The sequence below is a fragment of the Impatiens glandulifera genome, chromosome 1, assembly GCF_907164915.1.
Source record: "Impatiens glandulifera chromosome 1, dImpGla2.1, whole genome shotgun sequence".
Classification (NCBI taxonomy): Eukaryota; Viridiplantae; Streptophyta; class Magnoliopsida; order Ericales; family Balsaminaceae; genus Impatiens; species Impatiens glandulifera.
The window spans coordinates 58697440-58769528 of NC_061862.1; the positions used below are offsets into that span (position 1 = coordinate 58697440).

General features: G+C 31.4%; 4 protein-coding genes across 4 annotated transcripts; 3 read left to right on the forward strand and 1 right to left on the reverse strand.

Moving 5' to 3' along the window:
• The first annotated feature begins 17309 nt into the window (after window positions 1–17309).
• Window positions 17310–24637, forward strand: LOC124914612 (aminoaldehyde dehydrogenase 2, peroxisomal). The gene is made up of 15 exons (XM_047455206.1): window positions 17310–17485; window positions 17685–17827; window positions 18134–18214; window positions 18298–18446; window positions 19372–19464; window positions 19558–19681; window positions 20610–20675; window positions 21127–21193; window positions 22178–22254; window positions 22758–22871; window positions 23386–23463; window positions 23554–23705; window positions 23788–23848; window positions 24092–24198; window positions 24336–24637. Exons 1-15 carry the CDS (start codon window positions 17377–17379, stop codon window positions 24427–24429), a joined length of 1515 nt encoding a protein of 504 aa, XP_047311162.1. The 5' UTR covers window positions 17310–17376; the 3' UTR covers window positions 24430–24637.
• Window positions 24638–26046: 1409 nt separating this feature from the next.
• Window positions 26047–31389, forward strand: LOC124921007 (cell division control protein 48 homolog C-like). Its single transcript, XM_047461605.1, has 11 exons — window positions 26047–26111; window positions 26196–27116; window positions 27476–28110; window positions 28395–28544; window positions 28620–28733; window positions 28811–28915; window positions 29829–29894; window positions 30358–30422; window positions 30508–30709; window positions 30821–30940; window positions 31115–31389. Exons 2-11 carry the CDS (start codon window positions 26279–26281, stop codon window positions 31175–31177), a joined length of 2358 nt encoding a protein of 785 aa, XP_047317561.1. The 5' UTR covers window positions 26047–26111; window positions 26196–26278; the 3' UTR covers window positions 31178–31389.
• A 9452-nt stretch (window positions 31390–40841) lies between these two features.
• LOC124929078 (disease resistance protein RPM1-like) lies at window positions 40842–60052 on the reverse strand. Its single transcript, XM_047469348.1, has 2 exons — window positions 57343–60052; window positions 40842–40930 (listed from the first exon to the last, which is right to left on the reverse strand). Exons 1-2 carry the CDS (start codon window positions 60050–60052, stop codon window positions 40842–40844), a joined length of 2799 nt encoding a protein of 932 aa, XP_047325304.1.
• Window positions 60053–64338: 4286 nt separating this feature from the next.
• LOC124929088 lies at window positions 64339–64919 on the forward strand. Its single transcript, XM_047469360.1, has 2 exons — window positions 64339–64603; window positions 64699–64919. Exons 1-2 carry the CDS (start codon window positions 64339–64341, stop codon window positions 64917–64919), a joined length of 486 nt encoding a protein of 161 aa, XP_047325316.1.
• Window positions 64920–72089: the final 7170 nt, after the last annotated feature.

The window sequence follows — 72089 nt, forward strand, 5'->3', positions numbered from 1 at the left end:
ATATATGAATAGACAATATGTAAGCAATCAACCTACTGTATTCTTATTTATTGTGAATGTTTAACTAATTTTAAAGTGTATATATATTCATAATTAATTATTTAAAATGGAAATAATATGTTTCCATTATAATTAATTTTAATTACTATTAATAAATTATAATCATTACTAATTTCATACAAAATGAAAGTTAATATCTTAATTACTTACTTATGAGAAATGATTGGGAGAGTTAATGACACGCAATCTTTGGTACCAACCAAATCTTTAATTTTTATTTTGTAATTAAAGAGAACTAGTATTACAATCATGACCCCGTGTAAAATCAAAACGCTTCCAGATGGAATTGAACTCATGACATTTTTGGTATCTTAAGCCGACTCTTACCACTGAGCTATCATGATAGAGATCAACCAAATATTTAATTAAAACTTGAACAAATTAAATTATTATATTCTAATTTAATTTCTTTATAACATTTATATAATGAATATACATATTAATGCTTCGTCAGAAATTTATATATCAAAATATTAGCTTATAAAATTAAGCTTTAAATATAAGAACAAATGTGTTAATAATAATAATAATAATAATAATAATATATATATTTATATTTATATTTATAAAGACTGTATTACTTATTTTGTGTACTAATGTTTTTATGTGTAAAAAGAAAAAAAAATATATATATAAGTTTAAATTTATATTTTAGTATTATTATAATTTTATATAATAATTATATATAATTAAATAAAATTATATAAATGAAAAAATAATAAAATAATAAAAATTTAATAATAATAGAGAATGAATGAAAACGATTAAAAGTAGTGATAAGTGTTGAGTTTTGTTTGAATTTTCAACTACAAAAAATGTTTAATAGTGGTTCAAGTTTACTTTTAATTTATTAATGGCAATAGTATTTTAAAGGGTTATGTTAAAATAGCTCTAATATTTAAAGAGCGGCATCCGTCGTTAATAAAAGAAGTCAAAAATTAAAAGAGAAAGAAAGAAAAAATCTAGTAGTAGATTTTCGCCTACAGTCGCGCAGGGTTTATCATACTGACGATCGAAGATTTAAACGAAGTCCGATTGCACTGAGATTTTGTCGAGAGGTTGGTAACTCATTCATCTACATTTTCAACAGTCTTATCAAGGTTTGGACGTCTCGAAGTTTGTTTTTTTGGGGCTTAAAGTTTCTACCTAATTTGAGTTTTTTATTTGACTTGTTTAAGACCAAAAAGTTTGTATCTTTTTGGTTATACCATTTTATCTTTCTACTGTATTTAAATGTTTTTATACATTGATTTTATTCTCGACTCTGATTATATTAAAGTTTGAATTGGATGTAAAGTCCTATGGTTTTACTCCTTGTTTTGAGGAAGTTTTTCACCTAAAAATATTGTGTGTTTATTGTGTTATTTATTTTCGTTTTTACTTGTTCTTTATTTGCTCCTAAATTTTTCAATTAAGTAGAGTATCGAATATACATTTTTCCCACTAATTAGAAAGAGAAAAATGTTGAAATTATAAAATTAAACACGATAAAAGATGTAGATAAAAAAAAATTGCCTAAAATGTCAAAATATATTTATTAAAAAATTTATGTTAAATTATTATTTAAAATTGTTACAAAAACATTAATCTGAAAAACGAAAATAAAGTTACCACCAACAATAGATCTAGATGAGAGAGATCCAAAGACTAATAAAAAATTATACACTAAACTTAAGACTAAATTTGGTTTGTTTAGGGGTTAAAGAGATAGAATCCATTAATTCCAAAGAATAATAATTTTTTTTCAAACTAAACTTAGTTTATATAGGGGTTAAATATTAAATTTATTCATTACATATAAGTATATTATTTATATTCATGGTCTTACTAACCTTTTTTCAATTTATTTAAGTTTGGCAAAAATCATTATTTAAAGTTAATTTTTATAAATTTATGTTCACCTGTGAAAGGAATAGAAGATATAATTTCGATATTTTGTTGGAAGAATTTGACCCGAAACCAATCTATCTTATTCATACAAGTTGTATTGAATTTGTAAAATTATAGAGAAAAATATGGTATTGAATTATAGGTTTTGGTTACATATGTTATCTCTATTATATAGACATTACATTGAACTTATAAGGAAACTAATCTAATAATATAAAATAATATCGATATTATCACAATTTATCATATTGTAATAATAATTTACAAATATCTTATTTTATATTCTAAAATCACTCCTCAAACTTAAGATGAAAAATGCTTGAACAATTTAAGGTTGAAGACGACCGAGATGTTGAATATTGATGGTATATTCTTCAATCTTTAGAAACTCTCGAGATCTATCCAATTACGGGGATGTCCGTGTGTTGCATAAAATAAAATCATCGAAGAGGTCGAATCTCATGGGCATAAAATACTTGGCTGAAACAACAATTAAATGAACTCTGAAATTACTCGTGAGTCTCGAGATCCATCCAATTACGGGGATGTCCGTGTGTTGCATAAAATAAAACCAGCGAAGAGGTTGAATCCCATGGACATAAAATGATTGGCTGAAGCAACAACTAAAATCAAAACTCAAAGAATATTATTGTCGAAGAATATTAAAACATCAACCGAAATATATAAAACGAAAAGACATTATTAAAAATATAAGAAAAAAATATTAGAGCCCTCCATCAATGGCTAAAGTAACCATTGATGGAGGCAATAGTATACTAGATTTTATAGTTTAAGGAGAAAACTCTAGCTCTGATACCATATAAGAATATAAAGAAATTGTATTAGAATTGTTATATTTTGGATACATAGATTTTGTCTATTATATAGACATTACATTGAACTTATAAGGAAACTAATATAATAATATAAAATAATATCGATATTATCATAATTTATTATACTGTGATAACATCTTACAAATATCTTATTTTATATTCTAACAAAATTTAAATTCAATTACAAAATAATCTTTTAAAACATATAATATACATAGTGATTTTTAAGATAAATAGTCATAAAATAGGTTTCATTCAAGTTTCCTAAACTAAACAATCCAAATAATTATAAATAGTGTATATTTTACTATAATTCAATTTTGAGTGCAAATTTTTTTTAAAACTTTTACTTATATTAAATCCAATCCCCTAAAATCTTTAAGATTACAACTTAAAAACAAACAATGTTTTAAAATACGCGGTTCGACCGTCGGTTTAACCGGTCCAACCACAAAACGGTTAAAGAGGCGATCTAATTTTTGACTTCATACGGGTTACCTTTCGAACCGGTCAAAATCCGGTCCGACCGGACGGTTCGACCGAAAAACAAAACCGGATATTTCTAGTTCAAAAGGTTACCATTAGAAAAGGCTAGTTCTTCTCCTCGATCAATTCTCTCCTTGACCAAACCGGAAATAAAGATTAGATCTATCTATTTCTTTCTTCTCATCAATCTATCCGTCTAACTTGCCTCAGATATCCATTTCAAACGAAATCATAAGGTTAATCTTCTTTCGTAGTTATTCATTTACCGTTCTTGTGTTTGTCTCTATCCAAGGGATTCATTTACTCGTTCTTGTGGTATCTTTGTTTTAAACTGAATCTGTGAAGTTTTTTATTCTTCTCTAAATGATATGTTGTTGTTGGAGATGATTAGTTGTTTGTGTTGTTGGAGTTGATTAGTTAAAGCACGATTCACTTCTTCACTAACCTGTGATTTAGAGATTTTATACTATTCATTTAAACTTACAAAATGAATGAATGAATTAAAAAGTTACAGTTCAGCAAAGAAGAGGCTCCATTAATGATGTAAGTCTTTGTAAACTATTTAACTTCATTGATTCAATTATCAAATCAGTTGTTTTTAATTGGTAATGACTTGAATTAACTCCTCAATCTAGGTATTCGAGTCAATTTGTCAATTTTCTTTCTTTCCCACTACCTGTTCGACAGAATGTCATGCCTAGTGTTGTTGCAGATTATCTTGTGCTGCAGGTTGGTGAATTCACGGTCGATAATCGAGCAGGGATTATCTTTTGTAAGTTAAGGTCTTTTGCATATGGTTCTGGATTTAGATGACAATCAATAAATCTTTGATTTTGTGTTTGAGTAAGTTTAGTATTTAAATATACTCACTCATTCATACACCTTTTCTGATTTAGAAATCTTGCCCACTACCTGTTTGACAAAATGCCATGCCTAGTGTTGTGGCAGATTATCTTGTGTTGCAGGTTGGTGAATTCATGGTCGATAATCGAGTAGGGATTAGCATAACCTTACACTGCATTAGTGTCATCATAAATCGTAAGGGTGTCATTATTGGCATAATTTGTCGTGTTGGAAGAGCAATATCTGGAAGTGCCAACTTACTGCGAGATTTGATCAAAGATGGAGGTTAAACTAACTTTGTTGAATCATGAATTGAATACTGCAAATTTGATATTTATATTATTATAAGTATATTTTGTGAGATTGTTGTTTTGATTGTACCAAATTATGAATATTTGGTGTGATATTAATTTAATTCACAAATTATTAACATATATTTGATTATTTTTTATATGTTTAAGTGATTATATATATAATTTATGCACCGATAAATTTAAATTTATTTTTAAAAAAAATCCGGTTCAACTAGTGGTTTAACCGTTTATACCGGTCGGACCAAAGTTTGTCCAAAAAATCGAGTTGATGATCGAAACGGTTTTCAGAACCTTGAAAATAAGGTGACACGTCCCTACAAACTGTGACATGAGAGGTAGGATTTGAATTGGACAGGGCGATTTGGTTTGAGTGGTTTAAATAACTTAAATCACTCAAACATCATCTTACTCATTCTCCCGTTTATCAAATCACTCAATTCATTAATCAAAATATTATATATATATATATTATATATATATATATTCACTAAAAAAAATATTATCTCCTCAAAATCAATACAAATTATTATTCTTTTGTTTTTCTATGTTATTCAAATTAGTGTTCGAAACGGACATAAATTATTTGTTAAAATCTTAAGTTAATATTTAAAATCTTACGATTTTATAATTTATAATAATTTAACGAGTTTGATTTAGGTAAATTTTGAATAAGTCAAAATCTTAAAATTTTAAATTTACGATATTAAATTTTACAAATTATAAATAATTTCGATTTTACTATTTTATAAAAAAAAAATGAATTATATTTATAAATTTAAAAATATATTATTTATTTAAATAAATGAATTAATGTAATTAATTTTATAAATATAACTTTTTTATAATGTGATTTATTATTTATTAAATTTTAATTAATTATATATATTTTTTAAAAATAATCTATGAAACTTCTTATTATATATATAAATAATATTATGTAAAAATAAAATTTTCGAATTAAGTAACTCTGATTTTACGAATCTAATTGATTTTATATAAAATCTCCATTTTGATTACCTTACTTATAAGGATATTCAGTGTGTGGGTCTGCAAGCAAATGTTTTTAGATTTGGGATGATTCAGAAGAAAGAAGAAACAAGGGTGAACAACAAATAAAATCATTTTGTAGAGATGATACATCATGTATAAAGCATATATTATACATGTCAGAAATTATACTCATGCTATAATTTTAGGTCTAAAATAAATTTGAGATCTTCCACTAAGTAAAAAATTTAGAATTTAACAAAGTTTATTAACAATAACATTTGGATTTCTGTGCTTGATTAATGACAACAAAATTGACTTTAATCATAAAATTACATAAGTGGACTAATAATATGTTTGAGGCCCATTAAGACATTAGCTTATGATTGTGTGTTTAGCAAGTGCAACTCTTTTGTTGGAATTATAGTGGCGTATTGGCGTGTATAGAATTTGATTTTTGACTTCAAAAGATTTTATTAGTATTTTTATAAATTTTAAATTTTGTGAATCCAATTTCTGAAAAAATTAATATCATTCATTTAAAAATATTTCTTAACAATGTTATATAATTTATCGGAAAATATCAATGAGATCATAATTACCTACTGAACAGTTAAAAAATCGCCAGTAATCAGAGCTCAATACAATCTCAATATCTAACCGCATCTAGGCACGTTGAACTGATCGATTAATCATTTTACCGGTTAATCGGGTCTAAATGAGAACCAATAAGTCAAAAGCTTTTAAATTAATCAATTATTTGTACTAAAACCATTGTCTCCATCGTTCTTTTCCTTACTAGGATCTCGCAACTCTCTCGTTTTCCCTCATCATCTACGTGTCTTCTAATCTTCACCAACAAAGAATCTCGGTATAGGAAAGGATAGTCCAAATCTAACTCCATCAGCCAAGGAGGTCGGTGGTGTTGGTTATCGGAAGAAACATTCAATGGTATGGGAGCCTTTTGAAACTTATATTGACAAAGACAATGAAGTTCAAAGGGCTAGGCGTTTGTATTGCACCCATGTCTACTATGCGGATCCAATCAAAAATGACACAACATCTCTGAGGCAGCATATTCCCATGTGTCCAAACAACTCTCAAAACAAAAAGGATTTAAATGGTAAGTAAAAGCTAGTTCACATGTTTGGAAATTTGATCAAACAACGGTTAAAAATGTTTTTTCTTATATATATATATATATATATATATATATATATATATATATATATATATATATAATCATAGTAGATGAGTTCCCTTTTAGATTTGTAAAGGATAAGGGGTTTCATTACTTAATAAGTTGGACTTATATGAGACTATTATTATTATTAGGGACTACTATTGTTAGGGACTGTTATACTGTATTGGAAGAAAAAAAATTGAAGTCAGTTGATTAAAATGCAAGTGACCATTTATACATAGACTTCAAATAGCTAGAATGAATGTTATATGTGCCTAACTGCCAATTTTATTGATAATGACTTGAATATGCACAGCATGTTTGTCCAATATCTAGTCATAAAATTAAGCATTGATATTGATGAATTGATTTATAAATTGCTACACTGAAGCATTATTGACCATACAACTTCAAATGTATAACAATTTTGTATTTGAAAAAGAAAATTCATAAATTGACCGAATTGCATGTTTAACACCTATTTTGAATTTGAGTGTGAAAGATGAATTGAAAATAATGAATGAATATGTATATAATGTGAGGACAACCATAAAATATATTAGAATGCCTTCTACCAGGATTTCGAAGACATATATTTACTTGACAACATTGAGTACAAGAAGCACATTGCTTTGGGTGTGCCAACTATGTGGTGTTAGAAAAAATTAATAGACTAAACGTAGGAAAGAATTAAGAATTTGATAATGGAGTTCGGCCAAATATTGCCTACGTCTCTGAGCAATAAGACTATCAATTAATAAGAAAGAAGAAATATAATTATGGGTGCCAAAAAATCAAAAGGGTGAAGAGTTTCTTTTATAGACTAAAAAACTTCCCCACTCCCATTATTTTCTGATGTAAGATTCTAATTATGAGGAGAGTTTATTTTATATACTAAGAAAACTTCTCTCACTCCCATCATCTTTCGATGTGAAATTTTAATTGTGACAAAAAAACAACAAATCTTCACATTGGCACAATATCCAATACAAATCTTCTTATTAAAAAATAGTTCTTAAGTGATTTCAACGCGGAAAATATTTACCAAATCTAAACAATTTTTAGATTTGGTTTTTCCCATGTATTTCATCTCGACCTCTTTACTCAATTCAGCCTTCAATTTGTCAATTTTATATTGGCTCTATGATACTATCAACATATCATTAATGTACAAGAATAGATAGATATAAGAATTATCTTGCAATTTGCGCAAATACACACAGGAATCGAATATGTTTCTTGTGTACTTGTGGTCCATCATAAACTTGTCAAGTCGCGTGTACCATTGTCTCGGCGATTGTTTCAACCCGTACAATGATTTGTTTTACTTGCAAACTCAATTTTCTTTATCAGTAACTTTGAATCCATCAGGTTGAGACATGTAGATTTCCTCATTCAAATGACCGTGTAAAAATGCGGTCTTCACATCTAGTTGATCTAGCTCCAATTTCATTTGAGGTACCAAGGAAAACAAAATTCTAATGTAAGAGTTTTTAACAATAGGCGAAAATACCTCATTATAATCAACTCCTTCCTTTTGAGCGTAATCTTTAGCTACCAATTTTTCCTTGTAGCGAACATCAAATTTTTCTAGAAATCCTTCTTTCTTAGCAAATATCCATTTACAACCAATATCCATCTTCCCTTTTAGTAGATGTGTCAACTTGCATATCTCATTTTTCTGAAGATATTGCATCTCATTTTCCATAGCACCTTTCCTTTGTCCATTTTCAGTACTTAGACTGACATCTGAAAAAGTGGATGGAACATCATCTACGACTAGAAGTGCATAGGCTGTCATGTCAACAAACTGAACTGGTTTTTGAATAACTCGTCTTGGTCTGTTCACAACAATTGATTCACATCGTTGTGAAGGTTCTTGGGTCGGAATCTCTTCCTCATTTGACTATTCGTCTATCATCGGAGAGTCACTTATAGTTGGACTTATCTTTATTTGCTCAAACTCTACCTATTACGGAGTACAATCAATCTTGTTTGTGTTACCTTATTCAATACTGAATAATCGTTAAAAGTAACATCTCTACTGATAAATATTTTCTTTGCATCCAAACACCAGAGTTGATATGTTACGCCCTAAATTCCTACTTTCATGCACCTAAATCAAGGCAATTTTGGACATAAATGCGGAAACGCTAGGGTGCCTATCTGACCCGATCATTGAAAAGGTTGATAGAAAATACGGTCCTACGGTCTCGGTCCCTCCTTCCACACACATCTCTAACACCACGCTTCCGCTCCAACTCTTCCTTCACCTGTCATAAAATCCGCTGGCTGGATTCCTACACCACACAAGCATAGTGAGTCTACGGACCCAGCAAGCATTTATAAGAAAACCATTTAAGCCATTGCATCCATGAGGGTTTTTAAGGGTATCTCATCAATCAATCATGTATAGTTGCATACTGAGCACATATTCGGGTCCTTAGCCCGGAGAGCTGATCCTCCGGGGTGGGCATCCCTTCGTCAATTCCTCCAGCCATATTTGAGAGCATCGGACCACCAGAGCTCATCCTGCGTGGCCATCCTCTCGTATCCGTCAATTCCTCCATGATTATCTCTTAGATTCCATAGCCCTTAACTCAAAACCATCCTTCTTTAGAAAACCATGGACTTGCAATGAAAACATGCTTTGAAACCATATGCATCATTTATATAAAATACATGATAAATAGCACTGTGTGGGTTTTAGAAAGCGTATAGAAAAGTACTTGCCTTAGAATTCCTTGTTTGCGGAATCTTCGGTCGGACCACTCGGCCCTGGGTGCCATCATCCACGGTCGTAGATCTCAGTCAAGACCGCAGATTCCTCGGTCAAGAAAAACGTGATTTTAGGACGTGACAAACTACCCCCCTTATAATGAATTTCGTCCCCGAAATTTGATAATAAAAGGCAGTAAAAAGAGTGTGTTTGTGAAAAATGGTTTCATGAAAAACATTATTTCCAACCTTTATGAAAAACGATTTCATGTCATGCAAAACATCATTTAAAAACAATTTACAGACATGAAGGCCTTGGAGGTGCATCTGCAGGAGCATATGTGTGAAAGTACAAAGGTTCGGAACCGTTGCTCTGATACCAAGTTGTTACGCCCTAAATTCCTACTTTCATGCACCTAAATCAAGGCAATTTCAGACATAAATGCGGAAACGCTAGGGTGCCTATCTGACCCGATCATTGAAAAGGTTGATAGAAAATACGGTCCTACGGTCTCGGTCCCTCCTTCCACACACATCTCCAACACCACGCTTCCGCTCCAACTCTTCCTTCACCTGTCATAAAATCCGCTGGCTGGATTCCTACACCACACAAGCATAGTGAGTCTACGGACCCAGCAAGCATTTATAAGAAAACTATTTAAGCCATCGCATCCATGAGGGTTTTTAAGGGTATCTCATCAATCAATCATGTATAGTTACATACTGAGCACATATTCGGGTCCTTAGCCCAGAGAGCTGATCCTCCGGGGTGGGCATCCCTTCGTCAATTCTCCAGCCATATTTGAGAGCATCGGACCACCAGAGCTCATCCTGCGTGGTCATCCTCTCGTATCCGTCAATTCCTCCATGATTATCTCTTAGATTCCATAGCCCTTAACTCAAAACCATCCTTCTTTAGAAAACCATGGACTTGCAATGAAAATATGCTTTGAAACCATATGCATCATTTATATAAAATACATGATAAATAGCACTGTGTGGGTTTTAGAAAGCGTATAGAAAAGTACTTGCCTTAGAATTCCTTGTTTGCGGAATCTTCGGTCGGACCACTCGGCCCTGGGTGCCATCATCCACGGTCGTAGATCTCAGTCAAGACCGCAGATTCCTCGGTCAAGAAAAATGTGATTTTAGGACGTGACATGATATCTTTTAACTCTATTAGTAAATTCCATAAAGAGAGACTTATTTCCTCGTGGATTTAACTTTGATTAAACCACATGATAATATGATGTAGAACCAAAAATATGTACATAATCAAAAATCAGTTGCAGGTTTTCCAGACCATACCTCTAATGGAGTTCGCCACCAAATGCAAATGATGGTAGTAGATTTTACCAAATGTTGAGCATATGCCATAACTTCAGCCCAAAATTTATTGTCTAACTCAGCATCAGACAACATACACCAAACTTTATCCACAATGTTCTGTTCATACGTTTCGATACTCTATATTTTGTTGTGGTATTTTTCTAACTGTGAAGTGTCGAACTATGCCACACTTAGGGGTGTTCAAGATTTGGTCTGAACCGAATATCCGACCGAATTCAAATTCACCGAATTCGAATAAATCGAATTCGAATTTCATTTTCGGTTTTCGAATCGAATTTCAAACCAATTCAAATTCAAATACGGTTTTCGAATTGGTTTTCGAGTTTGGGTTTCAACTCGAAAACCAAACCGAAAACCGAATTCATTTTTTAATTATTTATTCTTCCAAACTTAACTTAAGAATAAGTTCTAAATAATCAAACTAGAATATTTTGAATAAAGATTTATAATAAAAGAAAAAAGAAACAAAAACACTAGTAGTCTAGTGGTAGAATAGTACCCTACCATAGTATAGATCCCTGGTTCAATTCTTGGTTTGTAGATTTTATTTTGAGTTCAAAATAAAAGAAAATTGAATTCGGGTTGAATTCAAATTAATTCAGTTCGGTTTAATTAGAATTTATTCGAATTCGGTTCGGTTTTCGAATTGGCGAAAAAAATAAAAAATTCGAAGAAACCGAATTGAGGAATTCGAATAACCCGAAACCGAACCGATGAACACCCTTAGCCACACTCTTGACATAACTTCTGGAATGAATCATTATTGTATTCTCCACCGTTATTAGTTTGGAGAATTTTGATATTTCTTCCTATTTCGTTTTCCATTTGAGAAAAATCTTAAATACTTCATCTTTGTTCTTCATAGTAAACACCCATACTTTTCTAGAAAAATTATCAACAAAAGTAACAAAATATTGTTTACCTCCAAGAGATGGGGTCTTAGTAGGTCCCTAGACACCTGAGTGCACATAGTCCAAAATACCTTTGGTGTTATGGATAGTAGTGCTAGATTTTACTCGCCTTTGTTTTTCCAAAACACAATATTCACAAAAATCTAATTTACAAACTTGTGTACCTTTAAGAAATTCTTTCTTGACAAGAGTTTGCATAGATTTTTCATCAGAACGTCCCAATGGCATATACCATAGTTTTGTTGCCTCTAATTCCTTACGACTCCCGGAAGTTGATACAGTTGTTATCCCATTAACTATACTACCTTCATAGTAATACAAATTATTACTTTTCCTAATGGCTTTCAACAACACTAGCACTCCAGAGATTACCTTAAGAATTGCATTTTCTATTCTCACTTGTAGGCTTTTTGACTCCAAGCCCCCCAAGGAAATGAGATTCTTTTTTATATTCGGTATGTATCGAACGTCTTTGATAATTTTGGTGGATCTGTCATCATTTTTCAGCTTGATTGAACATATCTCTTTTATTTTACATGTATTGACATCTCCCATGTAAACAACTCCACTATCTAGTTCTTTAAAATCAAATAACTACTTTCGAACTAGTGTCATATGATAAGTGTAGACTGAGTCCAATATCCACGCATCAAGATGTGATGTTGTGTGTGATATCGACAAAAAGAGAATTCTAATTTGCATCACCTCTGTTTTCTGCTTCAACATTTGCATCTTCAAAATATTTCTCTTTCTTCTTCAACTTTGGGCAGTTAATCTTCCAATGTTCTTTCTCACAACAGAAAGCACATTCATCTTTGGAAACTCTACTTTTGGATCTTTCTTCTTCTCCTTTTGATTTGCTTTGATGATGGCCCATGAGCATCAATGTTTCATTTATTGTAGCTATTTTATTTTTTATTTTGTCCTACTTTCTCAATTCGTGACTTTATAAAGAAGAACTTACAACATCAATATATAAATTTTCATTCCCATAAAATAACGTTGTTTCAAAATGTTCAAATTCATCAGGAAGTGACGATAACAACATCAAAGCCATATCTTCATCATCAAATTTCACATCAAGATTTAAAAGATCTGCTACTAATTGATTAAACTTAGTAATGTGTTCATTCATGGTGATACTTGACTGATAATCAAATCGGAACAATCAATTTTTTATTAGGAGCTTATTTTGACCACTCTTCTTCATAAATCTGTCCTCCAATGCTTGCCATAGTTTCTGTGTAGAAGTTTCGTTCTTCACGACATACTTCTCTCTAGACATGCACGATCAAATTGTTTCGCACGCCAATCAATTCATGATACTCTAATCTTTTTTTATATATCATCCGGGTTTCTAATCTCAATAGCAACATTTAGACCTTGTTGAAAAAGACAATCTAGAACCTCATCTTGTCACATGTCGAAATGCCAAGTTCCATCAAATATTCCACCGCAAACTTCAAATTCGACATCGGGATCCTTGTCCAGGATGACGAAGGAGTTGATGCCCCTTTTGAAGACTCAGTCGCCATTCCAAGGACGAACTTTTAGCTCTAATACCACTTGTTGGGTAAAACTGACAGAATAAAGAAGAAACGTAAAAAATGACACACTAAGAATTTGATAACAAAGTTCGATCAAATGTTACATACGTCTCCGAGTACTAAGACTATCAATTAATATAGAATAAGAGATACAAGTATTGAGTGCCAAAAAATCAAAGAGAGGGAGTTTATTTTATAGACTAAGAAATTTTCTCCACTCCCATCATCTTCCGATATGGGATTCTAATTGCGAGGAGAGTTTCTTTTATATACTAAGAAACTTCTCACTCCCATCATTTTTTGATGTGAGATTCTAATTGTGCCAAAAAAATAACAGGTGAAACTCTAGAGCTTAACTGGGTTTGAACGATTTTTTTTAATTTAATTAAAAACTATATTTTTTTATAATATCTTATGTGAGTGTTGATATATATCAAATAATGTTCTGAATATATTAACAAATTTAATAATATGTGTTCGTTAACTCCAACTCCACTCTAGTTTCATGTATTTCCAAATAGGACAATATGATTTTCTCATCAATTTTTCAATTATGCTGAGAAACATGGTGATAAGAAATTGACTTTGAAGGAAGATGGTCATAATGTACTTTCTAGTGAGATTTGAATAATGCAAATAATTTGTGTAATTATTTGGAATGTTTTTATCATGTCACAAATGAAATTTGTGATAGCAAGTATGTCAAATCAAATGGTGTCTCATATTATCAAAAAAATATTAGAGGAAGCTTATATGATAGTGTAAAACAAGTTATAGAAGATATGTATGATGATTATAAGAGATTGTATGTGTCTAAAGATTCTTCCATTACTATTTGTTTCTTCAAGTTCTATTTCACTGAGATGTTCCTATTTTGGATGCAACAAATTCTTATGTTTGTGCAAGAAACTGAGAAAAATATTAGACATCGATTGGAAAAACAGTAGCAATAGTAGAAAACCAATGTTATAGCTAAATCAACTTCGAAATTGTAACTATATTTGGATGAGGCAGACCATCCATATACAAAAGGGTTTGATATTTGATCTTGGTGTAGGAAGAACAATGCAAGATTTCTTGTACTTGTTAATATTCTTGTCTTTAAATTACAATATATATAATGATGTTACAAATAAATTATATAAATTAGAATATACAAAGAACAAAATTACCAATTTGAGAAGTTGATTCGTGGTATGTGCTATGAACATTTCCCTAAAAACAGTTTCACCGTCTCCCCTTGTCCTGAAGTTTATCACAGATGAATATCTCATAGGGTACAACGAATCTAGTAGTAATTTAGCACTGAAATCACTACTCAGCAAACTTGACAAAGTACATGAATCGATCATCATGTTTCAATAGAAATATGACAAGTCAAGAACTCGAAGAACACTCACAAAATAAGAAGAGGGATTTTGAAATTCTAGAGAAAAGAACTCTTAGAATTATAGAGTGAGAAATGATAAGATGATATGATAAGTACAATAGATGGTGTGGGATATAATTTATACTTATATGGTTGAAATAATAAATTGTTAATTAAAATCATCAATTGATCCAATGGGTTGGCTTGCTTGCCTCTTCATTTGCCTCAAAATTTCCTCTTAGTTAAGGTAATTTCTTGCCAAAATTAATTAAGACATTTATTTTATAATACCACGTCACATGATTTTTCAATTGTTAATAATATTATTAAATTATCAAAACAATTGATAATAATAAACTCACTAGAAATTAACAACATTTTTTTAATTGTTTATCAAAACATTTTAAATCAGTTAATTTAATTAATTAATTCAAATTATACATTTGAATCAAATTTCACCATTTAATTCATGTTTGAATATCATGTGAATTTGATTTTATTTTATTACCCATATTTTAATTTTCATTCATTAATGAAATTTATAGATTTAGTGTAAAAATTTCAACAATCCCCCATACTAATGGAAATTGAAAAATTAACCCGATGAAAGGCTCAATAGTTGAATCCTACATAGGATAGGTATGAGTAACCTTTTAAACATTCTCTTATGAAAGTATATAACTTTACTAGTTGATTAATATACTCGATTTCCTTGAACTAGTGTGTAAACGATTATAAACTTTCACATAAATTTTTTCCTAATACATATCAAACTCTCATGGTTGTGTCCGTTTTGGTCATGAAACACGTGTCTAGTTTAGTGAGGGTCTAGAATTGTGTTTTGCAATTCTTTCAAAGCGACCCCCCTTCTCCCTCACATAAGTGGTCTTTTTACTCACAAAGAATCATTAAAAACGATATGTTTATTATCGTCAAAATATATATTGTTTCGTTATAGGATTAATGCTCAACAATAATCTTCCAAGTCAGTACGATTAAGTTATCCCATTGAACATAATTCTTGGGATCTTTAGTTTGCATAGGTTGAGTTTTCCTTCTTACCAACTTATAATAAGCTCATGTATTTAAAAGATTTTCAAACTAACTCTCTATTCAATACTTTGGTAGTGGATCCACAATATTAGAGAGTATAGTCTAATGACATTATGTTTAAGACGTGTATGTCAAGACTTATCATTGACTCTAAGTTTGTCCATTTTCAAATTAATATCACAATAATAAGAATTTTCCTTTTAGACAATCTTGAAATATTTTCTAATAAACAGTCATTCATACATTCTTTCGTAAAAAAATATTGTTTACTTGACTAACTAGTAGACAAAATGTCTTTGAACTATAATGCCTTCATGTAAATTATTACATATTTCACAAAAAAGAAATTGACATATGTCAAAAAATTATGAATATAGTTTATATAATTTAATCTATCAATCATAATTTTGTTAGAAGATTTTCACTTGTAGACATAATTTTAAGTGTAAACATATTCACTTGTAGACATAAAGTCTTTCTTATCAACTTTTTCATTTGATAATGACATGATACCTCTTTTAGTGCTACGTACTCACATCCGTAGTGGATTTAATCATTTTTATCGTAATTCCAATGATAAAGATATTGTATAAAGATATGTAATGAAATGACCATTTTTATTGTCTTCATAATATACACAATTGTCACCTTCATTGACTTTTCAGTTAAAATCAAAATATGATCAAAATTTTCATATTATTATTGTAAACATTGTTATAAGTCATACAAAAACTTTACAAACAAAATTTTCTTAATTAATTTATTTAATAAAATATATTTTGAAGATATTTGTTTTTAAATTTGTATGAAAATAATATTAAAGAAAAACGTGTCTCTTGATTTCAAACCTTCAAAAAAATCAAATTGAGCATCAACTAAGCAAATATAAATAAGACATTTTCTTGTTATATTATTTTTTTGTTGTAAAATTGCGCAACTATATATATTGTGTAGAGAAAATATTTTTCTAACAATAAATTATATTTTTATTTATCATAATATAGACACTAGTTTTTCTGTTATTATTATCAATAAAAAATATTATCCCACATTCGTGTTAGTATCATTTTAAGTGTGTGAATTAAATTAATAATTTTTAATTAAGAAATTGCCAAACAATTTTTTATAAAACTAAGAAAATGAAATATTTTATTATTTATTTAATTAATAAATAAATTTGTTAAAAATAAAAACTCCAACCCCTTTATAACATAAGACTAAATGAACCCATTGATAATACTAAGTTTAACCATAGTACCTAAGTTTAACCAAGTTTATTTTCTTCCATCTTCTTTTTAATTTAAATGAAAAACATTTTATTTACAAAATAAAAAAATCTAAAATTAATTTGATACCAAACACAATCATTGGTGGACAAGACACACATGGCTAGGAGTTAAACAAATACACCACCAACTAAAAATCTTATTAAAAAATATTTGTTAACTTAATATAAAATAAAAAAATGTATTATTCCCAACAAAATATCATTTTAGTAAATCACCGAGATTCGTTACACGTCAACTTCACAATAATCAACAAATCTTCAATGACTATTTTATTACTTTATTTGGTATTTTTAATTTCTTAATTTAACAATAATAAAAAAATCATTCTACACATACTTCTCAAAAATTATATAACTCAATTTATGAACTAATTAAATATTCTGTCACACCGAACCATTTTTCCATTCCATACGGCACTCCAAGTGCACCGCCCTATGCCCGCCCATACTCCATATGGCACTATCGACTGATCTCTCAACTTACTTTTGCAGAAAGTCCAAAAAGTAAAGGAAAAAGAGTCCATCACAGAGAGAGAAAGAGATGTCAATCCCGGTGCCTTCCCGTCAGCTGTTCATCGATGGCGAGTGGAGAGAGCCTCTCCTAAAGAATCGTATTCCTATTACCAATCCTGCTACTGAATTGATAATAGGTCTCTCACTCTCCTTCTTTTCCCCTCTCTGTCTCACTGTATGATACAAAATGGGTTCTTGTTTTCATAAGTAGAACATCAGTACAGGCCGATTCAAGTGAACATTTCTTACATAGAGTGTGATGCTAAATATATATATATATATATATATATATAGGTTTAATTTAAGCTTATGGGTTCGTTCTTTTTTGTGTTTCAGGCAGCATTCCTGCTGCAACTTCTGAAGATGTGGATCTTGCTGTGGAAGCCGCTCGAAGGGCTCTTTCCCGGAACAAAGGCAACGACTGGGCATCCGCATCTGGGGCTCATAGGGCCAAATATCTACGTGCCATAGCTCTCAAGGTTTTTCTTCTTCATTCATATCTCCCCATTTCTTATTCTAATTCTAGTTTTGTTTATATCACTTCAGACTTTATAGATAGATCTCTTCAAGTTGATTATCATTTGTAAGTTTTGAATTCTTGGCTTAGGCATGTAGTTGCCTACAAGTTATGATATTTAAAGTGAAAATCTACAAGTGAAGCTGGATCAAGTTTATGAAACATTTCATAGCAATCTTCTAACTCTTAAAAATGACTTTTGTCAAATCTTTTGATTATTCCTATTTTCCTGGAGTCTTGAGTATGTATTTCTCTCTATTGCTTTCAGATAAAAGAGAGAAAGTCGGAACTTGCAGAACTTGAATCAATGGATTGTGGAAAACCTCTGGATGAAGCTGCATGGGATATAGTATGGATGATGCTATTTTGCACATAGAAACTTCATGTTAAATAAAGTATGTTTTGTGATGGCTTATTCATTTTTGATGATAGGATGATGTATCTGCATGTTTTGATTACTACGCGGACCTTGCTGAAGGCTTAGACGCAAAGCCTAAGACTCATGTTTCTCTTCCAATGGAGACATTTAAGTGTCACGTTGTTAAGGAACCCATCGGGGTTGTTGGCCTGATTACACCATGGTATTTAAATTGTCCAAACATGTTCTATGCTTTATGTTTGAGTATCTCCCTGCATATATATATCCCTTCTTAAGTTTAGAGATTGTTGTCTTTAAAATGTATCAAACTTACCTAGGTGACCTTATAAATTGAGATGTTCATCTAGGAGTAATGAAACAGAAATTGTAATGAGCCCATTGGAAACACTAATTGTTTCTGGATAATCTGATCCAGATGAGAAACCGCCAATAAACTTATGAATTTGTCTCTGAATTTCTGAATCTGTATTAAGTTTTGTTTCCAAACGTGATATGATCTAGATCCACATCTCCATATACAGATGAGATATATGACAGAAAGAGGTGTTTCCAAAGAGTTCACAATGCACAAGAAGTTTTTTTTATTTCTATTTAAAAGCATAGACCAGCTGGGTAGCTTAGTTGATATCTTGCACACGGTTATGCGTGTTGGCTAGTGTGTTCGTAGAAAAAAGTAATTGTTGTTCCATTATTCCAATTTTCATGTGTTTGGCATTTGGTTCACAAAAGATGTGAAATGAAATTTCTAACTACATGTGGAATGAGTGGGTAACAAGTATAGAACTAGAGAGGGAGGAGATGAGACTTAGAATGATGAGGGAATTAGACATTCAACTATTCAATGCATGCACCTAACTAATTGTTCCCTTACTCTATATAGGACTTGGCCTAACTATTCAATGCATGCACCTAACTAACAGTTACATTGGTTACAAGTGACCTTGTGGTAGTTATTTAGGTAGTATCCAGGGTTGCACCCCATACATGTTTTGTGTACCCATATCCTCAACATGCATAACCCTACATTCTACCCAATACATGTTATTGTGTACCCTCATGATTTACTCATGACATAGTGTTAAGTAGGCTCCTGAATTGTCTGTTAATACTGCTTCTTGTTCTGGAAGGAATTACCCTCTACTAATGGGCACGTGGAAAGTTGCTCCTGCATTGGCTGCAGGTTGTGCTGCAATTCTCAAGCCATCTGAGTTGGCTTCCATGTAAGTATATGACCTACTTACTATTTGGTCTTTGTTTGGCTTGTACAAATTTTAATTATTTTTTCCATATGCTCATTTCTTTTTGGACTACAGAACCTGCTTGGAGTTGGCTGCAGTGTGTAAAGAGGTGGGCCTTCCCCCAGGTATCCTTAATGTGCTGACAGGGTTTGGCCCTGAAGCAGGTGCTCCTTTAGCCTCTCATCCCAATGTGGATAAGGTTAGCTCTTATAACATGTATGCAGAATACTTTTTTATTTTTTGAAGAAGGGTCATTTATATGTAGTTGAGACAACAATCAAAACAAATTACACGAAAGCAAAAATTGAAAGCGAAAAATTAGAGCAACATCAATACAAAGGAAACAAAATTAAAAGTTCATTCATTCTAAGCTCCTTACGAAGTCCTATGATCTCAGCTAGTGCGGTGCTTTCTTGGAAAAATCCTCCCGTTTCTTTCTAGCCAATAGTCCACCAAATGATGATGGGAATGGGAGTCAAATGCTTTCCAATTTTGGACTTCAATTCCCAACCAATCCAAGCCTCCTGGAGATAGGTATCATCCAATTAAGATCAAGAACGTTCCACTATATGACACAGTTGTACATTGTTAAACATTGATTTGACACATTAAAGATGTCTTTATTATAAAGGTCAAAACTAAATTTCAATAATTTGTACTTGCAGGGATGGCCCTCAGAATTTGGGGCCTAATACTAATTTAAATTTTGGGCCCCTAAAATAGTAAAAAAAATTATTTTTTTAAATTTTAATAATATAAAATGAGATATAATGATTAATATATTATAATACTAAAATAAGAGATTAAAAAGGAGATAAAATAGTTATATATATATATATATTGTATAATATATATTTAATATTAAAGGAGAAAAGAAAGGGAAAAATAAAATACTATTAAATATTAAAAATTGGGGGCCTATAAAGGTAGGGGTCCTATGTAACTGCATAGGTTGCCTTACCCCTGTACTTGTACTCCTCTCACTCCTATCATGAATGACTAATATAAGTCTTGCTCTCTCTTTTAGGAGGAATATCACACAACATAATGTTTTGATATATCTACTAGAAAATTTAAACAAAAAACTGAAATTACTAAGAGTATGCTGTTTTTTTGTCTCCTTATAGGTTGCTTTTACGGGTAGTAGTGCAACTGGAAGTAAGATTATGGCTTCTGCATCTAAACTTGTCAAGGTATATGTAGATATATTTAATGTGTTATTGTACTGTTAAATTACTAATGTAGTGGTAGAGTTTAGTTACTCAATCAAAAACAAAATAACCGGTTTCCCACTTTCTTGTCTCTTGAAATTCTCACATGGTATCAGAGCTCTTACTCTTAGTAACTGTTTTTTCATGACGAATGAAATGGGAAAGAACTCTATGTTATGTTACACACGACGGCAACGTCTATTTGGATACGGCTAATCCCACTACTCTTATACCGATAATAGTTCTTAAATTCTCACAATATAGTATATTATTACAGGGAATGCTTTAGATCCATTCTCAAACTTCATATCCTACTTGCTTTGTAATTTCACTGTATTACATGCCAAAGTAGTGTCTAAATCTTATCTTTTCTCTTTTTTTATAGTAATTTTATTTTATCCTTCTGAGGTTGCATACCCTGTTTGTTTGGCAGCCTGTCACACTTGAGCTTGGAGGAAAAAGTCCCATTGTTGTCTTTGAAGATGTTGATCTTGACAAGGGTGAGTGGCCTAGCAAGCCTTTTACTTGCATGCATATAATTTGACTCATTTGATTTGCAGAAATGTGAATCCAATTTCTTATTAACAGCTCAGAATATCAACACCTTGTTTCTTATGAACTTGTTAGGAGTTTGTAGGATGCAAGTTGGTTTGATTGATTTAGAATATGGACTGGACTAATTTTATTCTTCTGTGAAGACTTTTTTTACTTTCTAATAACCTTTTCTGTGAAAACTTAAATGTCCCCATTTTCTGAAGAATTTGTTAACTAAATATCTTTTAAAAAGAACATTTTATCACTTAAATAAGTGATCCTAATTGAAAACTTGTTTGTCACAATATCTCCCACAATCAAAATTATTAAAAATGATTTTATATTTTCGTTTGTTATAACATTTTATTTTCTAGATCATGATCCAAATTATAGTTTACTTTTTTCTTCATTTAGTATAAAGATTTTTATAGATCATGATCTAATAGTGGGATTTTTGGCTTCATTTGGTATAAATAATATTTTTTGAATCCTAATCTACATTATTTTTAGTATCATGATCCAAATTATTTTATAAATTATTGTGATTTTTGACAAACATAATAAATGTAGAATTTTCTTTTATCATAATCCAGATGAAGAAAATGCATACCAAAACAATAATATCTTAAACCCCCATCTCACAGTCCCCTGTAATACCGCCATCTATCCTTGGGCTTAAGTTTTCATGCTCTATGAATTAAATACCGGGGAATTCTGATCGGAATTCATCCTATTAGTCACCCGAATCTTTAGCTTGCAGTAATAATCTTAAATGCAGCTCATCAAACAAGCCCTTGGAAGTTGATTATTTTGTTGTTCCAGTTAGCCACTAGATTTGTCTCTACCATAATACCATTAGCATATTAGATGATTGAAAGCATGGGCATTTGCTCACAAAAAATAAACCAATGCTAATACTCTGTTATTTTATCAAATATCACTTGAAACAGCTGCTGAATGGACTATATTTGGTTGCTTTTGGACTAATGGACAGATCTGTAGTGCAACATCTCGCCTTATTGTGCATGTAAGTGGAAAAGATAGATGCAAAACACCATTCATGTTTTCCAAATGTGTTATCTCATATCAGTATTTGTGATTATACATTGAAAAAAACATTCTTTTTGAAAAGAACTCCATGAAGATACAATAAGCATCATAACGTTATTACTTGATTCTTTGTTACTCAAATAACATCATAATGTTAAAGTTTGTGTAAATAGAATTGTGGCATTAATGATTTCTAATAACACAATAATTTTCTATACCTAGTTTTGAAAACACGTAAACAGAACTTTGTTCATTCAAGAACTCAACCATCAAGCCTCACTGAATTGGTAAATCCCAAATTGGATTTATTATACCAGTATAATAGCACTAGTTATGTAAATATTTTTACTTTCTCCAATTTTATAATATCCCAAATTTGATTTCCATCTCAAAATCCACTTTTCAAAAACCCAATTATCTCATGAACCTCAATCACACAACCTCTTAATTGTTCTTGGTACTTACAATAAATGTTAACAGGAAAGTATAGCAGCAGAGTTTCTGGACAGGATTGTGAAGTGGACCAAAAAGATTAAGATTTCGGACCCCATGGAAGAAGGTTGCAGACTCGGTCCAGTTGTTAGTGCTGGCCAGGTGAGCGACTTCTACTGCACGACTCTCTTATCTCTCTTTCCCCTTTCATATCAAGGTTGGGGAGCTCTTCAATGTCCCAACCTCAATTAAGATATCTCTTCACCTGTTTCTCTCCTGCTTATCCTTTGTTTTGGAACAATTCAACTAGCTAATAATCATAGAAATATTAGGTAATTAAAGGACCAATCAAATGAGGATACCTGGCCGAAGATTAGAGCAATTAAAGATAATTATGTATAGTAGATAACTATAAGTAGTAAAATAGGATAATTATTTCTAAAGTAGATAATTGAGATAACTAAATCAGAATAGTCATTAGATTAGATAGAATTACATTATTGATCACATTTAAAAACAACCTCCTTGCCTTTTCAATTGAAATGATTTATTAATAATTATGCATGACACCACAGGTCCACAAGCATTAATTGAAAGATATTTTGTCTAGGTGTTTTTGATGACTAATCTAATTAATGTATAGTTGACTTGATAACACTACTCTTTTGCACTCTAGTACGAGAAGGTATTGAAGTTCATTGAAACTGCTAAGAGTGAAGGTGCAACCATCTTATGTGGTGGGACTCGTCCGGAGGTATGTTTCCATTGTTCTTAAAAGTTATCTTGTTTTGGTTTTGCATTAAAATTAGTACATCTATCTTATTACTTGTGTATGGATTGACAGCACTTAAAGAAGGGGTACTTTCTAGAACCCACCATTATAACTGATGTAAGCACTTCCATGCAAATCTGGAGGGAGGAGGTCTTTGGCCCTGTTCTTTGTGTGAAGACATTCAGAAATGAAGATGAAGCCATTGAACTTGCAAATGATACTCAGTAAGCATATTCTTCCAGTTAAGCTCTTTGATGGCGTATGCGTAGGAGGTCATGTTTGACAGTTTCCATTGATTTTGCTCAGATATGGTCTAGGGGCTGCTGTCATTTCAAAGGATTTGGAAAGGTGCAATAGAATCACTAAGGTAAATCTTTTGATGGTGTGATCCCAAAAGTTTTGGGTCCTTGGTCACAAATATTTATGTTCTACATTGTTATTAAGAACATGTTTGATGTAGGATTATTTGGAAATAACCTGAATTGTTTGATGAAAAAGTGAATTATTTGATTTAAATAACTAAAATATATTTGAATTCTTTTGGTGTTTATATATAGCGGGTAATACCAGAAGTAGTTTGTGATATATCTTGTTATGTTGTTCCTTTCAGGCTCTAAATGCAGGGATTGTATGGGTCAACTGCTCACAACCTTGTTTTTGTCAAGCTCCTTGGGGTGGCAACAAGCGAAGTGGCTTCGGGCGCGAATTAGGAGAATGGTAAATTAATTACTTGAGATGAAATAATATTTTTGAACAATGTCTAGTGTCCTCTAAAGAAAGAAACAGTTGTGAAAGTTTTATGAAATATTTTGCATAAAGAAGAACTTGTAAAATATTCAAGTGTCACTTTGTAGGGGACTCGAGAACTACATGACCTTAAAGCAGGTTACTGAATACATCTCTGATGAACCATGGGGTTGGTATCAGCCTCCTCTGTCCAAGTATTAGAGATGTTATAAAAGCTTATATGTTCCAACGTCAGCCATCTCAAGGTTCGGTTTCTATTCAAATGATACTGTGGATGAGTTTTATTGTATTTCTGGTTGTAATGGATTCAATAATGTTCCAGGAGTTTTCCTTAGCCTTTGTTGTTGTTCTGTTCTGTTCACCCCCATGGATTACTAATAAAAAAGTTATGTTTCTTTTTGCATGTTCACCTCCTTTTGTGCAATTGCCACTTTTATTTCTATTTTAAACTTTGTCCAGCTTTTAACAAACTTATGCAGATAATATCCAGAATCAAATCCTTTATAGGATTTATGAATACCTCAGTGAATATGAAATGACTGATCAAATATTTCTCTTTCTCACATCTTACTCTTCATATATCTTAACAAGTTGGTATCAGAGCCAAAAAACTTACAACCACAACCATGTTAGAAATGCTGAATCAGACTGACAACGATCCCCTCGGCGTTATAACATTGATCACTCAGTTCTTGAAAGAACAAAATACTATGGATGGAAACCGGAGTGGATTCACTTGAGCAAAAACTAAAAGGGATGAATGGTTCAGAACGACCGGGAGATTCAGTTGAGACCCCTTATATTCCTCCACCCACTAGAGTAGTGAGAAATTGAGGAGGGAATGAGAGATAATGGATTAGATGGAAAAAAAATAAAATTAATTTATTTTTTATTGTACAAGTAATTTTCTCTCAAATTTTATCACTCATTCCAGATCATTTCTCATATTATATTGAAAATTAATTAGAAAATATAATATTAATGTAAATATATATACTAAAAAGATTAATCTCACTTTTAAGGTATTATATATATAATTTAATCTTTTATAACTCTAATTAAGGTATATATATATTCTAATCTTTTAAGTTTGAAATAAATATATATTTTTGGTAGTATTAATCAGATTAATATTACTAATGGCCTGGAAAATATAACGCGTATAATTTTTTTAATAACATTTTTTATTAAATTATTTTATATTTAATTTTTCTAATAGTTTTTTAAATATTTGTTAATTATTATTTTATTTTTAAGTTTTTATATTTTAATTAATTTATTATAATTTTATTATTATTATTATTATATAATATTTTAAATTAATTATATAAAAATAATTAAATTACTATTTTTAGTTATTGTAATCATTATTAAAATTTTATTTGAAATGATATTATTTAAATAATTAAAATAATTTTTTTTAATAAATAAATTAAAAAAATTATTATTATTTAAATTTAAAAGAATTTTTAATATATTTTTAAAAGAAAAATATATATAATATTATAATTATGAGAGAAAAACAAAAGATAAAATGCTTCACATTCACGTAAGTAAAAATGAATTACTCCAATTTAGAGATGAATAAACTTTTCAACCAAACACTCAATTTATCCCCTTTTATTATTTCTAAGTACAAAAATCACCTATTCCTAACTTTTTATATACTTACCTTAATATCCAATTAATATTTTAAAGTATATATATATTATAATTCTATTTTTTTTTTTAAATATATTAAAAATTCTATAACAAATAAATCTAAAAATTCTCTAATAGACCGTATATATATACATTCTTAAACTCTTAAACCTCATTAATCAATTACCAGAGCTCGGGCGAAATCTTCTTCAAATTGCGCCGCCACTGATTTCTTCCAACTGGTTGAATATTTTAACGTTATATTGCTGCGACTTTTACATGTTTTATTCTGATCTTATAAAAATATGATCTTTTGCTTTTCTTAGGTGATCTCTTGTAGCAGCAGCAGTATTTGGCGCGCAAGAAGCCCTTTCACCCCCTGTAGTTATTCCGCCGTAATAATTTGTTAATGGGGAAAAGACGAGGAGGTGGCGGTCGTGGGACAATTACATCTGCGGCCCTTCTTCGGCATATAGAATCGTGTAAGCTCAAGTATCCGACCGTTGAGGAACTTGTAGATCATCTTCGGTCCAACTACCCACAATATAGTCGGCAAAAGCTTCTTCCTTTAACCAGGGCAGTTAAGAGAACGTTAGAACACATCAATTCGAAGGATGACCCATCAAGCGATATCACCCTGTCAAGTTCCATAATGGACGAAGATGAAACTGGTCGACCGTCTCAGAAGAAGATGAAATTGGTGAGCCAGAGTGAAATGCAACCCATACAAAAGAAACGGAAAACTTTTGACCAGGAATATGTACAGTCTGTGACATCCTCCTCTAAGGAAGAAGATGGTGTTATTTCAACATCTGAAGATGCTATTTTCCCAAAAAAAAAATTGAAAAGGAAAGAAGAAGTTGAGAAGAAGAATAAGAGTGTTGAATTGGAGTCTAATAAGGCTGCTATGAATGTTGGTTTGCTTGGAGACAATTCAAATTTGGGTATGATAAAAGGAAAAGAAAAAAGATTAGTTGACATCAGTGACGAGCAGGGGGGAGGGAAGAAGGGGACGAGGTTTAGTGACCTAGGTGGAATGTCCAGTGTTTTGAAGGAATTGGGCGATGTGTTGTATTCCATTTCGCGTCGACGTCCTTTAGAATATATTGGAGGGAGTCCGATTACTGGGATTTTGTTACATGGGCCGCCAGGGTGTGGAAAAACAAAGTTGGTTGATGCCATAGCTGTTGAGTCTGGACTGCATTTACATAAAATTTCGGCTAATGAATTGGTTACTGGTGTTACAGGTGTTTGTTCATGTTTGTTAGCATCATAATTGTTATTTTAATCTTGCTTATGATCCTAGAGTAACTGCTTATTATTGTTAGGGTAGAAAAAAAAACCTTCAATGATTTATTAGGCTGGTTAGGAAGCATGAGACCTAACTTTAGAATGTTTTGAGTTAGAAGGAAAATTTAACTATTAATTTGTAACATCCTTTCAACTTTTTTTCAGAAAGAAATGTATCATCTCTTCTTACTTTCAATCCACTTTTTCCTTCATGACATGGCATGTTTGATGCTCTATTTATTGACATATTTTAGCGTGTGGTTATTGTGATGTAAGACTTTTATTTAGTTCATCTTCTTAACTGTGGTAATTTCAGGTGCATCAGAAGAGAATATCCGAGTTCTTTTTGAAAAAGCTTATAGGACAGCACCCTCGATTGTGTTTATTGATGAGATTGATATTATAGCTTCAAAAAGAGACAATTTGCAAAGGGAAATGGAGAAAAGAATTGTTACACAGTTAATGACTTGCATGGATATTTCACAAAGACCTTCTTTTTCTAATGAAACTCCTTATGTTCTTGTAATTGGGGCTACTAATAGACCTGACAGTATTGATCCTGCATTAAGAAGACCTGGAAAGTTTGACCATGAGTTTGCTTTAGGCGTTCCTGATGAAAAAGCTAGGTTGGAAATTCTTACCGTTCTTAGTCGCAAATTAAGGCTCGGGGGTTCTTTTGACCTTTTAAAGATAGCCCGTTCTACAGCTGGTTTTGTTGGGGCTGATTTGGAACAACTAGCAAAAAAGGCTGCATTTCTAGCTTTGATGAAATTAAGGGACAGAAAAAAAGCAGAATGTCAGAAAGAACCTGTAGATGATGATTGTATTGAGAAAGAACCTGCAGATTCTGATTGTACTGAGAAAGAACCTGCAGATGATGATCAGAATAAATATTTTCCTTTCCATCCTAAAGATATGGAAACTTTTTACATAACAATGACTGATTTTGAGGTAATCATAGGAAGGTGTATTCTTTGAGTTATTGTGCACTATACTGATTTAGTTGATACTATTGTTTAGTTCTTGTGATTATGAGTGATTGCATGAATATATGGATATAAAATTAAAATTTCCCTTAATTTTTAGTCAAAAATCAAAGAAGCCCTTAAATTTGAAAAGGATCATTCGCATCCTCAACTTTTACCTATTAGATAAGTATGGCGTGGATTTAATTTTTAAGAATTCTTTATTCTATTTTCTTATAGTGATTTTAAAAATAATGTGGCTAAGTGCAGGAAGCAGCTAAAATGGTCCAGCCTTCAACAAAGAGAGAAGGGTTCTCTACCATCCCTAATGTGAAATGGGAAGATGTAGGTGGGATGGAATCAATAAGGAAGGATTTTCTCGATATAGTTAATCAAATTAAGTATCCTGATCATTATAAGGTGACCACCGTTTTTCATTTTATTGAAACAAGTATTATTTGTATGATATGTATTTTGACATTTGGGATGTTTTAGAGATTTAATTTGAATGAGAAAGGATTTTTACTTTATGGACCTCCTGGTTGTGGCAAAACATTAATTGCAAAGGCGGTGGCCAATGAATCAGGGGCTAATTTTATACATATTAAGGTATGTGAGTTTTTTTATCGCTTTCTAGTGTTAAAAGATATTTCTTTCAAGTCTTAACTTTTTTTTCTCATGTCTAGGGTCCTGAAATATTGAGTAAATATGTGGGAGAAAGTGAAATGGCGATTAGAACTATATTCCGCCGTGCAAGGACATGTTCCCCGTGCATACTTTTCTTTGACGAGGTGTGTTGTTTACAGTAATTAATCTGTTTGATTATCATGAGTGACCCTAATACTGATGCATATTTTTTAGCTCAAATTATGTTTGGCAAAGTAATTTGGATTATTATTTTGGTGTTATCTAGAAAAAAAAATCCGGTTGTAATTAATTCAACTAGAAAGTGTTTGTGTTACAGTTTTAGCTAAAAAGGATAAGAAAAAGATGAGAGGATAGTTAGGGTTGTGAATAGGAGAACGGAGATCTCGGTTTTCCATTTTGGAAATATAAAATTAGGCCTTAATTCTTATATAAAACTGATATGAACTTATAATAAATATAAGGACTTATATATAGTATTTAGAGTCCTATCAATTGATTCATAATTCTGTTAAAAGTTAGAGTTTAATATTAACTTAGTTGTATCTCTTTATCAAAATAATGAAGTGCTTATTTGAAATAAGTTTATCATTTGATAACTATTATTTAAAATTAATTAGTACTAATATGGCTTAACCGTTAAGTTATGAATCACTTAACTCGGTAATACATATCCTTTTACTACTGTTTACCTAGTTTGTTTCTAAATTCAACATTTATCACTTAATTTTTGTTTGATCAAACACACCCTTACATTTTTTTACCAAATAAAAATATATTTGATTCTTAGATGGTTGTTTCTAAATTCCATCTCCACATAAGAATTTTTCTCATGATCCATCTACAACTTTTGCAATTTCACCCAACTACATTTTCTTATAAAACTGGAAAATATAAATTCAACACAACTACAATGTTGACAATTTTTTTATTGTTGGCAGTATTGAGGTTATCATCGATGATAGAAGTGGACTTCAGAACTATTAATTAATTAATTGTTCTCCTTTTTGGTCATGTACTCATGTATAGTTGATGTACGTGTTGTCTCGTTGTTCTTAGGTGGATGCTTTGACAACCAATCGAGGACATGAAGGCGGTTGGATTGTTGCAAGACTTGTGAACCAGGTCTCTATTATGTTTATAACATTTTCTTTCATATATCTTATAGAATCAGAAATAAGAGAAACCTCTGGAAATTGCATATAAATATAACTAATGACTTGAACTCAAGTTTGACGTTGGATCACTGGTAACATTGAGAGCTTGTTTGATATTGGGATGAGATTATTTGAAAGTGGATTATTTGGGTCAAATGACCAAAATTATCTTAGTATTTGATATTTAAAAAATGTTATAAAGGATAGAAAACAAGGGATAATTAGTATTTTAATTGATGATTTAATAAAAGAAGAATTTATGTATGTTAAATAACAAAAAATCTATAAAGGAATGTTGGTTTATTAAATCTAAATAAACCATATCAAACAAGCACTTGATGGATGTGTGTGTATCAAAGCAGGATGTCATTTCAATTATGCTCGACTCATGTAATGTCCATAATAAAATTGTACCCATCTCAATTATACAGTTACTGTTAGAGTTGGATGGTGGAGATGAAAGAAAGGATGTCTATGTTATTGCTGCAACAAATAGGTTTGCTTGATTTTTGAGTATCCTTGTGTCTTTCTTCTTTTAGTACTGGTTGAGTTAACTTTTGTGGTTTTGAAATGTTTCCTAGACCCGAAGCTGTAGATCCTGCTCTCTTGCGGCCTAATAGACTGGGGAAATACTTTTATGTTCGTTTGCCTAGCCCGGATTCCCGTGGCTCGATTCTTAAAGCTCTCGCGCGAGACAAACCGATAGATCCTAGTGTCGATTTATTAGAAGTTGGGAAGGATCCAGCTTGCGATAATTTTAGTGGAGCAGATCTTTCTGCACTTGTAAGTATTCCTTCTGTAAACTTTTTTATTTGTAATTATCAGTCTGCAACCCTTAAACTAGTTCCATGCTTAACTTTGAATGATACTCATACTGCCATTCTTAATCTGTAGTTGAATTTAGCTGCACGCACTGCAATTGATGAATGCATAGGCGGCTCAGATGTGTTCGCCATAAATAGAAGGCATTTCGACATAGCTTTCCAAAACACCTTCCCATCTGTCTCCCTAAAGGTATTTGTTTTGATTCAAGTTCAAATCAAACATTAAAATTAAAGCACAAGAAATGACAATACACAAAATCAATTAAGTTCAAATCATTTATTTTATACATGTGATAGTAACTTTTTTAAGGTAGATTTGTGTGTTTCCTCATCATCAATAATTGACCTGGCCTGTGTTGCACAGGAAATACAATTTTACGATAAATGGTCAAAAAACAAAGAAGTCAACGAACGACAACGCAGTTGATAGATCGCAAATGCCACAATTTTACGATAAAGTTGCATGTTTTGGTTATAGTTTTCCTTGTGATATTTTGGCATGGGTTACTTTTTTTCTTTCTTTCTTTCTTTTTGCATTTGAAGCACATTTTTGCAGTTTATTTATTTATGGGATTTTTTTATGGTTAAACTCTTTGACTATCTTTGGTTACTTTTGGACTAATGGATACATCTGCAGTGCAACATTCTGCCTTATTGTACAGATAGATGCAAAACACCATTCATATTTTCCAAATGTATTTTCTCATTTTAGCATTTGTGATTATACATTGTAAAAAACATGTTTCTGAGAAGAACTCCATGAAGATATGATAAGCTGACCAGGCTGCTATTTCATTGATGCTGATAATGTCAAACTTTGTATTAACAAAGTTGTAGCATTTCTGATTTCTGATAATACAATCATTTTCTATACCATTATTGAAAACATGTAAAAACAGAACTTATCTAAATCTATTTATTAATAATTATGCACGACACCACAAACATCAATTTAAAGATATTTGTCGATGTGTTCTCTATGTCTAATCTAATTATTGTATAGTTTACTCGATAAAACTATTCTTTTGCAATCAAGTATGACAAGGTAACGAAATTAATTGAAACGGCTAAGAGTGAAGGTGCAACCAAATCTTATGTGGTGGGACTTGAACAGAGGTATGTTTCAATTGTTCTCAAGAGTTGTCTTGTTTTGGATTAAAATTAGTACATTTATCTTATTACTCAATTGAAAACTTTTCTCATATTTGCAACCTAGCTATTAATGGACTTCAGCTACACCGTTAAATTTGTTACTTATTGTACACATGGATGCCATTTTTTTTTCAAACAAACCTTAACCCTTTTAATGTTTTAACAAATCAAACAAAACTCTTTTTTTCTTCATTTTTTTTCTTAGAGTCCTCTAGTAACTTTTTTCTATTTCACATTTCTTTCTTTATTGCATTCATTCTACTTCCTCTCTCTTAACCTTTACTATAAACTTGTTTTTTACTATATTAAAACTTTCTCCATTCATGATCATTGTTAGCCCTATCCAGAACTTTGCCGTTAGTTCCTAAATGAAACTTCATCGTATATGTAGCCAGAGCCGGCCCCGAGTTTTGGGCTGCCCCAGACCAGACCGGTAGAAAAAAAGTCTAGTTCAAGACTTCACCTCATATATGTAGCCAGAGCCGGCCCCGAGTTTTGGGCTGCCCCAGACCAGACCGGTAGAAAAAAAGTCTATATATTTTTGTTGCCTTAGGTCTAGTTTAAAAAATTAATAAAAAAAAAATTGATTTTGATAAGATTTGAAACCCATAACAATACAAAATTTTTAAGTTTTTATCCTTAACCACTAAATTATACAATTTTATGTTTAAAATTACAATAAATTTAACTAAACACCTTAATATTTTTAACGAGTGAGCTGCCCTAGTCCGAGGGTTTGCCGGGCTTACCACCAGGACCAGCCCTGTATGTAGCTAATATGGATTGTGATAAAGAAAAGTGAGTCTCTATTTTTACATATTTCCTATTTAGCAGAGCAATTAATTGTAGAATGAATGCAAAAAAATTATATTTCGTTTGGAATTTTTTACTTTGGAAAATCTATAGCATTAAATTATAAATTTATACAAGGACTAATGTTTCTGCTGGTTCAAGGCTAAACCAGAGTCATGTTTTTACTTTGGAATGTCATCATTACTTCAATAGATCAAATTTCTTTTATTATAACTTTGTATTTTGGAATGATTCTAATTTCGGAATGTATATATCATTAAAACAAATTTGTTTATTTAATTATAATTTTGTGTTTGGCTTACGAGACTAAAATGTCACGGATTCGATTCTATTTAAAAGCGTTTTGAGTAAGCGGGGGTCATGGCTATGCAGGGTGTCATGCTAGCTCTTTTTTATTCTAAAAAAAATAAATTATAATTTTGTGTTCTTAGAATGATTTTGAGTTTGTATTGTTAGAAGAATATATATATATATATATATATATATATATATATTAAAATAAATTTGTTTGATTTTGTACTTTTGGAATATGTATAACATTTTGATTTATTAAATTAGAGTACATTTCCTACTTTAGAATGAATCATCATAAATTAGTATTTTTCTAGTTAACGGCTAATATTTGATTCTTATTAAATTATTAAAATGCATCTCACATTGTTTGATACTGATTTTGCATATACCGATTCTTAGAAAGTATATGCATAATGCATCACATTTGAAAGTATATATTGTAAATATACATGTGATAAAAAAAATGGAACTGTGACATTCTAAATATCAATATACATTGACTTGAAAATTGTATTGTTGGTAGGCCTAAGAAGAATAAATAAAAAATAAGACTTTGAAGAATCACAAATTCACAATCTCATTAAAAAATATCAAATGAAGGGATCACGTATATAACTACAATAAGAAATTATCCAAAAATGAAAATTTTGATAACACAGTCAATAATTCTCTAAAAGATTCTCTGAGTTTTTTGTTTTCTCTTTCTAGAAAAGAGTTTTAGAGAATAAGTTAGGCTCATGGATAGATTTAAGAGCTCAACTAAAAAGATAATAAGAAAGTGAGAGAGTGAGACAAAGAAACGACAGATGGTAGTGTTGTTGTTGAAGAATCGTGACTAAAATTTGGTGTGGAGGAGGCCGGTGGTTTTGTGTCCGCACGAGGAGTCAGACGACGGAGAAGGTTGGTTATTCATCGCTAGGCTAGGGGGTGAACATAAAGTTTGCTTGGTCGATATTCGCCCGCAGATGAGAGTGGATTCTTTCCCGTCGTCAAGGGCTAAAAGGTGACGGGAAGCCAGAGGGTCGTGTAGACACCGTCAGTCTTCACCCGGGTGTTTGTGAAGCCCCTAAGGCCATCTCTAACAGTCGGGTTCGGAGAAACAAGATGGGGGAGTGGGAGAGGTTGGAATGTGGACTTGGATGGTTGTAGTAAGGTCGAGGGCAGTGTGTTAGCCCGAAGGTGAGGTTGTTCCGGTGTGGTAGGCAGTCTACTTCTTGTGTGGGTCGGTTCTCCGTTGTATGTTGATATTATGAAAGTAAATGTGCAGTTTGGCACAATTGGTCCAAAATGCTGAAGACGAGATCAAAATGTTTCGCTACAGTGGTGAAGCGAATATGAGTGGTGGATTACTGAGATAAAAAATGGTACACGGAGGATGATAGTTTAATTCGCTGAGACAAAAAATGGTAAGCAGAGTACGATCGTTTGATTTGGGTCATTTGAAACTAATTCGCAGAATATTGTCTTCACTAGTTTGGAAGAGACTCACTTGAAGCTGACCTCTTGGTCCAGATTTAATTCTTGTCTTTGAATGGAAAGTCGTACTATATTTATTATATTCATCAATTTCATTTGGTCGAGGATGTGTTGGAGAAATTATCATCCGAAGAATGAAAAACGGAAATATAGCAATCGTAATGGATGTAAAACAATAACGTAAAAGCAAAGAATAAACAGAATAACGTCATAAGAGTTTTACCCAGGTTCGGACCAACAATGTCCTACGTCATTCTTTCGGAGAATCGATTCAATAAAGTTATAATTACAAAGTCTAACTCTATGTATATTCTAAGTTTTAGTCTCACACTTTTTACCACTCGTTTACAATCTAAATATATATAGGCTTTTAAAATTCATAATTAGTAAAAAAAAACATTATATATATAATCTTTTCCTTTTAGAATATATCATTTTCTCTCCATATAATATATCATATAATATATATGATTTCTTTCCTTTTTTTACATAATATTTAGGCACACTAAATTGGACTTCAAAACCTTAGACCCAATTCCACAAATCTCCACATTACCTCTATGTCTATTGTCAAACGAATGAGCTTCATCACTAAGAACATCTTAAAGTCGATCCTCCTACTTCTCCGATTATGTTCCAAACTTTGTGATGTGAATAAAGTCGCAATATTTTCGAAACTTGATTCCCGTTACCACCTTCGTGGTCATATCTACGGGATTTTCATACGTGTGAATCTTCTCCACAACTACCCCTCCACTCACTATGCCATCTCGAATGTAGTGAAGTCGAATGTCGATGTGTTTTGTGCGCTCGTGAAACATCGAGTTCTTGGATAAGTGTATGGCGCTTTGGTTATCGCAAAATAACTCCACCTTATCATGCTTCATCCCAAATTTACCCACGAGTCCCTTCAACCAAAGTGCCTCCTTGACTCCCTCTGTCACAACGATATACTCGGCTTTCATTGTTTAAAGAGCAACTACAAATTGTAATTGTGCCTTTCAACTTACCAAGCATCCGAATAGAGTAAACACATATCCCGTTAGGGACCTTCTCTTGTCCAAGTCACCTGCAAAATCAGCATCAACATATCCTCTCAACTTATCATCACCTACACCCGCCCGTTTAAAACAAAGACTAACATCTAAGGATCCCTTAACATAACGGAGAACCCACTTCGTCGCGCCTCTCAATGTTCTTTCCCCAGGTTTGCCATAAAGCGACTAACAAGACTAACCGCGTAAGTAAGATCGAGTCGCGTACATACCATGACATACATTAGGCTCCCAACGACACTCATATATAGAATGTTTTCCATTCTCACATTTTCCTTCTCGGTACTCGGTAATATCTCCGAGGAGAGCTTGAAATGAGTAGCTAACGTCGTTTGAACTGCCTTGGCATTAGACATCCCGAATTTGGCAACCACTTTTTGGAGGTAGTCGCTTTGAGACAAGAACAATGAGGCTTTCTCCAGATCCCGCTCAATTACCATCCCTAAAATTTTCTTTGCCGACCCCATATCCTTCATCTCGAACTCACTCCCTAACAAACTCTTGACCTTGCGAACCTCTTCCTTGTTTCTTGATGCAATCAACATATCATCTACATATAACAATAGGAAGACCCCGCAACCATCAACCCACTTGACATAGACATAACTATCGAAATTACTCCTCACAAAATCGTTATGAACTATGAACTCATCAAAACACAAATACCATTGTTTTGGGGATTGTTTCAAACCAGAAAGCGAGCATTTAAGGAGACATACATTGCCTTCATCACCAGGTTTAACAAACCCATCGGGTTGTATCATGAAGATCTTCTCCTCCAAGTTTTCATGAAGAAATTTCGTCTTCACGTTCATTTGCTCAAGCTCCAAGTCAAACTGATTCACTAGAACGAGCAACAAACTAAAAATTTAAATGTCTCGTCCTCATGTGCCAACACCACGCTTGATTTATCACAAACACTTACACGAAATTTGGCCCTTTTGTTTGAATAGGGAGAGAAAACATCTTATTCTTTGACATCGTCACCTTCACAATTATGTTAGCATTTTTGTCTCATAGCTAAAGATTATGATCATTCATTAAAATATGATACTGGTTTTCCACGAGTTGCCCCAAACTCAAAATATTACTCTTTAATTTAGAGTCATAATACACATCGGAAATAAACTTGTGTGTACCATCCTTCAACCGAATCAAAATGGTACATTTGCCTTACATCTAGATTTTCGAAGGATCTCCGAACGTAATATTTTTGGTTGCCTTTTTCTCAATCTCAACAAATTTTGACTTGTCGCCGCACATGTGGTTACTCGTACCGTTGTCAAGATACCATTGACTTTATCCTCCAATAACTTTTTGATTTAGCGCCAACAACAATGTCGACTCCTCTATTTCTTTCTCTTATATTAGATTGACTTATATTTTGCATTCCTCAGCATACTAGCAGTTATGAGTATAATGACCCAATTTGTGACAATTGTAGCACTCAACGCGCGACTATTCGTATCCCTTCTCATATCCGTCAATTCCTTGTCCTCGTCTGTGCCATCTTTCTCTTCCTCTACCACTACCCCTCGAATATCCTTGAGAATTTTTATCATTTTCTCTCTCGATATTTGAATTTCTGCCACGTCCTCGACCGCCACCACGAGAATAACCTCGACCATGGCCTCGATGAACTTCGCTCCCCTTTTCGCCAGATGAATGCTTGACTAAAAGGGTTTGAACCAAATTCTCATTCTTGTGTGTGTTCATCCGTTTCTCGTGCACCCTTAATGATCTATTTTATTCGTCGATTGAGAGTTTTTCCAAATTTCTATTCTCTTCCATTGCAACCACTACGTGGTCAAATATTTGATGTAGAGAACGTAAAATTTTCTTGATTACTCGAACGTTTTCTATGCTTTCACCATTTTGCTTCATCTAGTTGACGATAGATAAGATCCACGTGAAATACTCTGAAATAGACTCCGATGTTGATCCTTCTTTTTGTTCTTCTCGAACAATTGAATCAAGGCTAATGTCGCATCCTCATCAGGTTCAACAATCCCACCGCTTACGATTTCTCATGCACCTTGGAAACCGAGTAACGTCTTTACTTGGATAGACCAACTATCATGGTTGTCATTCGTAAGATGCGGATATTGGAACATCAAAAATATTCTTGCTCTAATACTACTCTGTTAAAGACGTTAGTGGACAATCAACATATTCTCTCACAAACTCAAGATAATAAGATTTAAAAAATGAGAAGATATTTTATTTCATTTTATCTTCTTTTTACATGTACAAATATTCTATTTATAATAGGACAAAAACTCTTAAACTTCTAAAACCTCTATGACTCTTAAACTTTCAGAGTTAATGCTTATTAAAAAAACATATGAAACAGAAATATAAAATTCTATTATTAAATAAACCTTTAAACTTTGAAGTGATTCTTCAATTTCTTAATTAATTTTATTTTCAACAATTATGTCTAATTTTCCTAATCCAATATCACTAGTGAAAAAGGGGTCAAAACCGAGAGTAAAAACTCTCGGTTTTGACCTTATAACTTTCGGTATAGACACATTACCGAAAGTTTTGGTAACTCTCGCCACCCCTCGGTATTGACTCTTTCATTAAAAACAATTGGGCATTTACCGAGAGATATCGTAGAGTTTTCGGTTTAGATACCTTAGAGTAAAACCGAAAGGTAATTGAAAAACTTTCGGTTTTTCCACAAAGAGGAAAACCGAGAGTTTTACAAATAACTCTCGGTTTTACACCTTAGGGAAGAACCGAAAGTTTTCTATTAACTTTCGCTTTTTCCATTAGAAGAAAACCGAGAGTTATTAGAAAACTTTCGGTTTTTCCACAAAGAGGAATCCCGAAAGTTTTCATATAACTCTCGATTTTTCCATTAGAAGAAAACCGAGAGTTATTTGTAAAACTCTCGGTTTTCCTCTTTGTGGAAAAAGCGAAAGTTTTTCAATTACCTTTCGGTTTTTCTTCAAATGGAAAAACCGAGAGTTATATGAAAACTTTCGGTTATACTCCTACGGTGAAAACCGAGAGTTTTCTAATTAACTCTCGGTTTTCTTCTAATAGAAAAATCGAAAGTTTTCATATAACCCTCGGTTTTTCCATTTGAAGAAAAATCGAAAGATTTCAATATTACTTTCGGTTTTTTCCTGTAAAATTTTAAAAATATGCTAATTATTTAGCTCGCAACCAAAACCTGTTCAGCCAAACCAATATATCAATAATAAAAGAAATGACACATACATTAAACGATCACATTAAATGATCATTATAATTACAAAATTCGCAACCAAACTATTAATCTGAACAATCTGTTATAAATTCAAATCGACACAACTATTAATGAAAACATGTTTTGAATCAAAACAACCAATGAAAACGTACTAGAATTAGCTTGTGGGAGAGGAGGAGGTGGTGGTTGTTGCCTCATAAACAATTCGATTCTCTCCATTCTTGCATTCATCTCTAACTTCTCTCTCTCCATTCTTGCATTTGTTTCTTCTTTTTCCGCTTGCATTTGTTGAATTGTGCGCATTCTTTCTTCGTCCCTCTTCTCCAGTTCCTCCAGCTTGAGCTTCATTATTTGATTCTCTTCTAACAATCGCTCATTGTTTCGTTGTGAACTATTTCCACTTCGACAATCCTCACGAAAGTGTGTGGGCCGGACGCCTGATCCCATTCCAAACATTACCCCATGTTTTTGTTTTCCGAACACCCTCTCCGTCAATTCAAAATCAGATATTCCAGGTTCGTTACTAAGAACCTCCTCCATCTCAACCTGCACAATTGAAATAAAGTATCATTCCTATAATAAAAAACTAGGCATATTCAATTCACTTACAATTTTCTCTTGCACGTGTTCGTCCGGGACGGGTGTTGGGTTTTCTTTTGTCGGTTTTGGGGTACGAGTCCTCTTGAATACTTCAATGACAGACGATGCCCGTCCCATTTCAATCCCCTGTTGAAATAAATTATTTGTATAATTAATAACAATCTTTAGATTAAGTTATTACAAATAATGTACTTACCAACTCTTCTTCAATTTGTGCAAACGGTCTACTTCCCGTACAATGTGGGAATTTCAGCTTCTTCCTATTAATCATATTTGTACGACTGTTTTTCTGTATTTGAAAAAAAATGAAGTTAGATTAACTAATATCAACTTTTGTTTGAATTATGAAACCGTACCTTAAATTTTTCCGTGAAGAAATGGTTGCGACGCACAAACTCCCAATCATCTCGATCGTAGTCTGGTGGAGGATTAGCTAGTACCGCCGCCTCGTCTCCTTTGTGGATGCGGATATATGCCTTGTTCAAATCTGACCGCCATCTATCCCATATCTGATTGGCGTGTCCCAATCCGGTCTTTCGAAATGACTCAATATCACCATTAGTAGCTTCGAACGGATCCTGAAAAAAAATAACATCCAAATGTTAAAAATAATTATTTAATGAGTAATGTATAATCAAGTAATAAGTATTACCTTGATAGCAGTCCAAAGTGAATCCAATTGGTCTGCACTTAATGTCTTCCACTTTAGAAGACGGTGTGAGACGGCTGCGGGGTCCCGGATAATCGACCCCACATGTCTAGACCACCGTGTTCTTCCCACGTCTGCACCGCCTGGCCTCCCATCCTTCTCTCTAAAAGTAAGAGGAATCCTTGTCCCCGCTACCCTCTTAGACAACGCAATATTCTTGTTCTTCCCCCGTCTCTTGCGGGCAGAAGATTCTTCAAAATTATCAAAATCATAATTAGATATGTGAATCAATTGAAACAATAACTAATTTGTAAACGAGTTACCTGTCGATGATGGGTCGGGAGTGGAACCGTGCTCCTCCTCGTCATCCTCCTCGATAGGCTCCTCGAGACCCTCGTCTTCAGCCTCATCGTCATCCACCATATCAGCAAACGTGCTCTCTATAAACTCTTCGGCCTCCGTAGCCTCAACATCATTGTCTATTGGGGGAGCAGTAGCTATCGGGACCACAACAATAGGTGGTTGGTCTCTAGAAGACGATCCTCGGAGCCTTAAGGTCTCTGATTTGGAAAGTAGGTTTTGGTAGCTTTTATCCAATTTGTTGGGTGTTTTCCTCATACTCTTCCAAGTTATTTTAGGACTTTCAGACATTCTTAATGCACACCATTAATAAAAATGAGTGAATAATGCCCTCATACTATTTCAATCATACACAATTCAAACAATTCAATTTATACCTAAAATCCAATCTAATCCAAACAATTCAATTCTAATTCATTCATTCATTCAGTTCAATTCAATCTAATATTATTAAAAATATTAAAAACTTACCTTATTTAGCAGTTGTGCCGGCGACGACGGTGGAGGAGGCGACTGAAGGTGGAGGAAGCTCGACGATCTTCAATAGACGGTGGATGAAACCTGATAACAATAAATATAATCAAACTCAATATAAAACATATTATACATAAATCAAACCAATCTAACCTAAATCAAACCAAAATGAAACCTCATTCAAACCAAAATCAAAACAAAACCCTAAATGAAACCCAAATCAAACATCAATCAAACCTAAATCTAACCTAAATCAAACCAAAATCTAACCTCAATCAAACCAACATCAAACCAATCTAACCTAAATCAAACCAAAATCAAACCTCAATCAAACCAAAATCAAACCAACATCAAACCAATCTAACCTAACTCAAACCTCAATGAAACCAACATCAAACAATCTAACCTAAATCAAACCAAAATCAAACCTTAATCAAACCAAAATCAAACCAACATCAAACCAATCTAACCTAAATCAAACCAACACCAAATCAATCTAAACTAAATCAAACCAAAATCAAACCTCAATCAAACCAAAATCAAACCAATCTAAACTAAATCAAACAAAAATCAAACCATAATCCTAAATTAAACAAAATCTAACATAAATCAACCTAAATCTAACAATTCCAAACCAAATCTAACATATATAACATTAATCTAATACTTCAGTAAATCAATCATTCAAACAGATTCAATCATACCAATTGATTTAATCAGATTCAATAATAACATTAATAATTCCTAAATCTAACAAATCCTAAAAACTAACCCTAAAATCTAACATATATAACACTAATATATATAAATAAACCTGAAATCCAAAAACTGACCTTCAATCGTCGGCGGAGGCACGGCTGAGGCGCGACGGCCGATCTTCAACCGGATCCGCGGCAGATCTTCAACCGTTGGCGGCTTCAAGAGGACGGCGTCTTGGCGCTTCGTCTTCTACGGGGCGGCGTCTTCTTCTTCAGCTGGAGGGTGTCGGATGCGGGAGGCGGCGAGTCTTGTAGGCGGCGCTGGCGAAGAGAAGCGACGGGAGAGAGATACGGATCGAAGAAGAAAAAAACGGGGAAGAGAGAAAGAAAGTTTTTTTTTAATTAAATAGGTGATTTCCGAGAGTTATATGAAAACTCTCGGTTTTTATTTGATTAATTCTGAGAGTTTTCATATAACTCTCGGAATTTATTTTGGAAATAAAAACCGAGAGTTATATGAAAACTCTCGGAATTAATCAAATAAAAACCGAGAGTTTCATATAACTCTCGATTTTGATTATTTTTAAAACATTTATACAATTAAATTTAAATACACAAAACCGAGAGGTTTTGGTATATTTGTCGGTTTTTATGCATATTTCCGAAAATTATGTATTTTACTTTCGGTTTTAGAATATGACAAATTGTTAAATTATTTGGTTTCTCACTTTCAAATAACGTTGAACAACATTAATTTAACACAATTAATATCCTTAAAACATTTCCCAATCCATATGATTAAACATTACACAAATACATAGGATAATCCTACATAAACATTCATATACACTTCTCTATATAATCAAACACATTCTTGAACATTTTAACATTAAACACAATCTAAAATTTTCAAATAAAACACACACTTGATAATATTAGTTAGGAGTCTAGATTACAACAAAAAAACCAATTAATTTAACAATTTGTGAAATAGTAATTCCGAGAGTTAATAGTAAAACTTTCGGGTTTTATGGGTATTTCCGAAAGTTTTACTCTAAACTCTCGGAATTACCATTTCACAAATTGTTAAATTAATTGGTTTGTAATCTTCTAATGACTTTGAACAGTATTAATTTAACACATTTAATAACCTTAACACATTACATAAGCCATATGATCAAACTTTATACACATTCATGTCATCATCAAACACAAACATATAAATACACTTCTTTATATAATCAAACACAATCATAAACATTTTAACATTAAACACAATCTTAATTTTTAAAAAACAGCACACACTTGATTAGATTAGTTAAGAATCTAGATTGGAATGTAGAAAACCAATTAATTTTCCAAATTATGATTTGGTAACACCGAAAGTTAATAGTATAACTTTCGGTTTTGATGGGTTTCACCAAAAGTTTTGAATAAACCTCTCGGTCCTGACCTTAAACAAAATGTTTTTGGGAAGGGTCAAAACTGAAGGTTTTCAAATAAACCTTCGGTTTTTACCCTTTCCCATACTTAAAAATTTTTCAAATTTTTTTAAACATGGGTCAAAACCGAAGGTTTTCAAATAAACCTTCGGTTTTTACCCTTCCCCACACTTAGAAATTTTTTTGATTTTTTAAACATGGGTCAAAACCGAAGGTTTTCAAATAAACCCTCGGTTTTTACCCTTCCCCATACTTAGAAATTTTTCAGATTTCTTTAAACATGGGTCAAAACCAAAGGTTTTCAAATAAACCTTCGGTTTTACCCTTCCCCATACTTAGAAATTTTTCAGATTTTTTTAAACATGGGTCAAAACTAAAGGTTTTCAAATAAACCTTCGGTTTTTACCCTTCCCCATACTTAGATATTTTTCAGATTTTTTTAAACATGGGTCAAAACCGAAGGTTTTCAAATAAACCATCGGTTTTTACCCTTCCCCATACTTAGAAATTTTTCAGATTTTTTTAAACATGGGTCAAAACCGAAGGTTTTCAAATAAACCTTCGGTTTTAACCCTTCCCCATACTTAGAAATTTTTCAGATTTTTTTAAACATGGGTCAAAACCGAATGTTTTCAAATAAACCTTCGGTTTTTACCCTTCCCCATACTTAGAAATTTTTCAGATTTTTTTAAACATGGGTCAAAACTGAAGGTTTCAAATAAACCTTCGGTTTTTACCCTTCCCCATACTTAGAAATTTTTCAGATTTTTTTAAACATGGGTCAAAACCGAAGGTTTTCAAATAAACCTTCGGTTTTTAACCCTTCCCCATACTTAGAAATTTTTCATATTTTTTTAAACATGGGTCAAAACCGAAGGTTTTCAAATAAAACCTTCGGTTTTTACCCTTCCCCATACTTAGAAATTTTTCAGATTTTTTTAAACATGGGTCAAAATCGAAGGTTTTCAAATAAACTTTCGGTTTTACCCTTTCTCATACTTAGAAATTTTTCAGATTTTTTTAAACATGGGTCAAAACCGAAGGTTTATTTGAAAACATTCGGTTTTGACCATGATGTTTTTTTAAAAAAAAAAGTCAAAAGCGAACCAATGGATAATAATAAACCAAAAGCATTAAATAAAGGAAAAGAATTCATAAACAACATATTAAAAACAAAACCAAAGGATAATAATAATAATTCATAATTATGATAAACAAAACACAACAAAATGTCATCATTCGTACGGAACACATAATACATAATTAATCAAATAAATATAATCTAGAAATTATTAGATGGGGGGAGGAGGGGGTTGTTGAGTCTGCCTCCTCAAGAGTTCAATTTGCAGTTCAAGATTCTCCAATTTTTGCGTCATTTCAGCCATGTCCGCTTTAATTTCAGTAAGCATTTGGCCTCTTTCCGCATCCCTCAATAGGATTTGCTCCATTTCCAGCGTCATTTTTCTCACCTCTTTCTCACGTGCCGCATTTTTTGATTGTGCTAGCAAATTCTGGTATGACCGGGACAGTTTATCTGGTGTACGCCGAATACTATGCCATGACTCACCCATCCTAAATGAATTTCATATATATATATATATGTCAAACACAATAACCAAAATATATCATTCATTTAACAAAATCTAACAAAATCATATATATTTAACAAAATATCTAAATCTAATCTAAACAATAACAAATCTAAATCAAACTACTAATCTAAACTGGCATAAATCTAGATAATATAAACTAAATGATAACAAATCTAAATCTAATAATTAACAAAAACAAAAAAAACACCAATAAATCACGACAAAGAAGAACAAAAACAAAAAACAAATAAAAAACTAACCTGAAATGGAACGGAAAAGAAGAGGAGCGTCGGAGGCGGTTGCGTCGGGAGGGAGAGAAAGGAGAGAGGCGAATGAAAAAGAGAAGGGTTAGGGTTTGTATTTATAAAGGTATTTACCGAAGGTTTATTGAAAACCCTTCGGTTTTGATTAATCTAAAAACCGAAGGTTTATTGAAAAACCTTCGGCAATAAGAATCACGAGATTTAATTTTTGTTGTCTTCTTTTGGATGAGTCAAAACCGAAGGTTTATAGGATAAACCTTCGCAATTAACAATTTCAGGAAAAGGTAAAACCGAAAGTTCTTTAAAAAACCTTCGCAATTAATCATTCTCCAACTTAGAATATTTTTTCATTTTTTGGGAGGTGTTAAAACCGAAGGTTCTTTGAATAACCTTCGCAATTAAAAATCTCCGAAATTGCAAAACTGGAGGTTTTTTTAAAAACCTTCGCAATTAACCCACATCTAACACTTAGAATTATTTTTGGTTTTTTGGGAAGGTAAAAACCGAAAGTTCTACAAAGAACTTTCGGTACTAATTAGTAAAACCGAAGGTTTTACAACCCTCTCGGAATCTGTTTTTAATACCGAAAGATTTGTTCCTCTCGGGAGTATTTAGGAGAGTTTTATAAAACCTTCGGTAAAAACCGTCGGTAAAGGTCGATTTTTTACTAGTGTATTATCTACATCAAATCCACTTACATCTCCACATACACCTAATACTTACCCTTTTAAAACTTAATCATCCAATAATCAAACATATATGGATTTCTTGGCACACATATCTAATTTGCAGGAACCAAGTTCTTCCCAAGATTTTAATTGGAGTCAGGTTATGAATGTTGAATTGGAAGCTCTAACATTAAATAATACTTGGTATAAAACCTACCTTCCTCCAGATAAAACAACTATTAGTACTAAATGGATATATAAGTTTAAGCTTCACACTAATTGAACATTGGATAGATATAAGGCACGATTGATTGCTCAAAGTTTTAATCAGCAAGAAGGGGTAGACTACCATGATAGTTTCATAACTGTTCGAACATTATTAACAATTACAGCCTCTTAATATTTGCATCTTCACCAACTCGACATAAATAATGCTCTTTTACATGGCACTTTGAATGAAGAGGTTTATTTAAAATTACCTCCTAAACATGGTCAGGTTTGTCAACTAGTAAAAATCTGTATAACCTTAAATATTGAATTTTGTAACAAGTTGCTAGCATGTAGTTTTAAACAATCTGTCTATTTACAAAATCTAGTGCCTGTAATTTCACATCATTGTTGCTATGTGTTGATGATTCTCTTGTAACAGGAAATTGTTTTTCGAAAATTTAGACTGTCAAGAATTTTTTTCACCTGTTTTACTATTAAAGATCTCGATCATACCAAGTATTTTCTTGGTCTTGAAATTGCTCAATTACCTGAAGAGATTTATGTTAACCAAAGAAAATACACTTTGGACATTATAAGTCATCGAATTTATTGGTGCTAAGCCATCCAAAACTTAATTTACTAGAGGGCTCAAACTATAAGGGATGAAGGTGTTCCCTTTGTTAAACCAGGTTAATCAATTTTTAAACATTTTTTACTCGACTATACTTATTTACATATTTTAACCACCAATATCATTTTTTCGACCTCTCATATTATTAATTCTCTACCTCATTTTAAAAAAAAAATTAAGCATCTCACACATTACCTACCTCTTAATATATATCTCATATCCTATTTTTTCTCAATATATTATATAAATTTATTAATAAAATTAATTTATATTTTAAATTTTTTCCAATCTATAATATATATATATATATATATAATAAATTTTAATCACTTTAAAACATAACATATTTAGTTAAATATATTTTTAAATTTCTTTTCTAATTTAAATATTTGTAAAAATATTATAAATTAAAATAACAAATATAAATAAATTATTTAAAACATGTCAAAATATAATGTTTATTTTTTGGTTTTGTTCATTATTTTAATATATATTATCTATTTATTATATTTTATAGATTTTTGTATATATCTATATATAATAAATAATTTTAATACTAATAATGAAAGAAAATGCATTAATAATCTCTAAAATTGACTCCCACATGTAACATCATACATTATCATTCAATGATGCACATTATTAACCCTCGCCATTATCATTTCCCACCATACATTATCTTCAAAGATGACATTCTTAAACATTCGATTCTCTCATCATTCTCAATTCCCACCATACATTATCTTCAAGGATGACATTATTAAACAATTGTTTATGCCTTTTAACATGATTTTAGGCCTTGACTCACCATTTGTGATGAACCTTGCGGTCTTCAAGGATACATTCTTAAACATTTGACTACGCCTTACAACATGATTTTAGGCACTAAATCACCCTCCGTGGATGAAATTTGTGGTCTTCAAAGATACATTCGAATACGCCTTTCAATATGATCTTAGGTCCCTAAATCACCCTCTATGGATGGACCCCTCACTATTCTCAATTCCCACTATACATTATGTTCAAGGATGACATTCTTAAACATTTGATTATTCCTTTTGGCATGATTTTAGACCCACACTCACCCTCCGTGGGCGAACCTTGCGGTCTTCAAGGATACATTCTTAAACATTTGACTACGTCTTTCGGCATGATATAGGCCCTAACTCACCCTCCATGGACATTGGGTTTTCAATAAAATATTCGACTATGTCTTTCAACATGATCTTAGACCCTAACTCACCCACCATGGATGAACCTCTCACCATTCTCAATTCCCACCATATATTATCTTCAAGGATGACATTCTTAAATATTTACGCATTTTGACATTATTTTAGGCCTTCACTCAACCTTTATGGACGAACCTTGCGGTCTTCAAGGTTACATTCTTAAATATTCGACAACACCTTCCGACAATATATAGGCCCTCCATTCTCAATTCCCTCCATACATTATCTTTATGGATGACATTCTTAAATATTTGATTACACCTTTTGACATAATTTTAGGCCATAACTCATCCTTTGTGGACGAACCTTGAGGTCTTCAAGGATACATTCAACTACACTTTTAAACATTATCTTAGGTCTTGACTCACTCTCCGTGGATGAACTCTTAAGTTTTCACACCAATGTTTGTGTTCCTTAAGACGACATTCTTACTTACGCTTCATCTACCATTGTTAGTGTGTGCGCTTTCCATATATACTATTATACATTATCTTTCAAGCCAATTTCACACTCACATATAATACACTTTTAAAAGGATTCGAACCATTTAAGTATAAAATTAAATCTCCTAATAATGTTAAAATAATTTTATAGTTTTGTGTATTAGATTTTGAATAATTATATATTATATATTAATACTCATACAAAATATATATATATATATATATATATATATATAAATCTTAATATATAATATAAAATATAAATATATATATCCAAGAATACAAAAAAAAAATAGGATAATAGATATACTTATTTTGATTATGTATAAAATATTATATATAAATATATAATATTTTATATATAATCAAAATAATTATATCTATTATCTTATTTTTTTTATTCTTGGGTGAAACTTTATCCCTAAGAAGTTTTTTATGGTTTTCGTTTTCTTTTCTCTTTTAACAAATTTTACTTAATTGCTTTTTTTTTTTAATTCTTAAACATTTTCAGTGTCTTCCCAAAGAACTTTAAAAGGCATGTCATGATGGATTCCGGTTCAATAATTATAATAAATAGTTTTTCATAACAAGCTGATAGTTAATAGACCCAACCCAACCCTAAAATAGTCTTTTCTACCTTTGAAGTAAAAAAGAATCCACATTGGTTGTTCTTACTCAAAACCAGCCCAAAGGAAGCCACAACTAGCCCAATCCAGCACATATCATTGTCAAAAAAAGACATCTAAAATAGTATTTAATTGGAATTTTTTTTACAAATATATAACTTTATTGTATAATATTAGAAATAAAAATCTAGGGCAACCCTTTCAATTTTTTGATTGAATAATTATGAGCATTTTGATTTTGTTGATTGGATTACACTCAGACTCCTAAAGGGCGGTTTTTAATGTTATTATTAATTCTTTTTTCATTGTATTTTGAATTTATTGGTTTAATCCAGGGCTGTTCGGGTGTTCCGTGTTCCTAATGCTGTTGTTAAAGGGATAAAGTGTCTTTTAAAACTATTTTGTTTATTCATTTAAAATTTATTATTTAGATAAAAAAACATCTACTAATTAAGCATGCGCAATCCAACTACTTCACCATGCTAAACTGTCAAAATGAATAAGATGCATGCCTAAAAAAGATACATTTTAACACTCTCTCACATGATTTTTATTTACAAAAACATTATTAAAATCTACAATAAATGTAAACATATCCTTCTAACTGGTTTTGAATTCTTAATTTTTTTTTATTTGAAGGATCTAAATGAATATTTGGTTATGTGAACGACTATTTTTTAGCAGGGATGTTCACATCTCAACAGAGTAAAGAGTAAAAGTATGAACGATTTTTTTTTATAATTTTATGCACTCCAAGACATCCTCAAACAATTCGTGAAACAATATGGTAAGATTTAGTTGAAAAATATTGAGAAATAAAAAAAATTGTGAATTGATTATTCTTCCGAAAAAATATTGTAAAAAAATGTTTTCGACAGACTTGGATACAGTTGCATTAATCTCATTCTTCAGAAAAGTATTGTTGATGAATAAGAGGCAAGTTGTAAAAGATGACGAGGTCACAAGATTAGAGGTCGATTAAAATTGACAGTAATTTAAAATATTTCTATAGCTCCGTAAGAGTCGTTTTACAAAAAAAATACAGGTTTAATTTCATTTGGAAGCGCTTTTCATTTAATTGAGGGCATAGTTGTGGAGTGGCATGCTAGTTCTCCTTTATTCCAAAAAAAAATTGATGGTTAGTTTACCGAGAAATAAGAGGATATTGAGATTTGTGGTTGGTTGCTGATGAATAAGACACGTGTAAAATTGTGATTGTAATTGATGGTTAGTGGCTGATTTGGCGAGAGATATGCATGTGAAAGTAATGAAGTCATTGATCTGAAATTGGTTTGCTGAGGGATACAAATGTTGCACTTAATATATATTCATAATTTTCATGTATTTAGATGTGTTATTCACACTTTAAGATTTCAGAATTGTTTTTTTAAAGTTAATTCCTTATCTATAAAATCAGGGCACAAGTGAGCTCAAAATATCAAATTGAGAGCGAATTTGTTGGTTGGAGAAATATAATTTTTAACTTATTTCATTTTGTGGTTTAATTGGATTCCAAATTTTGTATTAAAATTATTTCTCAGCAATAATATATATAAATATAAATATATATATATATATATATATATATATATATATATATATATATATATATATATATATATATATATATATATATATTATCACATACCAAACACAATGTTATTGAAATATTATAAATTTAATTTTAGTATACTTATAATTGTTACATTTTAAAATAAATTTTCTCATTCCATTATATTGTCATCAATCTTTTGTTTTAAGCACAAAATTTATCTAAACTATTTGCTTCCTTCTAAGATTCATATAAAAGAAAAAAGAGCTATGTTATAACATGAAAGAACAGAGTCAATTGAACCGAATTCCATTACGTATCTCATTTCTCTGCTTTCGCCCCAATATTCTTAACTTGCAGTAAAGTTCAATCAGGCGATTAACATTGCTACAACAATCGTATGCTTAAGGAATGCATGAACAGTTATCATTATTCATTACTAAGAATCAAAAACAGAAAAGTGAAGTAATGTTATGTTAGAACCCAGAATTTCAGATCTGCAAATTTTTTATAACTTATTAGGTTTGATGGAGGGAGGCTCAGATCTGTATAGAGGAGGATGTGAGATGAGAGAAGATTGTTTGCCCAACCATGACTGCAACATCCATCTAAAACGGGTTGCCCCGCCAAGGAAACGGGTTGCTTCTTCTCCATCTCCATCTCAAAGAGAACTCCAGACCAAATATTCATCATCTTCATTGCCTCATTTCAAAAATAAAATAAATATAAAAAATATAATGTATGTCTGCCTGAACAAACACACATGTTTGAAGTAAGGGTTTGCTTGTTTGATTCAGCTTGATGATGATGAAGAAGAAGAAGAAATAGACGCACACACCCAGGGTTGTTAGATCGGGAGAGAAGATCTTAAATCATAGGCGCAGATCGACGGAAAATATCGCCGGCGACGGAAAAAGGGGATCACCAACCCTCGATTTTACCCTTTCTCTCAATTGCCTCCTTTCTGGAGTTCTATCATCTCTCAATTTTTTACCAATTCTCTTCTTCCTTTTATAGTGAAAAAAAACGCAATCTTCCCTATTTAACCTTTTTCATTTTACAAATAAAATAGGAACAAAGCTGTTCATAAGGGTAGTTTTGGTAGTGTAACATTTTAAATTAAATGCAAATCAATAAAATTATGAATGAAACCTGTTTTTTTTTAATTTTAAAGTTTTGATAGTGCCCATTTTAACATCCTTGCCCATGGACTAGATTTCATGCCAATAAACTTACACAAAAGGTTAATTAATTTTTAACTAATAATTGATTTTAACAAAGATATTATTTTAATAGGGCTAAAAATAAATTTTCAAAACTTTTCGGGTGAAAGAACTTCAAACCCATTTTATTATAAGTTAACGACCGATGAACAAAGAAAAAAAAAAACGAAACAAATTTATCTCGCTTCCTTTTCATCTCTCAGTGAAAGATGTGGAATACGATTTTTTTTTTATTCTCTTCTTCTACAACAATTATTATGTTAGTTCAGTTTAATTTTGTTGGCAATGGATGATAAATATATTAGGATTATTTTTCAAGTGAAATAAAAACAAGAAGATTAATGTATGCGATAAATGATTTCACTTATATGTCAAATTAATTAATAAATTAATTTGTAGTTACTATTTTGAAGAATTTTATATTTCAAAAATGACTAGGTCAACTTGATTTAAATTTTATAACACTACTCTAAAAATTAAATCATTTAAATGTTAAAGCATGCCAAAATAATGAGTTAGTTAGAAAAATTTTATAGGAAACTTAATTAAGTTTATTCATAACATTTTCTTTTTATAATTATAAAACTACAATACCCCATTTTACTCTAGAAAATTTTGGACTTCGGATCCTAACGGTAAAGATTTGATCGTACTTTTTACCTAAACCTGGGATTATTATTATTATTATTATTATTATTATTTATTCTTCTATTTTCTTTCTTCAAGTTATGGATCTTAAATGGTGTTGTGTCTTTATGATTCCATTGCTGTTTGGTTGTTTTGAACCTAGTTTTGTGTTAAGTTTGATGTCTTCCCCAATTTCCATTAAGAAGTTTTAAAATTTTCAATTTGATGATGCAATATGAGGCTTTGGAATTATTTGAAAATTGATTAAGGTTCCAAAATTACAAAAATAATTTTGAATTTTGAAAAGTGGAACCAAATAGGCCTCAAGACCGAAGTCCCAGGGTTTGGGTTCGGTTTTGGTGATCTGAGCTCGGTCTAGACCGGGGTGGTCTGGACCAAGGCTCGGGAGCATGGGTCAAGGGACCGGAAGGCTCGGTCCTGGGTTCGAGAGGCTCAATCTCGAACTGCTTGGTCGAGGGACTAAAGGGCTCGTTCCTAGGGTTCATGAGGCTCGATCCTGAACTCATGCTACTCGATCCTAAGTTTGGGAGACTTTGTCCCAAGTCTAGGTTTTCTCGGTCGTGGACTTGGGAGGCTCGGTACGAGGTTAGAAACCTCAGTCAGATTCCTTGGTCCTTGCTCAAGAAGATTGGTCTTGAGTTTCGGTCATATCTCAAAAACACCAGTCATCGGTATTGACTCAAGAACACTAGTCATTGGTCTCGGTCCTATTTCTCGATCATAGTCCTACCGAACTCGGTTGTCGGGGACCAAGTGTTCTTGATTTGGTCAAAAATTGCAGAAGCTATAACTTTTGATACAGATCATGGAATCATGATCCGTAAGTTTCAGATGATTCATATGATTATGAGGAACAAAACTGTAACCCTAATCACGATCAATCGATCTTTGAAAATATCAATTTTTAAAACCATTTTTAGGTCAAAAATTGGGATCTTTCGAAGGCCATTTCAATGCCTGATTTTTGTTCCATTACTTTTGAAATGATGAACCAAAACAAAAAAAAACATAACAGCTCTATAACAATTTTTGAAGGTGAAATCTAAATGAATAATTTTCAAAAACATAGTTTGATGAAACATGATCGGGATGATGTTACAATGACGTGAAAACCATTATAATATGTTGAGAAACATATTTAACAGTTATTTGAATAAAATAATCAAGATTAAAGCTCAATAACATGAATTTTAAAAAATTCAAATTTTCATTTTTTAGTTTAAGGTTGATTAGATCAAATCTCTTTCAACATAAAGTTGAAATAACATCTAGGGATTGATTCTAAACAAAGAAATCATAAAATTGAACCCTAGAATAGATCAAACCGATCAAACTTAGTAAAACCCAATTTTTAATTATAAATTGAAATTCAACCGATATAAAATCTTACCAATAGCTTGAGAACACTTCTAAGAGTTGTTAGAAGCTTTTCCAAAGCCTGGATCCAAGCTATGATCACCGAAAGAGATTTTACAAAAAATTGTTCTTGGTCGGATTCTTGAATCTTTGATTCGGGCTGTAATATTTGTGAATTGTTTGATGGATTGATAGAGAATCACCTAAGGACTATTTATAGTTGCTTTAGGTCTGTTGAGGAGGAAGAATTCAAGTTCAATTTGATCATCCAAAATTTTATCCCTAATTCTATCCACAATTGTGGCAGCCTAGTTCTAGGGGAAGATAAGGCTAATAAGCACATGGTTATTGTAGGCGAGGATAAGGCGAGCAAGTAGGAAGAAAACCGGAAGGATAAGAGCAAGATGAAGAAGCTAGAGCAAGTTGTGAAGGCCATGTTAAGCACTTCACTAGACTGATTTTCTATAAAAAATAACTTGAAATTACAGTTCTGAAGCCTATGTTTAGCGCTAAATAAAGCAATGTTTAGCGCTAAACAACGTCATGTTTAGAATTTTACTAAGTCATGTTAAAACTTCCGGACTAACTTGGAATGACTTTTTCGCAGCCAAATTTCCAATGTTGGAATGAAATTTTCCTCTAAAGAAGAACTTCGTGAATTCTATAAATGATATGCCAATCAATTGAATTCGGCATTTGCAAAGTATTGACCAAAAATGGTGAAGATGGTAACATAAATATTTCACCATTGTTTTTCCCAAAAGTGGTATGAAAGTATCGATGTCCAAATATTTTGTAAAGCCTAGACCTACAACTAAAACAAACAGTAAACTAAGATTAATATAGTTATTCAGATTAAAGGGAATTTGTGCCCTCACAGTTAGGAACGTATGGGCGTTGGAGTAGAAAACAAACTCACTGTGGGTCAAATGGGTACATACAAGATTTATGAAAGAAGAGCAAAGTATCTGGACACGAAACATCAATAAAGAATGACATGATCATTGAAGAAAATCCTAAAAACAAAAAAATATGCATTTCAAATGGTGCAAAACACAATTAGAAATGATGCAAACCACAATTAGATGAAGAAGCAAAGTACAAATGCCTTTCATTGAAGAAGATTCTAACTCTTCTAATTCTTGCCATCACAGTTCACCGTGGATGGGAGATCCACCACTTGAATGTCAAATCCGCATTTCTCAATGGTGACATTGAAGAAGAAGTCTACGCTGCTCAACCTGAAGGCTTCATCATCAAGAATAAAGAGCACAAGGTGTACAAGTTATACAAGTCTCTATACGGACTACGTCAACCACCAAGGGTGGTAAACACTTGCCTCAAAAAGAGAATGATGAGTCTCGGCTTCGTGAAATGTTCTCAAGAGTAGGCTATGTACACAAGAAACCATGGAGAAGAAGTACTCATCGTTGGCGTATATGTCGATGACTTGGTCGTGATAGGATCAAGTATCAAGGGTGTTGAGGATCAAAAAGCAGATGATGAAGGAGTTCGAGATGAGTGATTTTGGGCTACTCTCGTACTACATTGGTATCGAGGTGGACCAGAAGAAAGATAACATCGAGATCAAGAAGACGGCCTATGCGAAGAAGGTGTTGAAATAGTTTGCAATGGAGGATCGCAACTCGAGTAAATATCTGATAGAAGCAAAGTTGCATCTCGGAAAGGATGTGGAAGGATGCTTAGTGGATCCGTAGGAGTATAGGTGTATCATCGAGTGTCTCAGGTACTTGACGCACACTCAACCCGATATCTCTTATGCAGTTGGTATAGTGAGTCGATACATGGAGCAGCCTACCACTCTACACCAACAAGCAGTAAAACACATTTTTCATTACGTGAAGGGAACGAAGAGCTATGAGATTCAGTTAAAAAGAGGACGAGAAGCTGAAGAGTTCATTGGTTTTAGTGACAACGACCTAACCGATGACACAAATGACAGAAAAAGCACCGGAGGAATGGTGTTTTATCTCAACGGTTATCTGATCAACTGACAATCTCAAAAGTAGCGAACTGTTGATTTATCCTCATGTGAGGCGGAGTTTATGGCAGCTACTATAACGTGTGTCAAGGACTTTGGTTGAAAAACTTATTGGGTTTGAGCTTGTATTTATAAGTAATTTATGGTTTTTAGGCTAATTATTCTCTTATAAGGGTTGTCTATAAATGTTAATATACAACAATGAAGACTCTTAAATTTTTTCTTTTGCAACAAATATAATTGTCCTTTCCAATTTTTTAAGAAATTCATTTTCTCATAATTGTTCTTAGAATATCCAATAATGAGAACGAACATTAACTACAACATCAATCAGAAAATAAATATCATTAGAACACAAGGAAAAGAGTGCAGATAAACTTCTGATGGAAGGTTACCGAAGGAGGTGTTGTCCATTTTAAGGACAGATATGTGCATGCAGCATGGCGCGCTGCTGACTCCAAATCAGGGACGGATCCAGAATTTCGAACTGGGGTGGGCTTGAAAAAAATTTAGGGTGGGCTTAAAATAAAAACGAGAAATTTTTGAAAAAAACAACTATATAAAAGTAAAGTTTTACCATTTTTTTAATAATTAGATAAAAAAAACAATGAATTATATTAATTTTTTTAAGAAATGAATGGTAATGTCATATTTCTACCGTAAAAAAAATATAAAAATAAAAAAATATTTCGGGGTGGGCTGAAGCCCACCCGAGCCCTTGCATAGATTCGTGCCTGCTCCAAATTGATTAGGGTATCGACATCATATAACGATCGGTTTCTTCGATGGAGAGTGTAGAATAAAGCCTTGCCTTCTTCTTAACAATCTCGCTATTGTACGCTGCCTCATTGAAGAGATTGTCGATCACCAGACCAGCCTCCTCCTCTTCAGTAATTGTCGGCGAATTCATCGGACTCGAACTAGTGTTAAATGTTTAGTGGAGTGGCGGTTTCGTTGCCATCTTTGTTTGATAATAGAAACTAGAAAAAGAAATTATATATCATAATAGTTTTTATTTTATTTATATTTTTTTTTTAGAAAAGGTCAGCATTTATTTATTTTTAAAGAAATTTAATTTTTTTTACCTTAGTTATATATGAAAATTAAATTAAATAATATAACAAAATTGTAATAATTAAAAATTTAATAAAGAATATCCAACCATCTTTAAATGTTTTGAGCTTAATTATTTCAAATATTTAGAATATTTGGAGGATTTTATTAAAATATTTTGTTTCTAAACATTCATTATTTCATCAAAATCTTCTTAAATTAAGTTCATTTATAAAGATTAATAATTTAATATTTAAAAAATTATGTCATTTCCATGAACACATGAATGATTTTACAAATTTGACGAAACTTAATACTATAATAAATTAAAAACTAGTATTAATATTTTATGATATAGAGATCACAAATTGGGACATGTGCATAGCTTAATAATCAATAATTATAATAATATCAATTAGACTCGTATCATTTATCCGGTTAGATTAATTTGGGTAATATTCTTAATTTGATCAACCTTCTTGTATTAATCGACACATTACTTTTAAAAAGATAATAAGTTACTAGTGTTTAGGATATAAAAATTCAAAAATACTTTGTTTATGTGTTAAAAATATAAAATAAAAGACAATGAACCAAATATTTACAATAAAAAAATTAAATAAAAAACTGTTACAATCTTACCAATAAAATAAAATAAAATAAAAAATACCCATAAAGTTGTTATAGTAAAAAACAAAATTACTAATCAACAAACATACAAGATGAATAAAAAACACAAAAATCCAACATGCATAAATCATTCATTCACACTTAACATAGACAAGTGTTTAAAGTAGTTCAAGAATAGATAGATAACAAAGTTCTGAATATACCAACAACTTATTATTGCGTCTACTAACCTATTTTAATTATTGGAATATGCCCAACTTTCCAAAAATCTTGACCATGTGGTCCTTTTATATTTTGTGAGAATATCTCAGGCATGAATGATACAGACAGACATTGCAAGTCTCTGAGATGTTCTGTCCCTGTCGGTACCGTTTCTAGACATGGGCAATCACGGAGTTTTAGCTCTCTTAGCCTAGGCATCGCTCCTTCTGTCAACACTATCCTCTTCAAATACCACAATTCAGTAACGTGGAGCTCCTTAAGCTTTGGATAGCTTCCAATATCGCAACTTAATTCCTCTCCCCAATAAGATTCTTCATCGAGATGAAGCACTACCAAGTTTTCCAATCCCTGAAGTGCTCTTAGTGGATCATTCTCGAGCCTAGAATGCATAAGAACTAATTTGCTAAGATCACGGAGGCAAAAGATCCAACTAGGCAAACTTTGTAATTTGGCACTTAGGAAAAGGCGCTGCAAAAGTAGTGGAGGAGATGAGATATTAGTTAGAGAAAGACGTTCAAAAATATCGTTAACCCGTGATGAAAGGTATAAAGCAGTCAGACGCTTCAATTTCTCTAACGTGGGAGATAGTTGCGTCCAGTTTTGTTCTGTTAGTTTCACAACACCTAGACTCTTTAAATTTGTCAACTTTCCAATTTCATTCACAGTCTTCCGATCCACTTCAAACCCAATCAATTTCTCTAACTTTCTCAAATTTTCTATCCCGGATGGAACTTTAACTGCAATATCAGATATAGTGTGATAACATAGTTGACGAAGATTCTTCAAAGCTAGGATCCCCTGCGACAGATGATTTATATAACAAAATCGGAGATCAAGTATCTCTAGACACCTCAACTTTCTAATAGAGTCTGGAATATCTACTATATGCCTATTCCACTTCAAGCTCAAGTGTTTCAAGTGAATCAATTTAGTTAACTCTTCAGGGAAATGGATAAGGGAAACACATTTAATCTCCACCACCCTCAACGATCGACAACCATATAAATATGTCTTTAACAATTTACCATCAACATTATATGATTCCGAGGTATCAAAGAGAAGTAAGGATCGAAGGCCTGTGAATAGTGATATCTTGGCTCCTTGGAGAGTTTGGCGATCATCGAAATTCTCATAGATTGCTACACGGTGAATCTTCTCACTTGATTGTAATAGTTTTCCATCTTTCAACACAATGGAAAATGACTCGTCTCTGGATTTCCTTTGAAGAACATCTCGCAAGACATCGTGAAGTTGACAAGTCTTGACCCGGTTGAAATTGTTTTTCAAAACAATTTGAATCATACTTCTGTTAACCAATTCATTTAGGTAGCTCTCAGCGACCTCTTCACGGGTATATACTCCCTGTCTGTCTTCCACGAATCCTTCAGACACCCATAGAAGAGTGAGTCTCGATCTCTTGATGATATAATCCTCAGGAAACATGCTTGTGTACAAGATGCAACATTTGAGATGATTGGGTAAATCATTGTAACTGAGTAAACATATCCTTTCTAGACTCTCAAGTCCTGAGATGATTCTTGTTTCGGGAGATAGACTTTCCAGAATTTTCTGCCAATGGAGAACATGTTTCTCCTTCGTAGCCAACAAACCCCCGAGGGCTACAATTGCGAGAGGCAGTCCTCCGCACTTTTTCATCAGGCTCCACGAGATATCGTGCATCTCTTCGGGACAAACACCTTTGTACTCATCACCTCGAAACGCTTTCATGCAGAAAAGGTTCCAAGAATCTTGGATCGACAAAGGATTGAGATTGAACATGTGATTAGTGATTTCAGTTGATGAGGCTATGTCTCCGTTACGTGTAGTGAAGATGATCCTACTCCCACACGAGCAACAAGGAAATGCAAATTTAACATGATCCCACGCCTCAACGCTCCAAATATCATCGAACACAATAATGTACCTCTTTTGGTTCAGATAATTCCTCAATGTATCGATCAATTGAATCACATCCATTTTGTCTAACTCTTTATTTCCTACTTCTTTAGTTTTATCCATGAAGCTCTTCAAGGAAGCTCGAAGAAGTTCCAAGCTTGTAAATGACTTGGAAACAGTAATCCAAGCTTGACATTCAAAGTGCCCCTTAGCGGGACTCTCATAGACTTTCCTCACAAGAGTAGTCTTTCCTACGCCACCCATCCCAACCACAGTGACGATAAGTAGATCCTTATCTCCCACATTAAGCAATGTAATCAATTGGCTCTTAGAATCGTCAATTCCTACAGCCGCAGTATCCTTAACAAATAGAGCATCAAGTCTAAGGTCATGCCCCGGCTTCACACCTCCCAATTCAACATGTGTACTCGGAAGAAAAAATGTTTCTCTTCTTTCTTTGATTCCTTTCATCTTCAAGTTAATGAGTTTTATCTTATCAGATAAGAGGTACCTTATTCTCAGACCTTGTATATGAAAGAGCCATGTTCTTAGGAAGTGATGAGATGGTGGTGTCAAAAGAAGCAAGAACTCTTCAACAACGTCTTCAGTCTCATAAGCCACGTCTCTTACTTGTTTCACCCATGTCTTCAGTCCGCTGTCCTTTTCATCTATTGATTCCGCAGTCTGCAGGAAAGAATGCATGTATTCCAAATCATCCTTCAAACTACTCACTCTTTGGCGAACACCGGTCATTGATTGAGTTTCATTTGCAAGAAAGGTAGCTATCATTTGCACCGCCGCTTCAACTGATATGGTTGCCATTTTGCTCACTGTTGTTGTATTCACGGCAAGAATGCAAAGGATTTGTCAATGGTTTTGTTTTGTTCTTTATCATCAATTGAATGATTATAATAAACCAAGAATGCACCTTGGTGGTGGTGGTGGGTGACACAACCAACATGAATTATTATTATTATTATTATTATTTGTGAAAAAAAGTTTGTTAGTGGAGATAATTATTAACAACTCAATTATCTTAGCATTAACATTTTATAAAAGATACATAATCATGTAGTTATGGAGTCTTTGGTTTTGTTTTTATAATTTGAAGCTTTTTAAAAAAAAATTGTAACATGGAGAGTTATGTAAGCTAAGGTTCATTTGTATTTAATTTAATAATATAAATTATTTATATAGTTTAGGCCATTTATGTTATGAGATTTTAAAATAAAGTTCGATCACAAACACTTTGATGAATTATGTATTTAAGGGAGGTTGGTCGTCTTTATGGTATAAGAGATTTTATTATTTTATAAGGTTGTTTATGAGATTTTGTTTTAAGAGAATAATAAATGAGACAATCTCTAGAAGAATATCACAAAATTTCATCCAACTATGGATCGAGGTATGTTTTAATGTTTGGAGTATCGTGAAAATAATATAGTTCAAAATTTTTGACATAAATTTTTTAACACAGTGGTATGAAAGCCATGATTTAATAACATATTATTTTTCGAATAAAATGGTAAGACTATTTAGTGAAATAAAGAAATATATTAAAATTTTAAGTTTATCTTTAAAATTATTGGAGAATCAAGGAAACATATGATTATATATATATATATATATATATATATATATATATTATAAATGTATGTTAAACAAATTGATAGTCTAAGGAAGAAGATGTAATTTTAATAATAATTAAATAAATAATTATTATTATTATAGGATAAATGAGATAATTTAAATTAAAATAATAATTGAAAATTTTCTCTTGAATTTATTGCCCTTCTTTTAAATGAAAAACATAAATTGGCTGGCTCATATTTAAAAATTTATAAGAAATTAATTCTTACTAAATTATTTGAGAGTTATATATAAAAAAATTTAATTAATAAATAATATAAAATAAAATCTATAAAATCAATAAAAATAATTGATAATATATATTAAATTGTAATAACAATTTTTTAATTTTTTAATTAAAGCAATTATGCAATTTGTTCAAGGTGACTTAAAATATGAACTCAACGTTCTAAAAAAAAAAAAAAAGTACGAACTCATTTGAGTCGTTAAATGATGAGCGTTGAAGTAGAGAATGTCGAATAAAACAATGAAACGGTAACAAAAGAATCTCTACCAAATATTATAAGCATCAGTTGAAATTATCCTTAGCCGAAGGTTGGTATACAACGCCGAAAAATGTTCTGCCAAATGATAATTGATCATCTACGTATATGGACGAAATAATAATAAACTCGTACAAATAGTGAGAGGATACATGTAAGAGGGTCTCCATATTAAAAATCAAATCAAATAATTCATATTGAAAACATGAAAAATAATTCTAAATTCAATAAATTCGATAGTTTTGTTTTTTTACTGCTAGAAGGAGGACGAATACGGTCTCGAGAAAGCATCACTAACATAATTGAAGAATATAAGCAGCAATCGACCCACCGAAAATTGAGAGAATTATTTGGACCACAAAATCCGGGATAAAAAAATTGATCCTACTAAATAAGATGTTGCATCGAATAAAATACAACGCAAACTCAAATCTGTCTGAGTGGTGAAAAGAAAAACAATGCAATCCTCCGAAATTAAAAAAGTCATTCGGAAAACCATGAAAATATATTTTATTATTAGCTTTCTTATTTGTTAAGAAATGAGCATTAAGATGTGTCAAATTTTCTTTAAAAAAATGAAGGGTCTGATTTCACTAATGCTCTGTTTGATCATTAAAAGATCATTAAAAGAGAAATAAAAAGTTATAAAAGTTGATAAAGGGACTATTTAAAGGTAATGTTTATTGAAGATAATGTTTAATAAAGGGTCTGATTTAATTAATTGTCCGTTTGATCTTTAAATTAAAGGAGAAATAAAAAGTTATAAAAGTTAATAAAGAGACTATTTAAAGATAATGTTTCTTGAAGAATGAAGATAATGTTTAATAAATGGTATGATTTAATTAATCGTCCATTTGATAATTAAAAGAGAAATATAAAGTTATAAAAGTTGATAAAGAGTCTATTTAAAGGTAATGTTTTTTTAAGATAATGTTTAAGTATTTGATAAAAGGTTAGTCATTAAAAGAAAATGTTTATGCTTCTATTATTTTATAAAGGGTCTGTTTAAAAAATAAAAGCTTAAAGGTTAATGAATATAATTAGCTAGGTTGGTTTAAAGTGATTCTTACGTATAAACTATGTTATTATTTAATACAATATGAATAATACTAATATTATGAATAATTTATTAGTCCCAAAGTAATCAAATAAAAAAAATTATAAATATCTGTAAGACTGTAACCCCGGAAACATCCCTTAGGTCTCTGAAGCTGAGCACGTGTCGGGTGACACATGACAATACGGGGAATTCGGGGTGGTTTGATGTTCGATGCGTTTCAACCTTTATTTGCGTGCCAACATCTTTTTAAAATGGAACATTCACTACAACAAAAATGACTGTCAACCTTTAAAAGCGTCGCTAAAAACATTGCCGACACTTATTCTTGCGTCGCCAGAAGCAGGATGGGCGCAAGTTTTTACCACGCTTATTTAAGGGTCGGTACAAGCGTTGCCGAAAGGCGAAAGTTTTAACAACGCTTATTTAAGCGTTGGCAAAATTAAAAAACGTCGCTAAAAGTCTATTTTATTTTTAAACTATTTTTTTTTTAAATTTGTTTTTTTCTATTTTCATTTTAGATGTTATTTTTTTATCTTTTACTATTATCACATTTGCTCTTCATCTCTCAAGTACCTCATGAACATAACCCTAAACCCTTAGGGTGAACCCATAGTCCAGCACATTATAACCTTAAAAACACTTCAGAAATTAATGAACTCTCTCATATTTTATATACCAAAAACTTCTTCTTTTTCTCCAATGTGGGATAAATGTCATATTAACACTTCAGAAACTACTGAACTCTCTCATATTTTACTTTTAATTAAATTTAAATAATAATTAAATAAAAGACATATATTAATAATATTATAAAAAGTTTAAAAATTATGTTATATAAAAAATATTAATTAAATTTTAATGTTAACAAAATTTTAAGTCAAATTTAATTTTAAAAAAATTAAAAAAATTAAAATAAAATATTTACAAAGTTTAAAAATAAAACATAAAAATTATTAAAATTTAGAATATTTAAATTATAAGGTTTTAACAAAGTTACAAAGTTACAAAGTTGGTATATAAAAAAAATAAAGGTGGTGGTATAGATATAAAGGTTGGCAAAAGTTTTTTCTTTTAATTTTTACTCACGTTTAATATGAGTTGGCATATAAGGGTCGCTGAAAGTATGTTTTGTTGTAGTGATTATTTTAAAAGGAATTTTTATAGTACAGAAAGAATGGTTGGGATAGGCACTCCCAACTATCCCTATAGAGGCAGAGGGATGAGAAGAAAGATACTTCTTTGTATACAAACAAGAATAATTTGGTGTACCACAAATACAAATTATGGATACCTTCAATGGATTCCTTGAGACAAGAATTAATGACCGAGGTACATATAGCTCCTTACTCTATTCTTCCTAGAACTATCAAAATGTTTAAGGACATGCAAATGTTATATTGGTGGCCAGGAATGAAGAAGGATATTATGAAGTTTGTTAGTGAGTACCTAACTTGTCAACAGGTGAAGATTGAGCATCAAAGGCCTTTTGGACTACTATACCCACTACCCATACCTATTTGGAAATGGAAGGATATCGCAATGGACTTTGTAGTTGGGTTACCCCGACCCTACGAAAGATGAATGCTACATGAGTGATAATGGATCGCCTAACCAAAAAATCTACCCATTTTTTACATGTGTGAACAAACATTCTCAATGACGCAATACGTAGAGCTTTACTTTCAAGAAATTGTTCGACTACATGGCATACCAACAAGGATTATATCAGATAGAGATCGTCGTTTCACCTCACACTTTTAGGAAAGTCTACAAAATGGATTAAGCACAAAGTTGTCCTTTAAAACTGCATTTCACACACAAACAGATGTTGTCTAATTGATTTCGGAGGCAACTGTGAACTCGAACTTCCTTTGATAGAATTTTCCTACAATAATAGCTATCAGTCTTCAATTGGAATGACACCCTTAGAAGCTTTGTTTGGAAAGAAATGTATGACACCCTTGCATTGGTATAAAGTAGGGGAGAGAATTGTTATTGGGCAAGAAATAGTGACCAACACAGTGGCACTAATAAGAAAGATCAGAGAAAGGTTGCTAACAACTCATAGTAGACAGAAGAGCTATGCTGACAAGAAGCGTCGTGATCTAAAGTTTGATAAAGGTGACCATGTTTTACTTAAGGTATCTCCTTGTAAAGGGATTATCAAATTTGGGGAAAAAGGCAAATTGAATCCGAGATACATTGGACCCTTTGAAATCTTGGAAAAAATAGGAGATGTGGCTTATAACTAACACTACGCCCAAATCTTGATACAGTTTACAATGTCTTCCATGTATCTAACTTGAGGAAATACATTCTAAATCTGACACATATCATCCAACACGAAGATGTGCAGTGGACACCCGACTTGGCCTATAAAGAATTTCTAACACAGATTATTGCTAGACAAATCAAGAAGTTGAGGAATAAGGAGATCAACATGGTTAAGGTGCTATGGAATAATCATTCAGTCGAAGAGGGCAGCTTGGGAAGTTGAGCAGGATATGCGAAGGGATTATCCCCAATTATTCGTTAAGTTAAATTTCTAAGTTGAAATTCTTTATTAGTGGGGCAGAATTGTAATGCCCTAAGATCATTTTTCTGACCAAACATCTTCGGTCCTGACCGAGACCTAGGACCGAGAATTTCAAACAGGACTGAGAGTTTCGACCAATATTCTTGAGCTAGGACTGAAAAGTTCGACCGAGAAAATTCAAACCTAGGACCGAGACTTAGGACCGAGAGATCCAACCGATGTTCTTGAAATAGGACCAGCTCATGCTAAACTTTTCTTTGCCCATACTTTATCCAGCTCATGTTATACTTTGCCTTGCCCATACTTTATCCAGCTCATTATATACTTTGCCTTGCCCATGATTTAACTAGCTCATGCTTTACCAAGCTCATGCATGCTATGATTTTTCCATGCCTTGACAAACTATCTTAATTAACAAGTTTACCCAGCTCATGCTATGACCAGCTCATGTTATGACTTACCCATACCTTAGTTAACTATCTTAATTAGAAAGTTTACATAAGAACACAAGTTATCTAAATTAGCCATCTAACAAGGCTCTACATCTACCATGCCTAAAACCTTATCTTCTTCACAATTAATTCATTTTTTAGATGTTAACCATTTCCCTCTTCACAAGAACCCAGAAGCAACCCTTAAGCAACTATTGAAGAACAACCATTATTAACCTTCATAGAAAATAACAAACCTTAGAAATTTAGAGAACTAAGGCAGGTAAGCTTTTCTAAAACTATCTTTAGAAACCCACACAGTGTTATATAATTCATGTATTTTATATAAATGATGCATACTTTCTTTAAAGCATGATTTCATTGCATATTCATATTTTTATTGATGAACAAAATTGATAAGCATGTTTTTCAAAGTACGTTATGTTTTATGAGACTGTAATTTTAATAGTAGAATATGGTAAAATTATACTAATAAATGAGAATTGACGTATGAGTATGGGAGGAGGGCTAACTAAGATGAGCTTTGGTAGTCTGATTCTAAAATACTAGTTGTGAATTCTATGGGACTTGACTTTTGAGGATGAGCTTCAGAATATCTACCCAAACTGTAAAATGGTCTAAAACCAGGTTGAGGCTTTAGGGATGGACTCCTAAATTACCTAACCAAATATGGATCAAAATACAAGGATTCCTCACCTTTAGGATCGACTCTGAAAGTCTATGGTCAAAACATTTGCTCAAAATATAACTTTACATTCACATATGATAAATTCTAAAAATCAACTACATGTTATATTACCGACAATCAATCTTTTTAATGCATGAGTTACTCTTTATAAGTTTCAAATACTTAAATGATCGGTTTCATGTTTCTTATTTTTCCTTTATTTATTTTACTTGTTTTTTTAATTCTTAGTTTATGCCATATGAAATAATGTGAGCACCGCATGTTTTATCTAATACCTAGTGTGACCATTATCTAAGGTGAGAAAATTGATGTTCATAATCTCGATAATATAAATACTTGAAGTGGAACTCATAGTCTCGTCTTCATGTATTCTGTAATATCATAGTTTTACAACCCAGTCCGTTGATCAGACCAGAAAACTCGGTGAACCGCATGGATTGATGAAAAAATCAGAAATGCAATCAACCCAATTAAACCCGAATAACCCGCCGGTTGGATCGAAAATCCAGCAGCCCAGGTTAACCTAGCGGGGTTTATCTTATTTTTTAAATTATTTTATTTAAACAAAAATCACTTCATTCTCACTTATCACTCTCTCCGTTCACCTCTCCCTATTTTTTGGTTCTCATTGGGTTTACCTATTTTTAGTTTCCTATGGGTAGATTACAGATTTTTAGTTCTAGACACTGAGAATAGCAAATTCTTTCATTCACCTTAAGCTCTATCTTCTACCTAAACTAGTTAATTCTGGTTTTACCATACTAAACAAATGATTTGAGGTGACATTGTAAGTCATAACTTAAATCTAGTTTCTTCTCCAAATAAAATCATGGTTATCCAAAAATCGGAGGTTGTAGTTTGATTTGAAGCATTGTCCCTCGTATAATTCAGTTAGGTCTCTTTTATTTTAACTTCTTTTAAGTTATTGGCATCATTTTCTTGTCAAAATTTGGCTTATTTTGAGGTTCATACTTCATATAGTTGATGACAGTAGTTTAATATTATTTTAAGTTCATACTTCATATAGTGATTATTAGGTCTCTAGATTATCTTTTTATGTATAGTTTGATCATGGATTCTGTTGGAGAAACACCAACAGATGCAACACCAAATTCAAGAGTTCGAGGAGCTAAGTTCAACTCAAAATTGGATTTTAAAAGATGAGCCTCCAATTTTAATCATAGATGAACTGGAGACATCTAGAAAAAAAGAGATAGCATAATGTAACATTGAAGTCTCTCAATATAATGGTGATTAATTATTTTACTTATATTACTTATTAGTTTATCAATAATATAAATTACTAAAATTTAATTTTATAATTTTTTTTTGTTGTAGATGCAAATTTTGAGATTGTAAACTTAGATGAACTAGATACCGAAGAAAAAGATGAATGGAACAATATTGATGTCCCTATTTAAGGTAATTAATGAAGTGATTGATGATGTTGGTGAATGGTGTGAGAGTTTTGCGAATAATTAGTAGTTGATATTTATTTTAATTGTGTTAATTAATGACTTAAGAGTTTGTATTTATTTTAATTGTGTTGTCCTTAATAGAGGCAATGGACATATTGTAATTGTGAAACAATATTTTGAATTTTGATCTCTATTTTGACAATTACTGTATAAACAATTTGATAATTTTTTAACATTTTTGTATTATTTTATTATTATACGAAACCACTAATTGAACCAGTTGACCCACCGGTTGAACTAGTAACTTAGTGATCTAGTCTATTTCAACAGGTTGATGACCGGGTCATGTTTCAAAACTATACGTAATATTACCCACAACATTTTTAAGCATTTTATTGAACTTGTTTTTCTCAATAATTGAGCGCAAAGAAAATTAAAAAAAATGTAACATTATTCACACAACTATAAATAACATTCCAATTAGTTTATGCTTCAAAATTGCAAATACTTATAATTAAACAAAATTTTAAAAATAAGTAAAATGCGCATTTTATTATTGTTATTCATTTTATTATTGTTATTGTCCTTTATAATAAATAGGTCAGGTTCAGGTTAGATTTTGACCCGAAGTATTAAACCGGACCCGAATTATTAAACAGGTTATGTTTATGTTAGAATATTTCAATCCGTTAATCTGCTAACCCGAACACATTAATCGAAAACTTACCTAGATAGTCGCTCCTAGTTTCACGGTCAGACCGGTTGGACCGCTAGTAAATCTCAAAAGTATTCTATCTAAAAAATAAAACATTAAAATCAAAACATTAAAATCAATATAATAAGTTAAGTTGCTATGAAATTATGTGAGATAAATACTAAATTTATTTCTATTCATTTTCTCTAAATATTTTCTCATCTCAAACATATTTTAGTCAATAAATTTGACAATTTAATTTTGTAACTGAGCTAATATACCTAGTTCTTTTAGGTATTAATTTTAAGGGTTATAAATTGTAAAGAGATATTATAATGTATAAATTATATAGGTTATTAGTGTTTGGTTAAGAGTATAAAATAAGTATAAATTATATAAATTTTATTATTTGTGTTTGGTTAGTGGTATAAAAATGTAGTAAGAAGTGTAAAAAACTATTTTACCCTTATATTTATATAAATTATTTTTAATTATTATTATTTTATAGGTAGTTTGTATTATTAATCATATTAAAATTAATATATTTATTTTATAGGTAGTTTGTATTATTAATCATATTGAAATTAATAAAAAATAATATATAATTATTAAATAAATATATTTTTTAAATAAATGATATTATTATATGATTATATATTTTATATATAATTCCTTGTAATTTAAACTTTATAATTATATAAATATTAATAAATAAATAATATTATCAATAGTATATAAACAAGCAAAATAATAAAATTGACACAATATGTAATATATAAATTTTTTGTTGAAAAAAGTTGGAAAAAGATTAATCAAAGATAGAAAGAAACGAAGAAAATAGATAAAAAAGAAATGAGTTTTATAAAAACATAAATATAAAAAATATACATACAAGAATAATAATGGAATACAATTTTAATAAAGATTTATAATTGGTTAAACCAGTTATAATTTTATACATTGCTTAAAAGGATAAATTATACCTAATTATTTATTGTAGGTATGAAGTTGTTCAACCAAACAATTAATAAATTTCACTGTAAATATAAATTTACAAGTGTACTATAGCTAGCTGATAAATTTAGAAGTGTACTATAGCTAGTTGCAGTGTTATACTGCTTACTTACTAAATGGAGGTTTGAGATACTATCCATTTCCATATATTGTTTGATACTTTTTAGTGTTATAAAGGTTTGTGTCATAAGATTTGTTTATATTTATAATTTATTTTGGATAATTTTTCTTTCATATCTTGACAGTATTACATGTCCATTTGGAAGTGTTTCATCAAATCACTTTTCAATAGAATTTCTTTCAAAACTTCTTATTAGAAATGAGTTTTAATACATTTTTTTATGATAGCCTAAAATACATTTATTATTATTGTCTAATAATAACCAATAAGATTTGATGAGAATTTTACTTATTTTTCTTTTTAAGTGGTTATATTCTTACTTGAATTAATATTATTTTTTATGTTTTGATCGAAAAATTATTTGCCCCGTAATCTTTTTCTACATCCAAAATGTTTATTCTAAATTGCAAATTGTTTTTCCCACCCTCTCTCATATTCTCACATTCCCGCTTCACTCCTTAATTAACTCAAAAATTACTTATTTATCCTTTTCATTTTTATATATTTACATTTCTTATCTTATTTATTTTACTTAATTTATTTTATTTAATTATTAATTTATTTTATCATTAAATATAATTAATTAATTAATTTTTAATATTTTTTCTATTTTATTTATTTAATTAAAAATATAAAATATTATTATTTTTATATTAAAATATATAAATATTAAAGTGTGTCTTGATTTAATAAAATATTTAATATTTTATTATATTAATTATATATATATATATATTAAAATACTAAACAATAGTTAAATGATTCAATTTTTTTATAAATAAAATTATCTATTAAATAATAATTTAATATTAAATATATTTAAAATAATTATAATATAAAAATAAAAATAATTTGTATTTTTAATTAAATAAATTTAAAAAAAATATATTAAAAATTAATTAATTAATAATATTTAATAAAAAAAACTTAATAATTAAATAAAATAAAATAGATAAAATAAATAAAATAAATAAAATAAGAAAGGTAATATATAAAAGTGAAAGGGATAAATAATTAATTTTAGAATTACTTGAGGAGTGAGGGTGGGATGGAAATATGGGAGGAGTGGAAAACACCTCCTTTCTAAATTTTATTTTACAATCTTTTTTTTTGTAAGTATTTATTTTTCATTTAATCAAGAGTATCACTTTTGTATGTTTTTTTTTATCAAATTTTATTGACAAAATATTAGTTCATGATTCATTATGAATTTCACTTTTTTTCAAAAGTTTTGAAACATGACATCCTATTTAGCTTTGTCAATTAAAATATAAGATATTTTGGTTGAATTGTGATAAAAAGACTTTTCATTTTTATTTTAATGAAAGATGTTTTGTTTTCTATAATGAATATATGTACTCCAGATGGTAACAACAATTTCAAACTTAAATTGATTTCTTCTAGTTAAATATAAACGTTTATTTGTATTTTTGTTTTATTATAACTTTGAGGTTAAAATTGAATAATTAAGAAATAATTGATACAATTTTAAAGTTGTATAAAATGGTGAACTTAAAAATAAATTATATACCTATAGAAACCCTGATTTTGATTATAAAACGGGTTAAAGTTGTATAAAATGGTGAACTTAAAAATAAATTATATACCTATAGAAACCCTGATTTTGATTATAAAACGGGTTAAAGTTGTATAAAATGGTGAACTTAAACATAAATTATATACCTATAGAAACCCTGATTTTGATTATAAAACGGGTTAAAGTTGTATAAAATGGTGAACTTAAAAATAAATTATATACCTATAGAAACCCTGATTTTGATTATAAAACGGGTTAAAGTTGTATAAAATGGTGAACTTAAAAATAAATTATATACCTATAGAAACCCTGATTTTGATTATAAAACGGGTTAAAGTTGTATAAAATTGTGAACTTAAAAATAAATTATATACCTATAGAAACCCTGATTTTGATTATAAAACGGGTCAGGGTTGAGAAACCCAATCTTGATTTTTCCCTAATTATGTTTTCTATTCTTCTTTTTCTCCCTCGTTAGCGACCGCCGCCGCCTTAGTTCATATCTCAATTTTTTTGAAGAAGATTCCGGTGACGTGATTCCGAAAATGAAAGGTAAGAACCTGGTCATTCAAAGAAGTTTTCAATCCGGAATGAAAATCGGAGTCATGGGAGGATTCAAAGTCTACTATGGTTTATATAAGATAACCAGTAATCTGGTATTGGTTCTGGATCAACAGTTTTTCATCAGCAATCTAGTGGTTAATGCAGGATTAGCTCGAACCAGAAAGATATTAAAATTTCAGATTTTGTATGCGTTTGGATCTAGATCGCCGCTGGGGAACCGGGGGTTGGACCGGTTAGCGGTTTACACTCGAAGGGTGGTGGTTAATCTGGTTAGAGATTAACACCGGGGTTTCAATACTACACAACCTGTCACAAGCCCTTGAACTAGGTTCAAGCGCGGAAGAGGTTTGCTTTCAGGTTGAAGCAGCACACTTGTTTGATAGACAAGGCCGGTTTCGGATGATGGAGATTTGGAAATGGTGGGTCGGTTTCGGTAATCTGGATATTCGGTATGGTTAGTATAGAGTCGGTTTGGAGCGGTGTGGTTAAGTTAGTCGGTTAGATAATGAAGCCGGCAGAAAGTAAATAACAAGACAGATTTTATGGATGTTCGGAGATAAAACTCCTACGTCACCCCTTCCTCTCGAAACCGCGAGAAGGATATTCACTAAGGAATACAAGTACAGGCCGATCGAGACTTATT

Bases quoted from the DNA above. Each gene is read 5' to 3' on its own strand.
- LOC124914612 (XM_047455206.1), top strand. From the start codon at position 17,377: ATGTCAATCCCGGTGCCTTCCCGTCAGCTGTTCATCGATGGCGAGTGG. The intron at 18,215-18,297 runs GTATGGATGATG...TTTTGATGATAG, and splicing joins ATGAAGCTGCATGGGATATA to GATGATGTATCTGCATGTTT. The intron at 19,465-19,557 runs GTAAGTATATGA...TTTGGACTACAG, and splicing joins CCATCTGAGTTGGCTTCCAT to AACCTGCTTGGAGTTGGCTG.
- LOC124921007 (XM_047461605.1), top strand. From the start codon at position 26,279: ATGGGGAAAAGACGAGGAGGTGGCGGTCGTGGGACAATTACATCTGCG. The intron at 30,710-30,820 runs GTAAGTATTCCT...CTTAATCTGTAG, and splicing joins GAGCAGATCTTTCTGCACTT to TTGAATTTAGCTGCACGCAC. The intron at 30,941-31,114 runs GTATTTGTTTTG...TGTGTTGCACAG, and splicing joins TCCCATCTGTCTCCCTAAAG to GAAATACAATTTTACGATAA.
- LOC124929078 (XM_047469348.1), bottom strand. From the start codon at position 60,052: ATGGCAACCATATCAGTTGAAGCGGCGGTGCAAATGATAGCTACCTTT. The intron at 40,931-57,342 runs GTTAGTAGACGC...TATTGTTATCAG, and splicing joins TATTCCAATAATTAAAATAG to GTTTCATCCACCGTCTATTG.
- LOC124929088 (XM_047469360.1), top strand. From the start codon at position 64,339: ATGACACCCTTAGAAGCTTTGTTTGGAAAGAAATGTATGACACCCTTG. The intron at 64,604-64,698 runs GCAAATTGAATC...ATCTTGATACAG, and splicing joins TATCAAATTTGGGGAAAAAG to TTTACAATGTCTTCCATGTA.